General features: G+C 33.7%; 3 protein-coding genes across 4 annotated transcripts in view; all 3 read left to right on the top strand.

The window, feature by feature from the left end:
• LOC126726640 (uncharacterized) overlaps positions 1-7,494 on the top strand; it is an 11,969-nt gene extending 4,475 nt beyond the window's left edge. For both annotated transcript variants that reach the window (XM_050431949.1, XM_050431951.1), the window contains exons 6-8: positions 4,028-4,126; positions 4,218-4,267; positions 7,158-7,494. In XM_050431949.1, coding sequence (XP_050287906.1) covers positions 4,028-4,126; positions 4,218-4,251 — 133 coding nt within the window. In that variant the 3' untranslated portion in view covers positions 4,252-4,267; positions 7,158-7,494. The remainder of the gene's footprint in view (positions 1-4,027; positions 4,127-4,217; positions 4,268-7,157) is intronic.
• A 5,683-nt stretch (positions 7,495-13,177) lies between these two features.
• LOC126728523 (LRR receptor-like serine/threonine-protein kinase RGI5) lies at positions 13,178-13,984 on the top strand. Its single transcript, XM_050434332.1, has one exon. It carries the CDS (start codon positions 13,178-13,180, stop codon positions 13,982-13,984), a length of 807 nt encoding a protein of 268 aa, XP_050290289.1.
• A 162-nt stretch (positions 13,985-14,146) lies between these two features.
• On the top strand, positions 14,147-15,716 carry LOC126728524 (receptor kinase-like protein Xa21). Its single transcript, XM_050434333.1, has one exon. It carries the CDS (start codon positions 14,147-14,149, stop codon positions 15,653-15,655), a length of 1,509 nt encoding a protein of 502 aa, XP_050290290.1. The 3' UTR covers positions 15,656-15,716.
• The last annotated feature ends 56,373 nt before the right edge of the window (positions 15,717-72,089 follow it).

Raw genomic sequence — 72,089 nt, forward strand, 5'->3', positions numbered from 1 at the left:
GCTAGCTACTTTTGTATTTGTTAGGGGTGTCTCTTTCTTTAGAGAATTTATTAGCTGAATGCAATTACTTTCCCCTGTATTCTGTATGATAGGAGGCTTTGTATTGTTTTTAACTTCTCTATAATAAAAGTATGAAATTAATAAGAGGCACCTTTAATACTTAACCATTTAGTATTGGCAAGGATGGTTGTTTTCTGATTTAAGAAATGAGCTTGGTTGGTTCTATTAGTAGTTTACCATTTAGTATTTTACCACTTAACTGAGTTTATTGTTATCTTCAGGCCAATTAATTTTGGGAATTTTCTAAGTCAATTATAGTACTTTTGATTGTTGAATTTTTTTATTCATTATTCTTTCTTTGTATCTAAAAAAATCAGGTTTCCTTTAAGTTTAAATATCTTCTATGTCAAGAATTGACAGGACCTTAGTATCGGTGGATTGGGTAGATCATTTTGGGAATGTGTCTTAAAGGGTACTCCCCCGAGTAGTCTCTAATCATTGCCCACTTTTGGTGGTTGCTGGTTGTGTCAAGAAAGGTCGAAGTGCCTTTAAGTTTGAGAATATGTGGTTGAAAGAAGAGGGTTTTGTGGAGAGAGTTTGGCAATGGTGGAATGGGTATTGTTTTCTGGGTTTTCTGAGTTTTCTGAGTTTTATTCTGGCTTGTAAATTAAAAGCTCTTAAAGATGACTTGAAAAAGTGGAATAAGGAGGTTTTTGGGGACTTGGCCTTTAGAAAGAAATGCCTTTTATCTGAGTTGTTGGATTTGGATGCAAGGGAGGACTTGTTGGGTCTTTTGCAAGAAGAACAAACATGTCGTGGTCAGATTAAAGGAGACATTGCATTTTTAGCCTTTCTGGAGGAGACTTCTTGGAGACAAAAGTCCTGGATTTTGTTTGTGAAGGAGGGCGACAACAATACTCGCTTTTTTCATTGGGTAGCAAACTCGCATAGAAGAACTAATCATATTCGAGGTATAGAGGTCGATGGGGTCCTTTATGAGGATGAGGAAGAGGTGCGGTCTAAGGTGGTTCAGTTTTACCAGGGCTTGTACATGGAGTCAGATTCTTGGCGTCCTATGGACGGTTTGGAGTTTGCTAGTATTGAGAAGGATGAGCGACTTGTTCTTGAGAGGGATTTTTCTAAGGAGGAGGTGGTACAGGTCCTCCAAGAGATGGAGGGTGATAAAGCCCCAGGTCCTGACGGCTTCACTATGGCCTTTTTTCAAAAGTGTTGGAGTGTAGTGGAAAAGGATGTTATGGCCTTCTTTGATCATTTTCATAGCAACACAGAGTTTGAACGGTCCTTGAATGCTTCTTTTCTAGCTTTAATCTCCAAGAAGAATAATGCCCTGAATATCAGAGATTTTAGGCCTATTAGTTTAGTGAGCAGTGTGTATAAGTTGCTATCTAAAGTGTTGGCTAATAGATTAAGGATGGTGTTGAATAAAATCATTTCAGAGTCTCAAAATTCTTTTGTTGGTGGTAGACAGATTTTAGACTCAGTGCTTATAGCTAATGAATGCCTAGATAGTAGACTGAAATGTCAGATTCTAGGGGTGGTGTGTAAGTTAGACATTGAGAAAGCCTATGATCATGTAAGTTGGGATACTTTGTTCTATTTGCTAGAGAGGATGGGCTTTGGGGGTCGATGGAGAAGTTGGGTAAAGGCTTTTGTATCTACTGTTCGTTTTTCTGTCTTGGTTACTGGTTCTCATGCTGGTTTTTTTGGTAGTTCTAGAGGCCTTAGACAAGGTGATCCGTTATCCCCCCTCCTTTTTCTTTTGATCATGGAGGTTTTAAGCCGGATTTTGAAGAAAACTGAGGAGGGTGGCCTTATTCAGGGTTTTCATGTGGGACCTATTAGCTCTACTGGCATTTGTATTTCTCATCTTTTATTTGTTGATGACACCATTCTTTTCTCTGATGCCATTAGTCTAGTTTTGTCTTGTTTTCAAGCTTTTACAGTTTTGAAGGTGAATGTGGGGAAAAGTGAAATTGTCCCTATTAGGGAGGTGAGCAACATTCACAATTTGGCTAACATTCTTCATTGTAGGGTGGGCAGTTTGCCCATGATCTATTTGGGAATCCCATTGGGTACCTCGTATAAGACAGCCTTTATTTGGAATCCGATTCTAGAGAGGATGGAGAAGAAGTTGGCAGGTTGGAAACGGCTTTATTTGTCAAAGGGTGGTAGACTCACCTTGTTGAAAAGTACTTTGTCAAGCCTCCCGACCTTTTATCTTTCTCTCTTTACTGTTCCTAAAGCTGTGGCAATGAGATTGGAACGTATTCAGAGAAATTTTTTGTGGGGTTCTTCAGCGGAGTGTTTCAAATACCCTTGGGTGGCTTGGGAAAAAGTTTGCTTACCTTGTGAGTTGGGTGGGTAAGTGGGTTGGGAATTTGAAATTTGGTGTCGTTTAATCAGGCTCTTTTGGGAAAATGGCTTTGGAGATATGGTCATGAAACTACTCATCTATGGTGGAGGGTTATAGCCACGAAATATGGGGAGGGGAAAAGAGGTTGGAGCACTAGAGTTTGTGGAGGGGCTCATGGTTGTGGTTTATGGAGAAGTATTCGTGACGGGTGAGAAAGTTTTTCTAGGCATGTGTCTTTTGTGGTGGGGGATGGTTCCCGTATTCTTTTTTGGCATCATAAGTGGACTGGGGATAATTCTCTCAAATCTCTTTATCCTTAGCTGTTTGAGTTTTCAGCCAATAAGGAAGCTTTTGTGTCTGAAGTGTTAAGTCCTTTGGCTGGTGATAATGATAGAGTTTGGAGTCTAAGATTTTATAGGGAATTTAATGATTGGGAGTTGGCGGCTTCCTATTCCCTTCTTCACTTCATTCAAACTAGAATTCCTAGGGGTGGAGTTAGTGACAATTTTTCTTGCTGTCTTAATGGAAGTGGGAAGTTTGGTCTTTTTATCTTAAGATTCGAAATGCAACTCTTACTTCTTTCCCTTGGAAAGGCATTTGGAAAACAAAGGTTCCTAAAAGGGTGGCGTTCTTTATGAGGACTGTAGCTCATGGTTAGATCTTTACTTTGGATAATCTTATGCTCCGAGGCCGAACTTTGGTAAATTGTTGTTGAATGTGTTGCTGTAATGAGGAATCTGTGGATCACCTGTTGATTTCTTGTGTGGTTGCTCATTCTCTATGGATGTATATGCTTCAACTGTTTGGGATTGATTGGGCCATGCCAGGTTCCGTTATAGACTTATTTTTTGTTGGTATTAATGGTTTGGGAAACGTTATTATGATATTTGGAATCTGGTTCCGGGTTGTTTAATGTGGAATATTTGGGCAGAACGGAATCGACATTCTTTTGAGGATATGGCGAAATCTTTGGATTAGTTGCTAGATTTATGTAGACGGACCCTCTTTGATTGGTCTCGGTGTTGGGGCCTCTCAGATTGTTCTACTAACACGGATTTTCTTTTGTCTCTTAGGATAACTTAATGCCTATTTGCTGTTCTTTTCCCTCTTTTCTACTTGTTCACTATCATGAATCTTGTATTTTGTTCTTGCTTTTTCTCTTTTAATAAAATTTTTTCTTACCTATCAAAAAAAATATATATATTCTTTTGATATACAATACAGGCTTTACCTTTTGGTGCTTATCTTACATGCATCCCATGTTCTAGGATTGTGCCGTGTATTGTGCCTTCTCTATGAAAATGTTTTACCTATAAAAATACAAAGTAGCATACAATGTATACCTCTTTTTAGGGGGATGTCTTCATTTTCATTGTTGGCTAATGTGTGTCCTCTCTCATCGTCTCTTGCTCAGCTTCCTCCCAATGCAGGTACATCAATAATTGATGGCTTGAAAAGATTGTACATTGAAGAGCCAAAGCCACTAGAAGTTGCATATATTTTATTTGGCTAGTTCCATATCAATCTTTTAAACTAGAGGCTGTGGTTTGCAAAATGGAGATATTCCGATCTTTCTAGTTTTGCTGTCAAGTGTACACTCTAGGTTTTATGGCCTCTGTAGCAGAGGATTGATTTTTATTTGTATTTTTGCAGACAAATAGTGATTTTGATGCTAAACCCATGGTCTTTTGGGTCAATATTCAACTGGAAAGACAACTTTTATAAAACATTTGCTAAAAATGAACTACTCAGGTTAGTTAAGTTTTTATTTCTGTTTGTCCCTTCTGATTTGTTAATATGACTGGATCACAAAGATAAATGTCCCTTTAACATGTTTGAACAGGTGCTCACATTGGACCAGAGCCTACAACAGATAGATTTGTTGTTGTTATGGTATCACAAGCCACCCTCACTTTCCTCTGTTATTTATGAAGGCTAATTAAGTTTAAGTCGACTATAGAAATGTTTTAAACTACTTTGTTTTAGGCAGAAACTACCATGTGCGTATTGTTGTTTTCCACTGTTGTTATTAACATGTATAGTTTGTAGGTTACTGTTGCATTTGGATGTCATTTCAATATCTCAAGTTGTTTGAGAATTATCACTTCCAATTCATAATTGCCAAAGAGTGTCTCCTTCCCCAATACCCCCCTCCCCTTCTTTTTTTATTTTTATTTTTATTTTTTTTACCTTCCTCTTCAGACACTAAGTGTAGATCTGACAAGTTGCAAATAGGGCTTTTTGAACAGCTTTTCTTTTGGGAAAATGTTCAATCCTGGTTTCCCTTAAGAAAACCGAACCTCATGAGTTTGAGTGTAACAATTAACCCATGTGGTCTTGTTTTATGTGTTAATTGGTTAATTGTGTGATACTTGACCCCCTAGGCTTTTGGATATAACACAAAACCTTGTGGTATTTTTTGTGAAAATAATATGGAAGCTTATAGTTGCTTTCCCTCAAAGTCTGTCTTCTTATTCTATTTTTTAAATAATGAAAGTTTTTGGTGACTTTTATTTTACACAATTTTTGGTCATGGAATCTTGCACGGATAATTTCCTCTGAAATGATTTGTTGCCATATAGGTAATATCCTCTCATAGTGTTTCTTATTGAGGCCGTTTGGATTGCGCGTTTTGCGTGTTTCAGTTTCAGCGTTTTGGGTTTTTTTTTTTTTTTTTTCAGCGCATGAACAGTAAAATCACATGAAGTTACTGTGCAAAGACAAAAATCACTGTTCATGCACTGTAGCAGCACTGTTCACACATTAAAAAATATTAAAAATGGGTCCTACGGCACTATTCACACATTTAAAAATTATTTTGCCACAGTGTTTTCAGTTTTTAGTTTCAGCAACAATAAGTTCAATCCAAACGGACCTACTAGTTAGTTCTACACAACTTATGACTGTTTTATCTTCCTCTTTTGGTTTTTGTCTTCTCTGTTTTCTTCTTGTGTTTCTTTAATATGCTGTGTGATTCCATGATAGTTGGCATTGTCATCTGTGGCTCCCTGTCATTGTTTAGTTTTAATTGACCATACTTGACAAGTATCCTTTAGTGTGTATATAAAGATTACAATATGAAAAAAAAAAAAAAATACTTGAACTAAATGGGTGATCTAAAAATTTAGAAAAAGCTGTGGTTTTTAGGATGCTGTTGTTGTGTGTTCTCCTCTAATGACCTTACATAGCCTAAGAAGCAATAATTACTATAAAATATTGTCTGAGTCAGAATTAGTAAAATTGGGTACAAGAAGATAAATAGATACCCATTTCGTTTTTATCTTATCTTTCTCTTCGCTTTTGTTTAATAATGTAGTAGACTTAATGTTAGGAGGTAACTACAAAATTGTTTCTTTAATTTGTTGTTTTAACCTCATTTGCTCTCACAGTGTTTCTTAAAAGTTAGTTCTACACAGCTTATAACTGTTTTATCTTCCTCTGGTTGTTTTTGTGTTCTCTATTTTCTTCTTGTATTTCTTAATATGTTGTTTGATACTACACAAGTAATTTTATTTCCATGGTAGTTGGCATAGTCATCTGTGGCTCCCTGTGAACATTGTTTAGTTTTTATTGATCATACCTGACAAGTATCCTCCTGTATATATAGCTTTTATTACAATATGAAAAACATACCTTAACTAAAAGGATGATCTAAAAATTGAGAAAAAACTGGTTTTTAGCGTGCTGCTATGAGTTCTCCACTGATGATCTTACATAGCCTATGTAGCAAAAACTATTAGAAAATATTGTGAGTTAGAATTAGTAAAATTGGGTACAAGACGAAAAGTAGAGACCCGTTAAGAAAACTTTTTGTACCATTATTTCTGAATGTTCATGTTCTTTGGAGTATGGTTTCTATAGATGATGAAGTTCTAAGTGGTCATATATGGTTAACCAATCATTCACCTCTTTCCTTGCTTTTCTTGATTCTTGTAATTTTTGTACTTGATTGTTGACCCTTGTACACTCCTTGTGTACAGGGTGTCCCTTTTTGATATCAATAAAACTTATTATTTATCAAAAAGTTCTAAATTTGTACCTTTTACATTCATCATGTTGATTCCCCCCCCCCCCCCCCCCCCCTCTCACCAAAAAAAAAAAAAAAAAAAATCATCTAGTTTCTAAATCTTGAGTCTAGTTGTTGCCTCCTTATAGTTATAGGACGTTCTAGGATTTCTTCTAGTGGCAACTACAGATAAATCTTCTTCTTTGCCTTTTTGATTTTTACTTCTGCCACTGCATAACCATATGTCTCAAAGCTGAAACAATATTTGGGCTAAAATTTATGAAACAATAAGTATTGTCTAAAACCCTGGGAGGAGTTGTTTTCTTAGATATCTAGGATAGTGCAACCCTCCCACAATCTGGTTCATCTTAATAGATGTTATTCTAGATTCAATATATGATGATGATCCTTCTCTTTCTAACCCTTCTTGATGTCTTCATCACACTCAGTTAAATTGTAATATCCTACTACTAAAATTTTATTGTATTTTATAGACAGCATTCCTATGATTAACAAACTTTACATGTTTTAATATGACTAATACATAAAATACTTCCTAGCATTGCGTGGGTTAAATGCTAGTTTATATAATGGAAGTAACTTATTTATATCTACGTTTATAGAATCAATTTGATTTTGTTCATATTTTAGTCATGTTGCTGAATATAGAATGTTTGGATTCTTATGTTGCTTTTGACTTGTATTAAAATAATTAAATATTATTCTCCAATTAAAAAAAAAAAAGTGTGATGGGATGATTTTCTTGTGCTTTAACAGGTTGATATGCGCAAGCATGCTCATTCGTGTGGACTTTCCGATAGATTTGATTGGTTGTTGTTTCCCCTTTGTTGTGGTAGCTTATTGTCTCCAATTTTGTTGCCTCCATATTTTGAAAATTTTAGTCATCCTCCTTTTTGTTTAATGCTGTTTAAATGGTGCTGACTATTTGGATTTTGATGCTAAATATAAGCTCAATTATTAAAACTAGTGACAAGTAAGCATGAGTAAGTAAAGTTTTGTATTAGTAAGTAAGCATTAGTAACAACAGCAGTGCAGCATCAACACTTGTTACTAGACACCATCGGCTTATTATAAGAGGCAGTTTATTAGTAAAGTTTTGTGTCATCTTTGTAATTGAAGGTTAGAGTCATTTGCGTATTAATTGATTGTGTCATGTGCTTAATTGTTGATTAGTTTGAAGCCATGTGCTTAAATGTTTGTTAGCTAGAAATTATTCACTGACTTGCCACCCCTTTGGGATTATGTAAAAGCCCTCCAGGTTAGCCATCATATTGCTGAGATATGCACCTTTCGTCCTTTCACTTGTCCTGGTAAGCTTGTCTGATGGCTATGGTTAATTTTGCAGCTTAAAAAGATCAAGTGCAACTCTGTAAAGAACAAGAGGCAATGTCATAGGTCATAAACATTTGTTCAAGCCATTAAATTTGAACTTAAAATGCATTTAGCGAAATTTCTTTTATTTTTATTTTTTTATTTGTATTTACTTCATATTTAATTCAACTGTTTGCATTTCTTAAGAATGCTATTTTTAGGATTCACTGTTTTTGTTTTTGAGTTGTACGGTGCCTAAAAACTCCTTGTTGAGCTGATAGGTCTGACAAATGTTTGCATTCCTTAATGACGTAGGTTTTCAGTTGTAATTTGATTAATTTCTACTTTCAAGGCTTCTCAGAATACTTTACATTTTCTTTTCCTTTTTTTTCTTAAAACAAAAAACTTCAACCCTTTCATATTCTGTCTATTTTTGAATACCTCAACTAAGATGGCCCAATAACTATCAGTGACAACTGTCCCCAATTAATATTCATGCTGGAACATCAATATTAATGGAAAATACAATTTGTCGCTCCAACACGTTAAATTAAATAGCTGTGGAAAGTTCAACACGTTAAATGAAACTAAATATCGAGTTGTGCTAGGACTACCAAATATTACACAATTTTGTACCACAACTTGTCACGTGGCGAGTTGTGATTGGTGAAGGAGTGTCTGTGGGCCATATGGGGACATACCTGCACCAAGCACAACTCACCACGTGGCGAGTTGTGGAATAAAGTTGTGCAATTTTCTGTGGTTCTAGCATTTTCCTTAAATATCTTTGTGGAACTTCAATGAAACATACAAGTTGTTGTCCTAACATGTTAAATTAAATAGCTCAATGAAAAGTTCAACATGTTAAATAAAATTAAATATCTTATTGGAAAAAAGATCAACTGAAGTGCAATTGGAATAACAAATATAAAATCCTATTTTTATTGAAGTTTTACATGCATGCAACCACTCAAAGGTTCTCTGAGATTGATTTTATGAAGTTGCATTAGATCATATGACTTTTTGAAAGCATTCCTATTTTCATGTTACCTGCCGTGGTCTCAATGGCAGTAAATATTCATAATTCCAAGAGTAATTCTTATTATATTATAGGAGGTGGGGTTCGAATCACCAATATGAAACACCACAAAAATATTAATGGACTATCACTTCAACCCATACTTCTTACAGATCTACATTTGATGCTAGTAAATCAATGGATGAGATTGAAAATTAAAAATCACTTTTAATTTTAGTCTTTAAATCAAAATATTTTTCTTAACCTTTCAACTTTTTACCTCTCTACTTTTCAAACTTCTACTTTAGATCTCACAATTCCATTATAATTGCATCATGAAATTAATTATTGATTGAGATATAAATCCAATTCCTACTAATATAATTATACCATGTGCAAAATTAAATAGAGAATTGACTTGCTAGCTACAGGGTAGTGCTGATTTTTCTAGTCAATAAATAATTTTTCTCTTCGATTTTGGAGGGTGGTTCTTTCTACATTCTAATCAATTAGTCTTTTGTATGTTTGCCTATCATAATTATCATAAGATAGTTTTTTTTTTTTTTTTTTTTGGTTCTAGTTTACATTATCTCAAACTTCAAAGGTCATTGCGATCATTGAGAACCATATCTCCTTCAATCAATTAGCAACTAGCTAGTAGGTGAAACATCTCACCATCTTCATAGTAGGCCTAGAACTACGGCTAGCTTACATGGATCATAGGTTCTACGTACTCTAAGTTATGCCTTTGTTTACAATTTTGTTTCGGTTATTACTTATTAGAATAAAAGAAATGCCAACTTGTAAATCTTGTTTTAATAAATTTACTAGTCTTGGTAAAGTAGAACATAAATCTTTTGTCCCATACACCTTAAATATCTTCTCTATACTTTGAATATTGCAATTGAACACCCATTAGCACTGTCAAATTGGTTGTTTTTATGCCCAACTAAACTATAAATGCTCTGTATATGCCCTAGTTATCTAGGGCAAATTCAGCAACTAAAAGAGGATATATAGGTACCATGAAAAGAAAGAAGGAATTATCCTATATTTTCTGCTTCAACTGCATTGGATAATTAAGGTTTTTTTATTTTTAAAAGGTAATAATTGTTAAAATATTTTGTGTAGATTATTTACGTGAGAAGGGGTGTGAATTTGTGTTTTAAGACTGGTTTCATCTTGAAAGTTTATAAAGTCTTGAAAATATATTGTAATACAAACACGGACAAATAAAATAATTTTGAAAAATTATGGACATATGTTTTCTAGAACACTTTTTATCTTAGAAAATTTATGCACATTCTAGAACTTTTTAGCTTGTGTGGTGTACTTGACATGAGTGTGTGATTTTAAAAAAAAAAAAATATAATTATTTGGATACCAAAATCCTTTTACTAGCTATGACAATTATCAATTTAAAGAAATGGTTTTTAACATGCCTCAAAGTTACATTCTTTTTTAGATAATTATCATTTTATTTTTTTATTATTTTGCTGAAATAGATAATTATCAATTTCCTTAACAATACGTGGTACCTTAAAATCTCACTAAATCCCATGATGTGCATGGCATTGACTGGACTTTACAGAGTCCATGATAATTTAAGGTATGACGAAGGAGTGAAGAATATTTTGGCAACAGTCATGTTCAATACCAGCTCTCTTTCTTCTCTTCTTTTTTTCCTCCTAGTGGAATTTCATATATACTAACTCTTGGTTTCCCTTGAAACAGCGTTATCATAATTGAATAAATGAAACTTCCTTATCTTTTTTCGAGTCCCAAACTTGATAGGTTCATTAAAAAGACACCAATTTGATTTAGTGTAAGCAGGATTTGATTTAAGTCTCTTATTAAAAATACAATTTGTCCTCTTTACACGTTAAATTAAATAGCTTAGTGAAAAGTTCAACACAGTAAATTAAATTAAATATCTCACTAGGACATCAATGAAAACTACAATGGTCATACTGTGTAAGAAAAGTTCATCAATTCTTTGTTGCTCAATCACGGGAATATCGGGAAACTCGTAACTCAAATTAATGCATGGAGTAATTGCTTGGCACTTGAGAGATAGAGAGGAATTTTTCCCCTAGTACATAAAAATATATAATGAAAACTTCTTTATGTGGTATTGAAAATATCTTCAACAAGTAGGGACGAACCCAAGTGGGAGCCTAAGAGGGCCCGGGTCCCCCCTGGGTCCAAATTTTTTTTTAGTTAGGCTCCATTCCAAAACCTTAGGCCTCCTTTCTCCACAATAAGCCTAACTAGCCTCATCCAAATAGCAACTATTCAACCAAAAAATTTAACAAAAACAATAAAAATATTCACAATGGTGATTGTATTTTAGTATAAAAAAAAAAAAAAAAACTATTTTACCACCAAAGAACCAAAAAATCATGTGTTATTGGAGAAGCTAGAGCTAAATTTTTTGCAACTACAATAAACTGGTATAAATACCAGTTGACTGTAGTAAGTTGTTAAAAATAAAATACAATATTTTATTAAGATTATATCTCTTTATTTAATTAAAAAAACTCAAATTCTCTCACTTTCCTTATTATTTTAATGAATTGTTTTTATTATTTTAAATGGAGTTATAAAAAAAAATAGAACATTTGATATTTGGTGTATTGTAAAGTGAGGTAGTAAAATAGATAAAGTAACTTTTTGAGGTACTAAAAGCTAAAATTTTCAGCCTTACCAATGTGAATGCTCTAACTTCAACCAAAAAAGTAAAAATATCCTAACCAACCGAGTATTAAAAAAAGAAATTATTTTGTTTTTGTTTGTCTTTGTTGGTAATGATTGCATCTTAATGTATTTAGAAATAACAATTTTCAGTATTTATAATTTTTTATTACGATATGGATGCCTATTTGGAGTTTTTTATTTTTTTTAATACTCTAGCCCCCGCAAACTTAAAATTCTAGATCCATCCCTGTCAACAAGGATATAAAAATTAGTTTTTCCACCAAAAGAAGATGAAGCACAATTTCGTGGTAGTGGAACAATATCAGCATTAGTATCACAACAACAATATCTGGCGTTAGCACATAAGTTATCGTGATAATAATTTGACAGTTATTAAGGTGGGCTTTTTTTTATTTTTTTATTTTTTTTAAAGTTAAATTAATCACACACTAGTATTTCTCTATATATAAGAAAAAAAAAAATCACACACTAGCACACTTGTTGTTAATTACTCTAAATTTGATTGGTGATAAATTTTAGGTTGCGGGGGGTATTTATGTCATGTTCTAGGTTTAGGGGTATTTTGGTAAGTTTATAGGTTTAATGGGTATTTTGGTCTTTTTAGCGGTTTTTGGGTATTTTAGAGTTGGGTAATTTGTAGAAATGATACTTGGTCATAATTGGGTCTAATTAATTAACCAGTTAAAACCTTAAAAACATTAATGTTAATTGGGTTTAATTGTGTTAATACTCATTTAACCCAATTAATAATTGCGTGAGTTTGGGTCTTATTTAAGTGGGTGAGTTTGAGTTGATTTTGCCAACCCTAGTTTATATATATATACAAGTAGTAGGTAAGTGTCAAAATCTTCAATTTAATTTGGGTCTGGAACCGACAAGTTAAGCCTTGAAATTAGACCAGCAGACCATTGTCATAATGACGAACTTTTCTTCAACATCAGAGTGAACAATAAGTCTAAATTTACTTGGATTTTAACAATTGCAATTTAAGTGGTCAAGCTTTGAGATTCCATGTCTTCACCTCCCTGTAAGTCCACAATTACTTGGCCATTATTCATTGTAATAAACATAAACTGTAGAAGTCTCATGTGATAGCTCTCTGATACTCCAAACTCCAAAAGTCTTCTATGTCTCCCTTCACACTCATGATGCTAATTAAAAGGCGAGCCATTCTCCTGCTCTTGGCTTTTCTACTAGTGCAGCCATTCATACTTGTCCCACTCTTCCAACAACTTTACAGATCAATCAGCTCTCATTGCCTTCAAATCTGAAATCAGTTTTCATCCAAATGATACTATCTTCTCTGCTAGTAACTGGTCCACAACGACAAACTTTTGTGAGTGGTTTGGGGTCTCTTGCAGCCGACGCAGAGTCACAGCCTTGGACCTTTCCTATGTGGATCTACAAGGCACCATTTCCCCTCATATTGGCAACCTCTCCTTCCTAGTCTCACTTGATCTTCAAAGCAACAGCTTCTCTGGTTTTTTGCCACATGAGATTGGTAATCTACACCACTTGAGGGAACTTCGGTTGTCAAACAACCTATTGGAAGGTAGTATTCCTCCGACTCTACATAATTGCCAGAAGCTTGAAGTTTTAAGTCTTTATAGAAACAACTTAAATGGTAGCATACCTAAAGATTTAGGCATGTTACCAAGGGTTCGTGAAATAGACCTTAGTTCAAAGTTCAAACAAACTTATGGGTACAATTCCATTGTCCCTCGGCAATATGTCGTCATTAGAGTTCTTGTATTTGGATCACAATAGCCTCACCGGTGCATTTCCTCTTGTCATCTTTAACTTGTCTTCTCTAAAGAGTATTGATATTACAGGAAATTACCTCATAGCAGGAAATAACCTCTCAGGAACGCTCCCAGTGGATCTTTGTAGCCATTGTCCTAATCTTCAAAGATTGTATATTTCCCGCAACAAATTCAGCGGTAAGCTCCCCTCACAGTTTAATAACTGCAGAGAGCTTTCAGTATTATCTCTATCATACAATATGTTTGATGGAAGTATTCCAAAAGGTTTTGTTAGTCTAAAAAAGCTTGAAAGCCTCTATCTTGGAGGTAACAACTTAATTGGAAACATTCCTCCTATCGTAAGCAATTTATCAATGTTACAAGGGTTTTATGCTGAAAGAAACAACATTAAAGGAAGCATGCCAAGTGATTTATGGCGTCTCCAAAATCTGAAGGAATTGGATATTCATTATAATGATCTCACTGGGACAATACCCCCAAATATTTTCAACATTACCTCTCTACAATCACTCAACTTGTTGGGTAATTCCTTATCTGGAAATCTTTCATTAGATACTAGGATCCCTTGCCCTAATCTTGGAGGCTTAGTTCTTGGTGACAATAACATTAGCGGTCGTATCCCATCATATCTTTCAAATTGTTCCAACCTTGTCGCAGTAGATTTATCTAGAAATTTACTCTCTGGGCCTATACCTAGAAGTCTTGGAAACTTAAAATATCTCGAAATCATTGATCTAGGTGATAATCAACTAACAGAGGAGTCTGGGCATTAAGAACATAGTTTTCTTACATCTTTAACTAGTTGCACATATTTAGAGGCGCTATATATTTTCCTCAATCCCTTGAATATTACAATTCCGGAAACCATTGGAAATTTTTCGGCTTCACTTAAAATCATTGATGCAAGTCAAAGCCAAATAAAGGGTCAAATTCCAATGGAAATCGGTTCCTTGAAAAATTTGACTTGGCTTGATTTGAGCTATAACAATTTGTCAGGAAATTTACCATCAACATTAGGGGGATTAGAGGAATTGCAAAGATTGCATCTTAGAGGCAATAATATTGGAGGAAACATTCCAGAAGAGCTTTGTCAGCTAATCAAGCTGGGAGAACTATTTCTCTCAAATAACAAAATTTTTGGATCCATCCCGAATTGCATTGGAAACCTCAATCTTTTGCAGAGATTAAACTTGAGTTATAACAAACTGACATCATCAATCCCAATGAATGTGTGGAATCTTGAAAATCTGTTGTTCTTGGATTTATCATCAAATTCCCTCTATAGATCTTTGTCTCCAAACATGAAAAAACTCAAAGCTATTGAGTACTTAAATTTATCTCATAACCAAATTACTGGAAATGTTCCAAGTATCATTGGTGCTTTTGAAAGTCTAGGTAAACTTGATTTGTCAAAGAATTCATTTCAAGGAGACATTCCAGATTCTTTTGGGCAATTGAAAGGAATGGATCTGCTGGACATCTCTAACAATAATCTCTCAGGTGTAATTCCTAAGTCTTTTGAAGCACTTCGGTTTCTCAAGTATTTGAATTTGTCATTCAATAAGTTATCAGGAGAGATACTATCTGGTGGACCTTTTGCAAACTTCAAGGCAAAATCATTTTTAGGTAATGAAGCACTTTGTGGGAATTCAATTTTTGGAGTTCCACCTTGCACAAGTCCCAATTCTAAAGGAGCAAGGATGAAACAACTTTTGCTCAAATATATTATTCCCAACATTGCATCAATTATAATCTTTGCAATGCTGGTCATTATGCTAAGAAGACATCCACAATATCACATGCAAATTCCAAGTTCACTTTTCACATTACTTACAGTGGATTGGAGAACGATATCATATCAAGAACTTTGTCATGGCACAAACAACTTTTGTGAAAGCAACTTGCTTGGAATTGGAGGGTTTGGTACTGTGTACAAAGGGATATTGTCTAATGGGACTACTGTTGCTTTAAAAGTTCTAAACCTCCATTTGGAGGATGCTTTTAAAAGTTTTGATGCTGAATGCAAGGTGTTAAGGGCATTACGACATAGGAATCTGGTTAAAGTCATTAGTGTATGCTCTAGTCCCAAGTTTAAAGCTTTGGTGTTGCAGTATTTGTCAAATTATAGCCTTGAAAAGTGGTTATACTCTCACAACTACTGCTTAAATCTTGTTCAAAGAGTAGGCATTATCGTTGATGTTGCATCAGCATTAGATTATCTCCATAATGGTCAATTAGAATCTGTGGTGCATTGTGATTTGAAGCCTACCAATATTCTTTTGGATGAGGACATGGTTGCACATGTTGGAGACTTTGGCATTGCAAAGATTTTAGCTGAAAACAAGTATGCAACCCAAACCAGAACCATTGGTACAATTGGCTATATCGCACCAGGTATACATGAAATCACCTCAATTCATTTAATTTCTTGGCTAATTTCGTGAATAAAATTAGTAATGGCTAATTTTAGGAATAAGAATGTTGCATGATAGTTCAAACCAACTCGTAATCTAGTTGCATTAGATTAATAATTTGTTTTATATAGTCAAATACAATTTAATCCAATAGTACTTCAATACTAGTATCGTAAATGCATCCATTGTATTGATATGGCTTATTGCATTAGTCTATGTAAAATAGAAAAAAGCCTCACATTTTACCTAATAAACCTCAAAAACCTCCTACATCAGCCAATGTAAAATTGTGCAAAATTCTATTTTTGCTACAGTGTAAATATACACGGTTCTATAGCTTTGCAAATGTATATTTTAATAATTCTTTACTTCACCCCTTGAGAAAGAGAGAGATATGATTTAAACTAATAATAAAAAAATTAGTAAAGAAATAGTATTTTAATGAAAAGTAGTGAAAAATAGATAATTCGATGTTAGGTGTTTTGAAAAGTAATTATGTAATATAGAAAAAAAATAATAGGTTCATATGCTAAAATAGAAAACTTTTGAACAAGCTAATGCAAATGTTCTCCTAGTTTATAGCCATCAACAATATACAAAGGTAATGATCTCAGTAGATTAGTTTTCCTAAATTGACTATAAAAGTTTAGTTATGGTGATCAATCCCCAAGGCTCATTTTGAAGTCTAACTTAAATGAAGACACAAATGAATATGTAGATATGAAGAAGTGTTCATATTCGGCTCGGGAGCTAAACATAATTCCAAAAGTATATAACCAATATTAAGGACACAAATTTCTTCATAAATTGTTAATAAAAGTTTTACATAGACCTGCCACTAATACCACTTTTATTATTTACAAATCACAACCTACCACATTAATGATTGTGAAAAAAGTACACTACATTATGCGTTAAGCTAGACAATCATTCCTAATAACAAAGTTAAACCATAAGGACATAATAGCAAATGGACACATAAAGAATTGGTTAAGGCACAATTGAACCAAAAATAAATAAACAGAAAAATCTAGCATACACATATATATCAATTGATGGATTATGAATGGAAACAGTTAAAATCTTTTTTTTTATTTTTTTAAAATCCTTGTATGAATGGGGTGTGGGTGTGTGTACCCACTAAAAGTTTTCATTTGTAGAGTTTTTACTTTGTTTGGACAAACATGTGGATCATTAACTTAAAATTTTGTTGACATATATGAGTATTGTTGGAGAGTATCCACCAAATGTGACATTTATAGCTATGGGATAATATTGTTGGAGATGATCACAAGAAAGAAACCTACCGATGAAATGTTTGTTGGAGAACTAGGTATAAGGCAATGGATTGCTTCACTTCTTGACACAATGGAAGTTGTGGACAATGGTTTGCTTAGTATAGAAGATGGAAGAGATGTAACTGTCATGCAAACTATCCTTTCATCTATCCTGGAATTAGGCTTGAGGTGTTTTGAAGAATTACCAGATGAAAGACTTGAAATCAAGGATGTGGTGGCCAAGGTTAACAAAATCAAATTGGCACTACTTGGAAACAGAAATAGGGGTGTTTGATATTTACGCTATTGCTCAAGTTTTTTTTCAAGGTGTAATTTTGTTACCCTAGTTTGGTATGTCATCTAATTTTATAAGCTTTACAAGTAGTATGTTACTTGGGACCAAAATCAGTCAAAATTATCTCAAGTTATTAGTATTGATAGTTAATATGCCAAGCTTTTAAATTATTGAATAAAGATATTCGGTTTGACATTCTAAAATCTTTTTGAATAAGAAAATCTATACTCCTAGTTTCAATAGGAAAAGAATGACAAATGAAAAATTTCATACTCCACGCCCACAATGCGTGTGGTTGTATGTGCTTGTAGCAGCTATATGAAGGGCATTAGTACCAACTATATGAAGGACCGACAAATACAATTACACAAATGTTTGCTAGCAATAAGTCGAGCATGGTTTTTTTTTTTTTGCTTAATAACCTAAGCACGATTTGAAAGATGGTTTTGCTTGAACTTGATCTTCTAGAATTTAGCAAAAAGAAGCCCTTTAGTGAAAATATGGGCTAACTCGTGGGGTACATAGCATCATAATGCCACCATAAAAATACCCTTTCCTTAACAAAATAAAAATCAATCTTAACGTGCTTCATCCTAGCTCAAAACACAAAATTTTATAGACAAATATATGTCATACCGATATTATCACAATAAAAATGATTAGACTTGGAAAGAAACATGTACAACATGTAATATTAGAGGCGAAACTAAATTGTATCTCAGATATCAAACTAAATGCTAAAGAATAATATTCTCTGCTTTCATGTTGGATTTCTCATGTGTTTGTTTTGTTGTTTGTTAGTATTCATCTTATATGACTTATTCTCATCGATATATTTTTCTCTGAAAATAAGTTTTGGAAAAAATAATAATATGTAGAAAAAAAATTGAGCCTTTAAAAAATTATACATTTTTTGTTTCTTTTTTCTTCTTTTAAAAAAGATTAAACCAATCTTTTATTTATTTATTTATTTTTTGAGATGGATTAAACCAATCATTAACATAGCAAACCATGACAAAAGATTTTTCCACCTAGAAAGGTGCAATATACCAATACAGAGCATTTATATAACATAAACAACCATTCCTATTAGCATTTGAATAAACTTTGCATTGGGGCTTTGTAAAATTGTGAAACTTGGTCAATAGTATCCTTTTCCAAGGACCAAAGCAGAATTTTAGCTTAGGGGTTCAAAGTGTGAATCGGAATTGTTTACCAGTATTAAATTCAAAATTAAATTACAATATGAAAAATAAATGTAATATCCATTCAATATAAATAAAAGAAAATACACAAAATAATCGTTTACCAATACATTTCATATCATTTATCAACAACGCTCATTTTTCATCTTTATATATTAAGAGGATTTAGAAAGTTAGTTATTGTTTTTTTAATTGTAAAAAATACCCCTAAATTAATTAACCAACAACTTTAAAATGGGGTTAAATTAGTAAATTGACAAAAGAAAGTTAGTTATTACTTTTTTTACTATAAAAAATACCCCTACCTAAAACTTAAAAATGGGGTTGAAATAGTAAATTGACAAAAATAATAAATTTTTACTTCTATGTTGAAATGTCTTTCTACTTTTGATAAACTCCTCCTTTTATGTTGATTTAAATTCCTATTTCTACTCATTAACTCCCTCTAAAATAGGATCACTCTTTTGTTAGTTTTAAAACTCCTCTAATCTACAAAACTCACCACATGTTGTTGTTGTTGTTTTTTTTTTTTTTTTTTATGGTGATTGAAAATAGTAGAAATCCCAAATTATAATAAATACAAATCATTAATTTTTACCTAAAAAATAGAAGAGCCTCTGAGTACGTGCGTGAGCGTGTGCTCAGAAGCTTGTTCAAGTTTAAAATCTTCTACAGTTGTTTTTTCTTAAAAAAGAAAATTGCAGCGTAATTTACTATAATGCCCAAGCAAATATTTTTTATTACATTGGGTTAGGAGTTGAATTAGCGGTTAATTGGTGTCAATGAGTAAATTTTAAACTTGTAGACTCCACTAAAATGAAGTTTCTGAATGAAATTTTAGAGAAAAGCCATGTCAGTAGCAACAAGCTAACTGAAATGAAGTTTTTGTTTCTTAGGCTTTGCAATCATGAAAAGTCTGAAATTAAAGCATTGATTCATCTTTTCTTTTCTTTTTTTAAAATTCTTTTTTCCCTCATACAATATAAAAATATATAAAAATAAATAAATCACCAATAACCCAAAAAATTATTAAGAAAACAGAGGAAACAGGAACAAGACAGGTATTAATCAAATCTATCTAATTTTAGCACCAAGAAATCATGTCAAGATGAAACTAGTTAGATAACTCTTGTAAGGTTCTAGTACTGTGGATCTGAAAATTTTGAATTAAGGATTCTAAACTATAAACTTAATCCCAACAAACTCAAGCACATAAGCATATATGATTTATGTTTGACTGCAATCCTATACTTAAGCCATGCTAATAAATAGTTTAATAGCAGGTGTGGAGGCTATATTGGGACATTCTACAATGAAAGCACATCAAGACTTTATTGTACATTGATTTTCCATTATAACGCATACCATTTAGATCTATTGGGATAATGGGATGTTTTTCTTACAATAGTGAAGCTGTTTCTGCATAATACCAACTACCTCAAGTAAAACAAGCTATAATGAAACCCACCTTTACAAAACCAAATAAACGGTGCCTAAAAATATGTAGTAATTAAATACCACCCTAAAATAAACTGGCAAAGCCGCAAAGAAGCCAGTTTGGCAGAACCTTTGGAGCACCACACTAACATGAACTCACAGCCCCTAATCATTAGAACGCAAATTCACGACAAGTTTGGAAAAACTGAATCTCTACGAAGCATTTCAACAAGCACTTTTTGTGCCGTTAAAAAAAATTTAATAATAAAAGAACAAAATTGGTACCGACATTATTCCTACATTCGAAGTCCTATCCTTAAATAATTAAACCAAAAGCCTAATTTGTGACCAAGTGATAACTCTCCTTAACGTCTGTTTAGAATCTACTTATTTTACTATAAATATTGTAAATAAAGATAAAAGTAAATTGAAATAGTACAATGAGACCTATAAATAGTACCAAGAATACAGTGAGACACATGAATAGTAATAAAAATAAGCTAAATTGTAAAAAAAAGTTGGCAAAAAAAAATTTTGCCAAACAAAAACTTAATATATATATTTTTTAATCTGAATTTAATCCAAGGTGGATAGAGATTTTGTAAGGTGTGGATATGCCTTACTAAATCGATCCAACTGAACAAACCGGACACTGATAAAAATAAAATAAAATAAATCAACCCAACCAAACAATCCGGATCCTAATCAAACTATACACGTGATATGGCTCTACATTAATTAATGATTGCTGAGAATTTTTGATCTCCTTATCACCCTCTTTTATACATCTTCTCTCGTAGGTCAAGAGATAACACTAATCTTTTTAAAACGGCCTCAACTCGGCTCAATTTGTTTAGAAAGCCACCTAGCCCGGTTTATTTCTCTAACAAGTAACAAACCCAAGGCCAGCCTCACTACTAATCTGAGTCCAATCATCACAGCTAAACCAACCCAATTACAATAACCTAAACCCAAGCCCAAATCCCAACTCCCAACTTTACATATTTACACTGACAACCCCCAAATCCCAACAACTACACGAACACACCCTTCTCACCCAGGAAGTTTACCTGATGACATTGAAGTTTGCATTGGGGGTATTGATTCCATTGCATCAGAAAATGTGTCAGCAGTAGAGATTAGCTTGTCAAGGGAAATGATAATTACAATTGGATACTGGCTTGGTAACGAAGAACAAACAAAGACACTTCTATCTTCAACAAGATTTTCCGATGGGACTTTTGGTGATCAGTTATTTGAGCAATTGGTTTGACATGGTATGTATATGTTGATTTATATTCTTTATTTTACTGTTGATAATTTTTTTCTATCAATATATATTTTTTCCTTGGGAGTTTGAATGGGAAGCCTTTAAAAGCTTCTGGCTTGTCATTTAAGCTAATGATACTGCATTACTTTTAATTATCAGTATCATCTCCACCACTACTACTACTTCCAGATTTCATATATTTTTCTTTCCAAACCTTTGATTCTTTTGTTTCAATGCAAACTATGCTTTGATCCTTTTAGTTCTGTTTTTGAATCTTTTCCTGATATGTTAAACTCTTGACGTTTGCATTTTGCATGTGTTTTGATTTTCAAAAGATTATTTGTTGTTGGTAGTCGATACTTGTTTAGCACACCACAATTTAACTTGATCCACTTTCACACTGTATCTGTATGGTTCTTCTATCTTTAAGCTTAATTCCTCTCCCCTTCCAACCCCTCTCCCCTTTTCGTCCCCTGGCATAGGGTATCTCCGGGTGAAATGCTAAAAACTAGACATGGAAAAATGGGTCCAAATTTTTTGACCCGACCTGAATTGAACTCGATTTTTGACTCAAAGCAAAAACGGGTTGACCCGTGACCCAACCAATGTTTTTTTGCGGGTCAACTCGGCCTGACCCGAACTCAATTTTTTTGACTTGAAGCAAAAATGGGTTGACCTGTGACCTAACTAGTGTTTTTTGCGGGTCAACCCGACCCAAACTGAACCAGAACCATTTTTTTAAAACTTTTTTTTTTTTTGGGTAAAAAAAAGAGTAAAATTAAGACAATATTAGTTTAATTGTTTGTTGTAAGTTTTAAGGAAACAATTTATACATTTACATAATTGCATGTAAATTAATTGAAAGATGAATGGTTGAGTATTCTGTAATAAGTAAAGATTTTTAGATATCAAATAGCAAAATAGATGCTAAGATAATCTGGTTATAGTAGAGTTAAAAACATAAATTTAAAATTGTATACATATGTGAGAAACATTTACTAGTGTAGAAATAGAAAAAAGGAGTCTGAAAATGATTACATTGACCATTAACTTAGAGAACCTAACAAACATGAAATTTAAAATTGTATACATATGTGAGGATCATCTACAAGTGTGAAAATAGGAAAAATGAGTTAGAAAATGATTACATTGACCATCAACTTAGAGAACCTAACATATATGAAATTATATTCCTAACATAATTTATTCCTTTTATCTTCTTCTTCTTCTTTTACCTCTTTATTTTAACTTAAGAAAAGAGAGGGTTGCACTCACTATCCTCCAAAGTAATATTGTACAGAGATCATTGTCTGTCTTGCTATTTTCTACTTACTATTTGAGTTTGTGTAGGTGGCATACCCTTGCGAATATTTTCTGAGTGATGGCTAGCCAAAGAAAAGTTCTCTTTGGTTGATTTATTTATTCTCTCTTCATTTCCTGGTGCAACATTCCAAGGATGCAATGGATTGAGTGTCAAGTATCAGGTAAAATTAATAATGGCTTTGGGACACTAGCTGCCATTCAAATATGTCTTATGTTTCTTGGTAGAAATGATAAGCATACTTGGTCACTTATCCATATAGACGATCTTTTCCACGTTCACTGCTTGCTCATCAAGCTGACCAGTGTTTTTTGTAATCTCTTCATGAGGTATAGTCATCTTCTTGAACCGTTTCACAAACAATTCGTGAGGAAAATTCAACTGATGCATGCATCTCGTGTTCTTGTTCGAGTTCGGCTGACAAGGTTTTTAGGCCCGTTGTAATTATCAAAGAAGTGGTACATTGTATATAAGTCAAACCTTTGGCAGTTGTAATTTGCAAATATAAGCTTTTACCTTGATCAAAAGATTGCGGCCCATAATCATATAGGTATAAACCCTCCAAAAACTCTTTCACCAGAAACATGGGATGGTTGCTCGCTCTTGACCTGTGGGCCTTCTCCCAAAATTTTAAAAGAAAAAGTAAATAAATAAATAAAAAGGTCTTCTTAACATGAAACATTTATAACATCATCTGGAAATCTGTTAGGGGAATACTTGCCTACTAAAAAATTAAAAAAAGAAAAGAAAAAAAGATCAGAAGCATATGAAAAAACATGGGCCCAATAAAATCACCTTACACTATAGGGTTGGGCTTTGATTCTCTCTAAAAATCATGTAGTCTTTTCTTCCCCCTGCTAAAAATCATGTTGTTAAAAATCCATCATAACATACTTAGCCCAAAATCCCATTGATTCAATTCCCTTACTAGAATACATGATGTGGGCCAAAAAAGTGCAATAAATATCCTCACCAACCGGGCACAAAAAGTCCAAGGAACCGGCTTCACGCAAATCCAAATAAAAGGCTACCTAAGCCACCCATCAATTAATCAAGATTCAGTTTATACTGAATGATAGGCCATGAAAAAGAATGGCATAGCCTAGTCGAAGATGGGAAAATTATATAGCAAATAGACAAACCGAACGGTAGTTATACTGTTTAACTCCTTGTTTAGATAGAACCAAGTGCGCAGCAAGACAATCTACAATAAAGAACAATATATTAGGCTAAAGTATAAGAAGATGGACACAAGGCGAACATGATTGTCTTCTTAATTTATAGGGAAAGGGATGGCTTAGCTTTAAAGCTAAGTTTTTAACTTTCTTTTGAAGCTAAGGGTAGAGATAAGCCTATTAGATAAGCTGAAACGGATTTGGTATTGATTTCCATTTGAAATTTGAAAGGAAGTTGAAGACGTTGAACTTATGTTACCTTTTGCACCTGTTTGGTATTTTGGCTACAACTTTCTACTCAAAATTCCAATTGATTCGGAATTGGTGTTGTTTGAAAGGAAATTTAATTCTCTACAACTTTTACGGAAATAAAGAAAACCAAATTTCAATTTTATTCAGGCCAAAAATGCGATTTAAGTTGCTACTGAAAATAGTAAAATTTTTTAGCTTTTTCGTTATGTTTGAATTTTTACATGGATTGTATCTTTTTTTCTATCCAACTTGTTTTTCAAAAGAGCAAATAAGATGCCATAAAGGAAAACCCCTTTTATTATTTCTTAAAAAATAATAAAATAAAATGAAATCCAATCAAAATTCACACTTAATTAATTTTAAATTAATTCTTGTTGGAAGCAATCAAAATTAAGTATTTAAAATAAGATGTGATCGGGGCCCATTGTGTAGGTGAGCTATGATAATTAAAAACTGTTTGTGTGATAACTTTTGATCAGGTGGTCTGATTAAGGCCTATGACATACCATTGTGATCGTTAGAGCATCAATTTTTGTTTTGTATCACAAAGATCTAACTGTTGAAATTATGATCATGCCCTTGGTGCAAAATTACTATTTTGCCCTGATATCGGTTAAATGTAAGTTGTAAAATGGGTTGTCTACAGAATGCCTCTCATTGACAGAACTTGAAAAGCGAATTTCAATATAAAAGAAAGACACCAATATCCAATGTTTGATGAAAATTTGTGAAAGTATGGGATTTTCATTGCAATTTGTGGATTTCAGAAAAATTTTGAATCTAAAAAATTGCTTGAAAACACTTTTGTGAAAGACTTGGTAAATTTCTAAGAACTTGTTAGTTTATCAAATTTGTGAACCAGAATGTGTTGGCAATTTTTTTTTTTTTTTAAAACTTGTTATGTTTTTTTTTGAACTTGAAAATTATTAAAAACCTTGTTGGGTTTTTTGAGGAAAACTTTTTTATTTATTTTTAGATATTTGAAAACTTTGCCGGGTTTTCTTGTGAAGATCTTGGCAAATTTTCTAGAAACTTGTATATTTATTTATTTTGAAAATTTTGAACTTGAAATTTGTTGAAAATCTTGTTGTATTTTCTTAAAAAAAACCTTGTGGTATTTTATGAAAGTTTTGATAACCTTGTAAAAATCTAGAATTTGTGAAAACATGTTGGGAATTCTTGGAATGACCTTGTCGTGTGTTTTGGAAAATGGATGAAAACCTTGTTGGGTTTTTGTGAAAGCTATAAAAACCTTGTGATTGTTTTGAAAACATTGTGGACAATAATTTGTTTGAGAGATGTTTATAAATCTCGTAGGATTTTCCTTGACTTCTGAAAAAGATGTCGAAATTTTTCTGAAAATCTTATTTGATTTTTCTAGAAAGTCATGAAACCTATTTTGCAAAATTATTGAAAAACCTTGTTTTTTTTTGGTTGAAAATCTTGTTTAAAAACCTTGTCGGGTTTTGAAAATTTTATTAGGAAACCTTGCCTGGCTTTTTGATAATTTTTTGAAAAACCTTGTCAATTTATTAAAAACCTTGTTGGGTTTTTTGAGGAAAACATTTTTATTAATTTTTAGATATTTGAAAACTTCGCCGGGTTTTCTTGTGAAGATCTTGGCAAATTTTCTAGAAACTTGTATATTTATTTATTTTGAAAATTTTGAACTTGAAATTTGTTGAAAATCTTGTTGTATTTTCTTAAAAAAAACCTTGTGGTATTTTATGAAAGTTTTGATAACCTTGTAAAAATCTAGAATTTGTGAAAACATGTTGGGAATTCTTGGAATGACCTTGTCGTGTGTTTTGGAAAATGGATGAAAACCTTGTTGGGTTTTTGTGAAAGCTATAAAAACCTTGTGATTGTTTTGAAAACATTGTGGAACATAATTTGATTGAGAGATGTTTATAAATCTCGTAGGCTTTTCCTTGACTTCTGAAAAAGATGTCGAAATTTTTTCTGAAAATCTTATTTGATTTTTCTAGAAAGTCATGAAACCTATTTTGCAAAATTATTGAAAAACCTTGTTTTTTTTTGGTTGAAAATCTTGTTTAAAAACCTTGTCGGGTTTTGAAAATTTTATTAGGAAACCTTGCCTGGCTTTTTGATAATTTTTTGAAAAACCTTGTCAATTTATTAAAAACCTTGTTGGGTTTTTTGAGGAAAACATTTTTATTTATTTTCAGATATTTGAAAACTTTGCCAGGTTTTCTTGTGAAGATCTTGGCAAATTTTCTAGAAACTTGTTTATTTATTTATTTTGAAAATTTTGAACTTGAAATTTGTTGAAAATCTTGTTGTATTTTCTTAAAAAAAAAACCTTGTGGTATTTTATGAAAGTTTTGATGACCTTGTCAAAATCTAGAATTTGTGAAAACACGTTGGGAATTCTTGGAATGACCTTGTCGTGTGTTTTGGAAAATGGATGAAAACCTTGTAGGGTTTTTGTGAAAGCTATAAAAACCTTGTGATTTTTTTGAAAACATTGTGGAACATAATTTGTTTGAGAGATGTTTATAAATCTCGTAGGATTTTCCTTGACTTCTGAAAATGATGTCGAAATTTTTCTGAAAATCTTATTTGATTTTTCTAGAAAGTCATGAAACCTATTTTGCAAAATTATTGAAAAACCTTGTTTTTTTTTTTTTTTTTTTGGTTGAAAATCTTGTTTAAAAACCTTGTCGGGTTTTGAGAATTTTATTAGGAAACCTTGCCTGGCTTTTTGATAATTTTTTGAAAAACCTTGTCAATTTATTAAAAACCTTGTTGGGTTTTTTGAGGAAAACATTTTTATTTATTTTTAGATATTTGAAAACTTTGCCGGGTTTTCTTGTGAAGATCTTGGCAAATTTTCTAGAAACTTGTCTATTTATTTATTTATTTATTTTGAAAATTTTGAACTTGAAACTTGTTGAAAATCTTGTTGTATTTTCTTAAAAAAAACCTTGTGGTATTTTATGAAACTTTTGATAACCTTGTCAAAATCTAGAATTTGTGAAAACATGTTGGGAGTTCTTGGAATGACCTTGTCATGTGTTTTGGAAAATGGATGAAAACCTTGTTGGGTTTTTGTGAAAGCTATAAAAACCTTGTGATTGTTTTGAAAACATTGTGGAACATAATTTGTTTGAGAGATGTTTATAAATCTCGTAGGATTTTCCTTGACTTCTGAAAAAGATGTTGAAATTTTTCTGAAAATCTTATTTGATTTTTCTAGAAAGTCATGAAACCTATTTTGCAAAATTGTTGAAAAACCTTGTTTTTTTTTTTTTTTGGTTTAAAATCTTGTTTAAAAACCTTGTCGGGTTTTGAGAATTTTATTAGGAAACCTTGCCTGGCTTTTTGATAATTTTTTGAAAAACCTTGTCAATTTATTAAAAACCTTGTTGGGTTATTTGAGGAAAACATTTTTATTTATTTTTAGATATTTGAAAACTTTGCCGGGTTTTCTTGTGAAGATCTTGGCAAATTTTCTAGAAACTTGTCTATTTATTTATTTATTTATTTATTTTGAAAATTTTGAACTTGAAATTTGTTGAAAATCTTGTTGTATTTTCTTAAAAAAAACCTTGTGGTATTTTATGAACGTTTTGATAACCTTGTCAAAATCTAGAATTTGTGAAAACATGTTGGGAGTTCTTGGAATGACCTTGTCGTGTGTTTTGGAAAATGGATGAAAACCTTGTTGGGTTTTTGTGAAAGCTATAAAAACCTTGTGATTGTTTTGAAAATATTGTGGAACATAATTTGTTTGAGAGATGTTTATAAATCTTGTAGGATTTTCCTTGATTTCTGAAAAAGATGTCGAAATTTTTCTGAAAATCTTATTTGATTTTTCTAGAAAGTCATGAAACCTATTTTGCAAAATTATTGAAAAACCTTGTTTTTTTTTTGGTTGAAAATCTTGTTTAAAAACCTTGTCGGGTTTTGAGAATTTTATTAGGAACCTTGCTTGGCTTTTTGATAATTTTTTGAAAAACCTTGTCAATTTATTAAAAACCTTGTTGGGTTTTTTGAGGAAAACATTTTTATTTATTTTTAGATATTTGAAAACTTTGCCGGGTTTTCTTGTGAAGATCTTGGCAAATTTTCTAGAAACTTGTCTATTTATTTATTTATTTATTTTGAAAATTTTGAACTTGAAATTTGTTGAAAATCTTGTTGTATTTTCTTAAAAAAAACGTTGTGGTATTTTATGAAAGTTTTGATAACCTTGTCAAAATCTAGAATTTGTGAAAACATGTTGGGAGTTCTTGGAATGACCTTGTCGTGTGTTTTGGAAAATGGATGAAAACCTTGTAGGGTTTTTGTGAAAGCTATAAAAACCTTGTGATTGTTTTGAAAACATTGTGGAACATAATTTGTTTGAGAGATGTTTATAAATCTCGTAGGATTTTCCTTGACTTCTGAAAAAGATGTTGAAATTTTTCTGAAAATCTTATTTGATTTTTCTAGAAAGTCATGAAACCTATTTTGCAAAATTGTTGAAAAACCTTGTTTTTTTTTTTTTGGTTTAAAATCTTGTTTAAAAACCTTGTCGGGTTTTGAGAATTTTATTAGGAAACCTTGCCTGGCTTTTTGATAATTTTTTGAAAAACCTGGTCAATTTATTAAAAACCTTGTTGGGTTATTTGAGGAAAACATTTTTATTTATTTTTAGATATTTGAAAACTTTGCCGGGTTTTCTTGTGAAGATCTTGGCTAATTTTCTAGAAACTTGTCTATTTATTTATTTATTTATTTATTTTGAAAATTTTGAACTTGAAATTTGTTGAAAATCTTGTTGTATTTTCTTAAAAAAAACCTTGTGGTATTTTATGAACGTTTTGATAACCTTGTCAAAATCTAGAATTTGTGAAAACATGTTGGGAGTTCTTGGAATGACCTTGTCGTGTGTTTTGGAAAATGGATGAAAACCTTGTTGGGTTTTTGTGAAAGCTATAAAAACCTTGTGATTGTTTTGAAAATATTGTGGAACATAATTTGTTTGAGAGATGTTTATAAATCTTGTAGGATTTTCCTTGATTTCTGAAAAAGATGTCGAAATTTTTCTGAAAATCTTATTTGATTTTTCTAGAAAGTCATGAAACCTATTTTGCAAAATTGTTGAAAAACCTTGTTTTTTTTTTGGTTGAAAATCTTGTTTAAAAACCTTGTCGGGTTTTGAGAATTTTATTAGGAACCTTGCTTGGCTTTTTGATAATTTTTTGAAAAACCTTGTCAATTTATTAAAAACCTTGTTGGGTTTTTTGAGGAAAACATTTTTATTTATTTTTAGATATTTGAAAACTTTGCCGGGTTTTCTTGTGAAGATCTTGGCAAATTTTCTAGAAACTTGTCTATTTATTTATTTATTTATTTTGAAAATTTTGAACTTGAAATTTGTTGAAAATCTTGTTGTATTTTCTTAAAAAAAACGTTGTGGTATTTTATGAAAGTTTTGATAACCTTGTCAAAATCTAGAATTTGTGAAAACATGTTGGGAGTTCTTGGAATGACCTTGTCGTGTGTTTTGGAAAATGGATGAAAACCTTGTAGGGTTTTTGTGAAAGCTATAAAAACCTTGTGATTGTTTTGAAAACATTGTGGAACATAATTTGTTTGAGAGATGTTTATAAATCTCGTAGGATTTTCCTTGACTTCTGAAAAAGATGTTGAAATTTTTCTGAAAATCTTATTTGATTTTTCTATAAAGTCATGAAACCTATTTTGCAAAATTGTTGAAAAACCTTGTTTTTTTTTTTTTTTGGTTTAAAATCTTGTTTAAAAACCTTGTCGGGTTTTGAGAATTTTATTAGGAAACCTTGCCTGGCTTTTTGATAATTTTTTGAAAAACCTTGTCAATTTATTAAAAACCTTGTTGGGTTATTTGAGGAAAACATTTTTATTTATTTTTAGATATTTGAAAACTTTGCCGGGTTTTCTTGTGAAGATCTTGGCAAATATTCTAGAAACTTGTCTATTTATTTATTTATTTATTTATTTTGAAAATTTTGAACTTGAAATTTGTTGAAAATCTTGTTGTATTTTCTTAAAAAAAACCTTGTGGTATTTTATGAACGTTTTGATAACCTTGTCAAAATCTAGAATTTGTGAAAACATGTTGGGAGTTCTTGGAATGACCTTGTCGTGTGTTTTGGAAAATGGATGAAAACCTTGTTGGGTTTTTGTGAAAGCTATAAAAACCTTGTGATTGTTTTGAAAATATTGTGGAACATAATTTGTTTGAGAGATGTTTATAAATCTTGTAGGATTTTCCTTGATTTCTGAAAAAGATGTCGAAATTTTTCTGAAAATCTTATTTGATTTTTCTAGAAAGTCATGAAACCTATTTTGCAAAATTATTGAAAAACCTTGTTTTTTTTTTGGTTGAAAATCTTGTTTAAAAACCTTGTCGGGTTTTGAGAATTTTATTAGGAACCTTGCTTGGCTTTTTGATAATTTTTTGAAAAACCTTGTCAATTTATTAAAAACCTTGTTGGGTTTTTTGAGGAAAACATTTTTATTTATTTTTAGATATTTGAAAACTTTGCCGGGTTTTCTTGTGAAGATCTTGGCAAATTTTCTAGAAACTTGTCTATTTATTTATTTATTTATTTTGAAAATTTTGAACTTGAAATTTGTTGAAAATCTTGTTGTATTTTCTTAAAAAAAACGTTGTGGTATTTTATGAAAGTTTTGATAACCTTGTCAAAATCTAGAATTTGTGAAAACATGTTGGGAGTTCTTGGAATGACCTTGTCGTGTGTTTTGGAAAATGGATGAAAACCTTGTAGGGTTTTTGTGAAAGCTATAAAAACCTTGTGATTGTTTTGAAAACATTGTGGAACATAATTTGTTTGAGAGATGTTTATAAATCTCGTAGGATTTTCCTTGACTTCTGAAAAAGATGTTGAAATTTTTCTGAAAATCTTATTTGATTTTTCTAGAAAGTCATGAAACCTATTTTGCAAAATTGTTGAAAAACCTTGTTTTTTTTTTTTGGTTTAAAATCTTGTTTAAAAACCTTGTCGGGTTTTGAGAATTTTATTAGGAAACCTTGCCTGGCTTTTTGATAATTTTTTGAAAAACCTGGTCAATTTATTAAAAACCTTGTTGGGTTATTTGAGGAAAACATTTTTATTTATTTTTAGATATTTGAAAACTTTGCCGGGTTTTCTTGTGAAGATCTTGGCAAATTTTCTAGAAACTTGTCTATTTATTTATTTATTTATTTTGAAAATTTTGAACTTGAAATTTGTTGAAAATCTTGTTGTATTTTCTTAAAAAAAACCTTGTGGTATTTTATGAAAGTTTTGATAACCTTGTCAAAATCTAGAATTTGTGAAAACATGTTGGGAGTTCTTGGAATGACCTTGTCGTGTGTTTTGGAAAATGGATGAAAACCTTGTTGGGTTTTTGTGAAAGCTATAAAAACCTTGTGATTGTTTTGAAAATATTGTGGAACATAATTTGTTTGAGAGATGTTTATAAATCTTGTAGGATTTTCCTTGATTTCTGAAAAAGATGTCGAAGTTTTTCTGAAAATCTTATTTGATTTTTCTAGAAAGTCATGAAACCTATTTTGCAAAATTATTGAAAAACCTTGTTTTTTTTTTTGTTTGAAAATCTTGTTTAAAAACCTTGTCGGGTTTTGAGAATTTTATTAGGAAACCTTGCTTGGCTTTTTGATAATTTTTTGAAAAACCTTGTCAATTTATTAAAAACCTTGTTGGGTTTTTTGAGGAAAACATTTTTATTTTTTTTTAGATATTTGAAAACTTTGCCGGGTTTTCTTGTGAAGATCTTGGCAAATTTTCTAGAAACTTGTCTATTTATTTATTTATTTATTTTGAAAATTTTGAACTTGAAATTTGTTGAAAATCTTGTTGTATTTTCTTAAAAAAAACCTTGTGGTATTTTATGAAAGTTTTGATAACCTTGTCAAAATCTAGAATTTGTGAAAACATGTTGGGAGTTCTTGGAATGACCTTGTCGTGTGTTTTGGAAAATGGATGAAAACCTTGTAGGGTTTTTGTGAAAGCTATAAAAACCTTGTGATTGTTTTGAAAACATTGTGGAACATAATTTGTTTGAGAGATGTTTATAAATCTCGTAGGATTTTCCTTGACTTCTGAAAAAGATGTCGAAATTTTTCTGAAAATCTTATTTGATTTTTCTAGAAAGTCATGAAACCTATTTTGCAAAATTATTGAAAAACCTTGTTTTTTTTTTTTTTTTTTGGTTTAAAATCTTGTTTAAAAACCTTGTCAGGTTTTGAGAATTTTATTAGGAAACCTTGCCTGGCTTTTTGATAATTTTTTGAAAAACCTTGTCAATTTATTAAAAACCTTGTTGGGTTTTTTGAGGAAAACATTTTTATTTATTTTTAGATATTTGAAAACTTTGCCGGGTTTTCTTGTGAAGATCTTGGCAAATTTTCTAGAAACTTGTCTATTTATTTATTTATTTATTTTGAAAATTTTGAACTTGAAATTTGTTGAAAATCTTGTTGTATTTTCTTAAAAAAAACCTTGTGGTATTTTATGAAAGTTTTGATAACCTTGTCAAAATCTAGAATTTGTGAAAACATGTTGGGAGTTCTTGGAATGACCTTGTCGTGTGTTTTGGAAAATGGATGAAAACCTTGTTGGGTTTTTGTGAAAGCTATAAAAACCTTGTGATTGTTTTGAAAATATTGTGGAACATAATTTGTTTGAGAGATGTTTATAAATCTTGTAGGATTTTCCTTGATTTCTGAAAAAGATGTCGAAGTTTTTCTGAAAATCTTATTTGATTTTTCTAGAAAGTCATGAAACCTATTTTGCAAAATTGTTGAAAAACCTTGTTTTTTTTTTTTTTTGGTTTAAAATCTTGTTTAAAAACCTTGTCGGGTTTTGAGAATTTTATTAGGAAACCTTGCCTGGCTTTTTGATAATTTTTTGAAAAACCTTGTCAATTTATTAAAAACCTTGTTGGGTTATTTGAGGAAAACATTTTTATTTATTTTTAGATATTTGAAAACTTTGCCGGGTTTTCTTGTGAAGATCTTGGCAAATATTCTAGAAACTTGTCTATTTATTTATTTATTTATTTATTTTGAAAATTTTGAACTTGAAATTTGTTGAAAATCTTGTTGTATTTTCTTAAAAAAAACCTTGTGGTATTTTATGAACGTTTTGATAACCTTGTCAAAATCTAGAATTTGTGAAAACATGTTGGGAGTTCTTGGAATGACCTTGTCGTGTGTTTTGGAAAATGGATGAAAACCTTGTTGGGTTTTTGTGAAAGCTATAAAAACCTTGTGATTGTTTTGAAAATATTGTGGAACATAATTTGTTTGAGAGATGTTTATAAATCTTGTAGGATTTTCCTTGATTTCTGAAAAAGATGTCGAAATTTTTCTGAAAATCTTATTTGATTTTTCTAGAAAGTCATGAAACCTATTTTGCAAAATTATTGAAAAACCTTGTTTTTTTTTTGGTTGAAAATCTTGTTTAAAAACCTTGTCGGGTTTTGAGAATTTTATTAGGAACCTTGCTTGGCTTTTTGATAATTTTTTGAAAAACCTTGTCAATTTATTAAAAACCTTGTTGGGTTTTTTGAGGAAAACATTTTTATTTATTTTTAGATATTTGAAAACTTTGCCGGGTTTTCTTGTGAAGATCTTGGCAAATTTTCTAGAAACTTGTCTATTTATTTATTTATTTATTTTGAAAATTTTGAACTTGAAATTTGTTGAAAATCTTGTTGTATTTTCTTAAAAAAAACGTTGTGGTATTTTATGAAAGTTTTGATAACCTTGTCAAAATCTAGAATTTGTGAAAACATGTTGGGAGTTCTTGGAATGACCTTGTCGTGTGTTTTGGAAAATGGATGAAAACCTTGTAGGGTTTTTGTGAAAGCTATAAAAACCTTGTGATTGTTTTGAAAACATTGTGGAACATAATTTGTTTGAGAGATGTTTATAAATCTCGTAGGATTTTCCTTGACTTCTGAAAAAGATGTTGAAATTTTTCTGAAAATCTTATTTGATTTTTCTAGAAAGTCATGAAACCTATTTTGCAAAATTGTTGAAAAACCTTGTTTTTTTTTTTTGGTTTAAAATCTTGTTTAAAAACCTTGTCGGGTTTTGAGAATTTTATTAGGAAACCTTGCCTGGCTTTTTGATAATTTTTTGAAAAACCTGGTCAATTTATTAAAAACCTTGTTGGGTTATTTGAGGAAAACATTTTTATTTATTTTTAGATATTTGAAAACTTTGCCGGGTTTTCTTGTGAAGATCTTGGCAAATTTTCTAGAAACTTGTCTATTTATTTATTTATTTATTTTGAAAATTTTGAACTTGAAATTTGTTGAAAATCTTGTTGTATTTTCTTAAAAAAAACCTTGTGGTATTTTATGAAAGTTTTGATAACCTTGTCAAAATCTAGAATTTGTGAAAACATGTTGGGAGTTCTTGGAATGACCTTGTCGTGTGTTTTGGAAAATGGATGAAAACCTTGTTGGGTTTTTGTGAAAGCTATAAAAACCTTGTGATTGTTTTGAAAATATTGTGGAACATAATTTGTTTGAGAGATGTTTATAAATCTTGTAGGATTTTCCTTGATTTCTGAAAAAGATGTCGAAGTTTTTCTGAAAATCTTATTTGATTTTTCTAGAAAGTCATGAAACCTATTTTGCAAAATTATTGAAAAACCTTGTTTTTTTTTTTGTTTGAAAATCTTGTTTAAAAACCTTGTCGGGTTTTGAGAATTTTATTAGGAAACCTTGCTTGGCTTTTTGATAATTTTTTGAAAAACCTTGTCAATTTATTAAAAACCTTGTTGGGTTTTTTGAGGAAAACATTTTTATTTTTTTTTAGATATTTGAAAACTTTGCCGGGTTTTCTTGTGAAGATCTTGGCAAATTTTCTAGAAACTTGTCTATTTATTTATTTATTTATTTTGAAAATTTTGAACTTGAAATTTGTTGAAAATCTTGTTGTATTTTCTTAAAAAAAACCTTGTGGTATTTTATGAAAGTTTTGATAACCTTGTCAAAATCTAGAATTTGTGAAAACATGTTGGGAGTTCTTGGAATGACCTTGTCGTGTGTTTTGGAAAATGGATGAAAACCTTGTAGGGTTTTTGTGAAAGCTATAAAAACCTTGTGATTGTTTTGAAAACATTGTGGAACATAATTTGTTTGAGAGATGTTTATAAATCTCGTAGGATTTTCCTTGACTTCTGAAAAAGATGTCGAAATTTTTCTGAAAATCTTATTTGATTTTTCTAGAAAGTCATGAAACCTATTTTGCAAAATTATTGAAAAACCTTGTTTTTTTTTTTTTTTTTTGGTTTAAAATCTTGTTTAAAAACCTTGTCAGGTTTTGAGAATTTTATTAGGAAACCTTGCCTGGCTTTTTGATAATTTTTTGAAAAACCTTGTCAATTTATTAAAAACCTTGTTGGGTTTTTTGAGGAAAACATTTTTATTTATTTTTAGATATTTGAAAACTTTGCCGGGTTTTCTTGTGAAGATCTTGGCAAATTTTCTAGAAACTTGTCTATTTATTTATTTATTTATTTTGAAAATTTTGAACTTGAAATTTGTTGAAAATCTTGTTGTATTTTCTTAAAAAAAACCTTGTGGTATTTTATGAAAGTTTTGATAACCTTGTCAAAATCTAGAATTTGTGAAAACATGTTGGGAGTTCTTGGAATGACCTTGTCGTGTGTTTTGGAAAATGGATGAAAACCTTGTTGGGTTTTTGTGAAAGCTATAAAAACCTTGTGATTGTTTTGAAAATATTGTGGAACATAATTTGTTTGAGAGATGTTTATAAATCTTGTAGGATTTTCCTTGATTTCTGAAAAAGATGTCGAAGTTTTTCTGAAAATCTTATTTGATTTTTCTAGAAAGTCATGAAACCTATTTTGCAAAATTGTTGAAAAACCTTGTTTTTTTTTTTTTTTGGTTTAAAATCTTGTTTAAAAACCTTGTCGGGTTTTGAGAATTTTATTAGGAAACCTTGCCTGGCTTTTTGATAATTTTTTGAAAAACCTTGTCAATTTATTAAAAACCTTGTTGGGTTATTTGAGGAAAACATTTTTATTTATTTTTAGATATTTGAAAACTTTGCCGGGTTTTCTTGTGAAGATCTTGGCAAATATTCTAGAAACTTGTCTATTTATTTATTTATTTATTTATTTTGAAAATTTTGAACTTGAAATTTGTTGAAAATCTTGTTGTATTTTCTTAAAAAAAACCTTGTGGTATTTTATGAACGTTTTGATAACCTTGTCAAAATCTAGAATTTGTGAAAACATGTTGGGAGTTCTTGGAATGACCTTGTCGTGTGTTTTGGAAAATGGATGAAAACCTTGTTGGGTTTTTGTGAAAGCTATAAAAACCTTGTGATTGTTTTGAAAATATTGTGGAACATAATTTGTTTGAGAGATGTTTATAAATCTTGTAGGATTTTCCTTGATTTCTGAAAAAGATGTCGAAATTTTTCTGAAAATCTTATTTGATTTTTCTAGAAAGTCATGAAACCTATTTTGCAAAATTATTGAAAAACCTTGTTTTTTTTTTGGTTGAAAATCTTGTTTAAAAACCTTGTCGGGTTTTGAGAATTTTATTAGGAACCTTGCTTGGCTTTTTGATAATTTTTTGAAAAACCTTGTCAATTTATTAAAAACCTTGTTGGGTTTTTTGAGGAAAACATTTTTATTTATTTTTAGATATTTGAAAACTTTGCCGGGTTTTCTTGTGAAGATCTTGGCAAATTTTCTAGAAACTTGTCTATTTATTTATTTATTTATTTTGAAAATTTTGAACTTGAAATTTGTTGAAAATCTTGTTGTATTTTCTTAAAAAAAACGTTGTGGTATTTTATGAAAGTTTTGATAACCTTGTCAAAATCTAGAATTTGTGAAAACATGTTGGGAGTTCTTGGAATGACCTTGTCGTGTGTTTTGGAAAATGGATGAAAACCTTGTAGGGTTTTTGTGAAAGCTATAAAAACCTTGTGATTGTTTTGAAAACATTGTGGAACATAATTTGTTTGAGAGATGTTTATAAATCTCGTAGGATTTTCCTTGACTTCTGAAAAAGATGTTGAAATTTTTCTGAAAATCTTATTTGATTTTTCTAGAAAGTCATGAAACCTATTTTGCAAAATTGTTGAAAAACCTTGTTTTTTTTTTTTGGTTTAAAATCTTGTTTAAAAACCTTGTCGGGTTTTGAGAATTTTATTAGGAAACCTTGCCTGGCTTTTTGATAATTTTTTGAAAAACCTGGTCAATTTATTAAAAACCTTGTTGGGTTATTTGAGGAAAACATTTTTATTTATTTTTAGATATTTGAAAACTTTGCCGGGTTTTCTTGTGAAGATCTTGGCAAATTTTCTAGAAACTTGTCTATTTATTTATTTATTTATTTTGAAAATTTTGAACTTGAAATTTGTTGAAAATCTTGTTGTATTTTCTTAAAAAAAACCTTGTGGTATTTTATGAAAGTTTTGATAACCTTGTCAAAATCTAGAATTTGTGAAAACATGTTGGGAGTTCTTGGAATGACCTTGTCGTGTGTTTTGGAAAATGGATGAAAACCTTGTTGGGTTTTTGTGAAAGCTATAAAAACCTTGTGATTGTTTTGAAAATATTGTGGAACATAATTTGTTTGAGAGATGTTTATAAATCTTGTAGGATTTTCCTTGATTTCTGAAAAAGATGTCGAAGTTTTTCTGAAAATCTTATTTGATTTTTCTAGAAAGTCATGAAACCTATTTTGCAAAATTATTGAAAAACCTTGTTTTTTTTTTTGTTTGAAAATCTTGTTTAAAAACCTTGTCGGGTTTTGAGAATTTTATTAGGAAACCTTGCTTGGCTTTTTGATAATTTTTTGAAAAACCTTGTCAATTTATTAAAAACCTTGTTGGGTTTTTTGAGGAAAACATTTTTATTTTTTTTTAGATATTTGAAAACTTTGCCGGGTTTTCTTGTGAAGATCTTGGCAAATTTTCTAGAAACTTGTCTATTTATTTATTTATTTATTTTGAAAATTTTGAACTTGAAATTTGTTGAAAATCTTGTTGTATTTTCTTAAAAAAAACCTTGTGGTATTTTATGAAAGTTTTGATAACCTTGTCAAAATCTAGAATTTGTGAAAACATGTTGGGAGTTCTTGGAATGACCTTGTCGTGTGTTTTGGAAAATGGATGAAAACCTTGTAGGGTTTTTGTGAAAGCTATAAAAACCTTGTGATTGTTTTGAAAACATTGTGGAACATAATTTGTTTGAGAGATGTTTATAAATCTCGTAGGATTTTCCTTGACTTCTGAAAAAGATGTCGAAATTTTTCTGAAAATCTTATTTGATTTTTCTAGAAAGTCATGAAACCTATTTTGCAAAATTATTGAAAAACCTTGTTTTTTTTTTTTTTTTTTGGTTTAAAATCTTGTTTAAAAACCTTGTCAGGTTTTGAGAATTTTATTAGGAAACCTTGCCTGGCTTTTTGATAATTTTTTGAAAAACCTTGTCAATTTATTAAAAACCTTGTTGGGTTTTTTGAGGAAAACATTTTTTTTTTTTTTTTTTTAGATATTTGAAAACTTTGCCGGGTTTTCTTGTGAAGATCTTGGCAAATTTTCTAGAAACTTGTCTGTTTATTTTTTTATTTATTTTGAAAATTTTGAACTTGAAATTTGTTGAAAATCTTGTTGTATTTTCTTAAAAAAAACCTTGTGGTATTTTATGAAAGTTTTGATAACCTTGTCAAAATCTAGAATTTGTGAAAACATGTTGGGAATTCTAGGAATGACCTTGTCGTGTGTTTTGGAAAATGGATGAAAACCTTGTTGGGTTTTTGTGAAAGCTATAAAAACCTTGTGATTGTTTTGAAAACATTGTGGAACATAATTTGTTTGAGAGATGTTTATAAATCTTGTAGGATTTTCCTTGACTTCTGAAAAAGATGTCGAAAATTTTCTGAAAATCTTATTTGATTTTTCTAGAGAGTCATGAAACCTATTTTGCAAAATTATTGAAAAACCTTGTTGTTTTTTTTTTTTTTTTTTGGTTGTAAATCTTGTTTAAAAACCTTGTCGAGTTGTCGGGTTTTGAGAATTTTATTAGGAAACCTTGCCCGGCTTTTTGATAATTTTTTGAAAAGCCTTGTTGGGTTTTTTGAGGAAAACTTTTTTATTTATTTTTAGATATTTGAAAACTTTGCCGGGTTTTCTTGTGAAGATCTTGGCAAATTTTCTAGAAACTTGTCTATTTATTTATTTATTTATTTTGAAAATTTTGAACTTGAAATTTGTTGAAAATCTTGTTGTATTTTCTTAAAAAAAACGTTGTGGTATTTTATGAAAGTTTTGATAACCTTGTCAAAATCTAGAATTTGTGAAAACATGTTGGGAATTCTTGGAATGACCTTGTCGTGTGTTTTGGAAAATGGATGAAATCCTTGTTGGGTTTTTGTGAAAGCTATAAAAACCTTGTGATTGTTTTGAAAACATTGTGGAACATAATTTGTTTCAGAGATGTTTATAAATCTCGTAGGATTTTCCTTGATTTCTGAAAAAGATGTCAAAATTTTTCTGAAAATCTTATTTGATTTTTCTTGAAAGTCATGAAACCTTTTTTGCAAAATTATTGAAAAACCTTTTTTTTTTTTTGTTGAAAATCTTGTCTAAAAACCGTTTAGGGTTTTGAGAATTTTATTAGGAAACCTTGCCTGGCTTTTTGATAATTTTTTGAAAAACCTTGTCAATTTATATTTGGATTTGTTGCATGAATTTTGAAAATCTTGTTCAGTTTTATTGAAAAATTGTTGAACTTCCAGAGTTTTGTGAAAATGTAGAAGTCTTGTAGAATATCTTTTGAATTTGGATGAAAATTTTATTGCATTTTATGATTTTCTAAAAATGTTTTAATTTAAAAATCATGTTGAATATTCTTGAATTTTGTGAAAACATTGTCGAGAATTTTTTTTTTTTGAAAAATTGTTGAAAAATCTTGTTGGGGTTTTAAATTTTTATTTTTTTATTTTATATAAAAAAAAACCTAGTTGTTTTTTTTTTTTGGTTGAAAATTTGTTACATGAATTATGAAAACCATGATGGTTTTTGTTAAAAATTGTGAGAATTTTGAAAACCTTTTTAGTTTTCCTTGAGAAAAGTTATGAATGTTCTGAAAACTGGGCGGATTTTTTGAAAACTTTTATGTGATTTTCAAAAAGGTGTCAAGCCTTAGAGTCTAAGATACTGGAAAATACTATGTTAAAGTCCAAGGATTGGAAATGAGAGAGACTTCTAGTCAATCAATGTGAGACTTCTTAGTCAATCGAGGTGATGTAGAATGTGAGGGACTTACAGTCAACTTCAATGAATGCAAGAGACTCCTTAGTCGAGCCTTGTGTGATGTAGGAGACTTCTTAGTCATCAATACATGTGAGATGTGAGACTTCTTAGCTGATTTAGTGATCTGGATTTGAAGTTTCTATTGAATGTTGAAATGAATGAGAAATCCTTACTTAATTACTGCAGAGATGAAAAATTTCCCATCTCAAGCTTGTTAGAAACCAGTTAATTTGGACCAATGCCCCTGGTATAAACATGCTTGCATAGAAAAATAGATGAAAAGCTTGCATATGAAAACTAATGGGCCAATACTGATAATTTAGGCATGCTTAAATCAAATAAAAGAGCAAATGGGCCATGCCCCTAGTTTAAAGCTATTTACAAACAACTTTGGTCATTTTTTTGATTTGATGCCTATTGTTTACCGAGCTTTTTAACAGGTTTCCTATGCACCTTTCTTCAAGAAGACTAGGTCAGATATAGTTCAAGTCTATAGGGAAGACATCTAGTCCACCTAAAAGATGATCATGACTTCTAGCCAAACCTTGCATGGTATTTTCAAAATGGACATGTCCATGATTTTTTTTTTCCTTTTTTTTTGAAACAAATTAATTTTCTTTTTGTTTTGATAGTGGTGTTTTTTGAGAATTCTTTTTTCTTTCCCAAATGATCACGAGATAGTCCTTTTAACAACTATTTTAGCATATCATACTATTTAAGAGTCTAGTCAATCTTTTTGACTAAAAAGGATCAAAACCATTAAATATATGTAATCAAATTTGCATCTTCTTTTGAACATTTTTGGATTAGGTCTTCAAAGACAACCAAAGAAATGAAATGTAGAGATGTTTGAGAGTCATGTATTTTTTTTTTGAGTGCTACAAGTTTGGGAAGGACTTTTTTTGTTGGGAAAGAAACAAAGAGGAGTGCCCCAAATTTGGGATCACATTTGTTGGAAACAAACAAAAGGGAGTGCCCTCAGTTAGAGAATTCTTTCATGTCATTTGACAATTTAAGAAACTGTGTCATAGAGATTACTTGCCAGTGGGGCTTGATAACCCCAAGCATTTTCCTTTTTAATCCAAGAGAAAATATTGTAATGTAGGCTAGATTCAAGTTTTGAAAGAAGTATATAAAAAGGCTCAAAATCCCGTGTATGATATTGTGCATTAGAAGTTAGGCATTAGACAAAAGTTAGGCATTAGAAGAATTTTCTTGTTTCTCCCTTTCTTGACATTGTGCTGAAATTCTCATCATTCTTGTCATCTACTCACTGGTCATCATGGATCATTTGTATCAATGTTGATGGAGGATATAGGATTTATTTTAGTATTTTTAAACTGATACCTCTCATTTGTCTTTGGTTAGAAGACTTCTCTTGGACGCTTTGGGTCCACTCTTACTCAAACAAGACCCTTTAGAAGCACAATTTAATAATCACATTTGGAATTGGAAGTAGCATATTTCGTTTCTCCACAACTTTTGGTACAACAAGTCAGTTTGCATCTGTTGCAAGCAGCACCCCTGCCTTTAGTGTTACAACCATGCTTTCATTTAGTGCTACAAGCACACCTGCAATAGGTGCCATGCCCACCCCTACCTTTGAGGTTAGCATCCCTGCCTCAATCTCATTTGTATCATTTGACAATAAAAGGATAGTAGGATATAGGATTTATTTAGGCTTAGTGCAGATGCCAATTAAATATTAGAATAGTAGCCTATACGTGTGCAGGTGTGTTTTGACGTATAGATTCAAAGTAGGGTGCAGTGGAACAATATAAGTTTATTACGTTTTTTATGTAATAAATTGGAGAAAAAAAATTAAAAAGTTAAGGAGGTCTTACTGTTACAATATCAAATTTTATGTAATAAATTAATGAAACATGAAGTTAAAGGTATCTATTTATTACAATACTAAAGTCTATGACAAGGGGTGTGTGTGGTTCGGTTAAGTTGGTTTTTTTTCCAAACTTGTAACCGAATCGATAAGTATCAATTATATTTCCTCATAACCAGAACCGATACACACCACCAAGGGTCAGTTTTTTAACCTACAGTGGTGCAGTTTTATGAGGTCAGTTTAATTGGTTTGAAGATTTAAAAAATATATATTTTTAAATGATTTGTTCTTTCAAGCCCAATATCCATACCTCAACCTGATCAAAACTTCAAGCAAATAAAAACTTCTATTTATTTAGCAAGCTCTCCAATTACATGGACAAGCTTAAACTCTACTTATTTAGCTAGCAACTTGTTAAATGTCCAATTGTCCATCTATCAAGTATTCATGAAAGAAAAAGTCCAATTATCCATACAACAACCATACATCATACATAAAAAAATCATGTTCATACATGGTGAATGAAAAAAGTTCCACATATTTTGTAAACTTGTTTATGTCATAAACTTGTTCATACATAAACGTATAAAACCCGTTCAAGTATTTATACACAAAACAATTCAAAACTATTCGTACTTAATAAATTTCATCATTTCATTCACCATGTAATAAAAGTTTTGGAATTGCCTTAGCAAGAATTAAACTCCAAAACATCATGTAGCATATAATATCATTAAGTAACCATTCCATTTGTCGTTGTTCACAAATGCCAAAATAAAGATATATAAATTAAATTAGCATTTAAAATATAATAACTTAGCTCAATGAAATCAAAATAAATGGGTAGAGAATCTAAACTCTGAACTCCATACATAATGTAAAAGCTACTCAAATAGCATATATATCAAAGTAAATAAAAACACATTATTTATGCCCACAATAGTCTAAGCTAACTCTTTCTCTTTCTTTAGGTTTCTCAAAAAAAAAAAAAAAAAAAAAAAAAAAAAAAACTCTCTTTAGCTAAATGTATTGACAAAAAAAATTTATTTATGTCCACAATATCCTACTCTCTCTACATTCACTCTTTTTTGTCATGATGGACAAATGATGATCACTAAATATCATTAACAATTTGGAAGTGAAAATCAATAACAAAAATCAACTTTTTATTTATTCATTTATGGGAAACAAAATCAACTTTTATTTTACTTCAAACACAAGTGATTTTTTAAAATATATTTATACTAATAAATTTAGTTTTTTTTAGTGGGCTAAAAAATACTATAGTTTATATCAATTTTAAAATTTTAATAATAATGGCCCAATTAAATGAGCATAGGCCCATATAGTTGAGCAGTGATCCAAGGATTGGCTAGAGTATACTTTAAACAATGGGAATTTTTTCGAGTTCAGAATAATGGCTGTGCCTGTCTCTGCATGTGATGGAGGGTTGGACTAAAATTTTCTTCTTTCACATGATCGCTTATTTCACCAACTAGCAAGTTCAACATGCAAACCCAATAAGTATGTGCCAACAGATTCTTATCAGTCAAGAATGTCGACCCACATCACCCTAGTGATGTTGCATCTGTGTTTTTTCAGTTAGAAGCAAAGGAAAAATGGTTTTGCTGCTTCTATCATTTTCTGTGATTTGATTGGAGCAACCAGAAGTGCACCAGTTAGCGAGAACTTGTTGCGTCCTTTTTAACATTATGTAAAGAAGAATTTGTGGTGTCTATATTTGTTAGGGGAATTCCACTATAAGCATAAACTTCCTGTAGCTGAGTGTTTTGGCAATTGAAAGTGTGGTTGGTGGGGCATGCCTTCATTGGCCATGTACTTAAGAATCAGATTGAATGGATAAACGAAGTGGATGCACCAAGTAGGCCATTTACTAGAAATATAATTGGAGACTACTCCCTGGAAACCTAAAGATTTGAAGCATGGTGGTAGTTGAGCTTATCTATAATGGAAATCTAGCGCTGGGAGATATCATTGTCGCTAATGATATAACAGGACATCTATAATTCTTATATCAGATATTAGCTACTTTGTCTGTTCTGCTTGATACCTTCCTTGATTTTCACTTGAGTGCCTCGGCCAACCCACAGAAGTAGTGGGGGAGAAGATAAATTTAAAGTAAAAAACAAAAAAAATCTGTAAGACCAAATAAAGGAGAATTTCTCTTGGGTCTAAGGTTCAGCTAATACAAACTGCTTATTAAATGTTGGGATTTTGTTTTGGGAGACTAATAATTGGTTGATAGTTTCCTGAAATCTTTAATTTCTTTCTTAATGACATAGGTAGCTTGTGTATGTAACATAACATTGAGCAGGGGCTCTTCAACATCGAAATGTAACTTTCATGAAACATGTACCCGATTCTGGTCATTAGAATTTCGAACTCCTAGGTCGGCAATGAAGCATTTGCAACAACATTCAATGTCTTGATTTTGTACCCTTTTTTTTTCCCTGATTTTATTGCGATCATTGGTTGGTCAAGACTCTACTCTAGAAATTCAAGTTCCAAAAAAATATAAAAATTTTAGAAAGTTCCAAAAAAATATAAAAATTCAAAATAAAAAATCTTCTTGAGATATCCTTATACTCTAGAAATTTAAGTTTTTTTTTTTTTTTTTTTTTTTTGGGATCAAATTTTAATTTAATGTCTTAGTAGCAAACACTGACTTTGCTTTATCAACTTTAATATTTGGTTCAGCCTTCTCTCCCATTTTGACAGTCCTCCATTCTTCTTCCTTTTAGGAGCTAGCATTCTTTATTGAGTCCTTTCAGCAACTAGCATTTTGTCTTGAGCCCTTTTAGGAACTAGCATTCTCTCTTGAGTCCTTTCAGTAACTAGCATTCTTTCTGGAGGAAGCTCTTCATGTGCTACAAAAGTTCAATAATATAAAAGACTACCAAAATAAAGGAAGCTCTTTATGTGCTAAATAAACCAAATATATGTTAAAATGAAAAGCTACTAGTAGACCCCTAGTGGCTTTAGATATATATATTTTTTTTTGAGAGAGAGTTTCAACCTATGGCGTCCGCTCCTGATAATAACTCTTTATTATCAGACCAAGACACCAATCAGTTTTGGTGTAGGCGGGGATTGAACCCCAGATCTCTTATACAACCATCAGAGACTTTACCAGTTTAGATATTACCAATACCTTTAGTTCACTTTTTTAATCTAGGAATGAAGACTTCAAAAAGCATGTGAATCTAGATTGAATCCACTAACCATTGTTGAGATTTTGCATCTTATCAAATTTGTGTTGAAGGTTGTTCAAGTCTTGCTCTAGCACATTCTTTAGATAAAGTAATTAATTCTATTGACAGTTTTTTATATTTCTAAAAAAAGTGATGTCAAAACTTTTCTAATACGATTTATTAACAATTGTCCTAAAGGTCACCTATTAACATGACCCATAAACCAAATGTATATGTTAAAATGAAAAGCTAAAGTAGACCCTTAGTGGCTTTAGATATTGAGTCATGTTAATAAGTGCTCTTTGGATAATTGTTAATAAATCATATTAAGAAACTATTGATATCAAGTTTATGAGAAATATATAAAGTTGTCAACAAAATTAATTATTTTATCATTTTTCTATAAAATATTTCTAAAAATAGTTTCCAAACTAATGCCCTTAGATATTAACAATACCTTTTAATATAGGAATGAAGACTTCAAAATGCGTGTGAATCAAGATTGAATCCACTAACCTTTGTTGAGACTTCTCAACTTATCAAATTTGTGTTCAAGGTTAATCGAGTCTTTCTCTAACACATTCCTATGAGTGTAAAGCTTTCCCACCAATCTACAAGTTTGAACCTTTGGGAAACAGGAAACCTATTGAAAAAAAAAAAATGTCAACATACCAAAACAAGAAAATATAAAATTAAATATTTTAGCATCTTATTTTTTGGTTTCATCCAAACAAAAGAACTTATTTTCTGCCTAGAAAGTACAAACATCCCAATATCATCAGTTTTTTAAAACTTCACCTTTTCCCGCCTTGCAAAAAGTTAGAAAAGTTATTTCCAAGCAAACCCTAAAATTATTAAAGGATTGCCAACAATCTTATTATTATTTTTAATTCGATAATTGAGGTTGAAGAATTTTTTATACGCGGGTGTTTATCTTAAAAAACACCTTAAATTTCAAAACAAAACATTTTGAGACCCAGCACAAAAACAAAGAATAACAAGTTTTGCCCTTTTTTGTGAAATAACAAGTTGTTTCTTCTTCTTCTTTTTTATTTTTTATTTTTTATTTTTATTTTTATTTTTTCATTCTCGATATAAGGTTAAAACCTTTTATTTAATTGTTTCTCATTAATAATAACCATAAAAAAAAATAAAAGTAAAAAAAAAAAAAAAAAAAAACAACAACAACAACAATGATAATGATGATAATAAATTTTGATAAAATAAAACAATAAAAGAATACAACCTCTCACAAGAACCTTCAATGTTGTGTAGCACAATACCAGTTGTAATTAAGCTGATGATCACGGTCACACCAGTCACATCCCTCATCAACGAATTCAGGAATGATTTTTCCTTCGTCTGAATCAACCCCTCGAAGTGATAGTACCAGTGAAGACTTGTCGAGATCGCTGCAGACAATAATACCACTATTACACCATTCCGTAAATCACACACAAATTTGCCCCAATTGACGTTGTAAAGCCCAATCAACACAAAAAAGACGATGAATAAATAGCTCAGGATTTCGGTTTTTGTCGCCATGAGAGAGGCTGGAGCACAACTCTCAGTTTCAGGTTTTTAATTCCAAGTTTTGCGTTGAACCAATTTATATTTATATACATGCATAAAGGTTAGACCTAGGAGAGAGCAATAGCAAAATTAAAACCCTACCTTTTATAGCCGACTTTTTTTTTTTTTTTTTAAAGAAGTCCCATTAGAACCTTTATACCCGACCATTCTATATTCAGTTAATGTTGCTAATTGCTTTTAATTGTAGTATTATTGCTTTTTAAAGTTAATTTATAATACAAGAGTTTGATCCGTAGATTTTGTACCTAAGAATTTGTATTTTGGCCTTATTTTTTAGTATGACTAGACGGCAACAATTCTACATATACTAATATTTGTAGATCCTTTGCTCTGAGAATAAATAAATAAATAAATAAATAAATAAATAAGGGACAACCTTTTATTGCCGACTTAAAAAAAAAAAAAAAGGTCCCAATCCAACTTTTATACCCGACGGTCCCTTAAACTTTAACCCAAAAAAAAAAAAAAAAAAAAAAAAAAAAAAATTTGCAAAGCTAATTGCCTAATACTAATAGTGACCATTTTAGGACGTGAATATATTTGGGATTTTAAAAAATTGTATGAATATCAATGGAATGTAGCTGGAAGCTTCCTTTTAAAAAAAAAAGAAAAAAAGAAAGACCCTTGAACTTTCTCAATTAGTGGTTTATTTTAAGCTATTTAAGGCTCTCCAATTAATGTACTCTTTTTTTTTTTTTTGGTTGAGAAAATGTACGTATATTATTAGTGTACTGACTCATCCTCTTCTTTTTGAAAATATTTTTAATTATTAGGAAATGTATGACCAAAGGAAAAAAAAAAATTAATATGATTACCGTGTGACATTATTAAGGTTATTAAATTTTCCTTTTTCAGAAAATGTCTTTTAGGTTACTCAGCATTAAATTTGTGGGCAACAAAATTGGAAAATTTTATGGAGTAATTAAAGGACCTTATAGTGGATATTTATTAAAATGATGGAATTTATAGTGCACATTTAAGTTTCTTTATTATTGTTTCTCAAAAAAAAAGTTTCTTTAGTATTTATTGGTGACAATATAGAAAGAAGATTGACATGTACCAATAATTGTCTACCACGTGCCTTTGAGAAGATTGGTATGTACCAATAGTTGTCTACCATGTGGCACTTGAGATGTATCAATCTTTTATGAATTGTTAAAGTGACACATGTCACCATTCTGTGCATCCACCAGTTATAGGGATCCAACTTTTATGCTGAGGTAGACTCATTACTCTAGAGAATGGGAAACAAATTTGGATAAGCTTCAAGTATGAGCGACTACCAAATATATGCTATTGGTGTGGTCGGCTAACCCACAACGACAAGGACAGTGAAACATGGATTGATAGTGAGGGAACTCTAAAATTAAAGGATAGACAGTTCGATCTAGGATTACGAGCTCCAGCTTTCGTTCCAGCAAGAAAGATGGGAGTGATAGTGCTGAGCTATTACACTTCAAGGAAAAAATCTGAATCTACCACTCCACCCTCACTTATGGATGCTGAGGTGAATGTCAACTCGAATCAGCTGCTGATGACACTCAAGGAAAAGGAACAGGATGTTCGTCGGAGTGAAACCAACGGTCATAGAGCCAGCCAACCTTTCACTACTGATCTGGATTGTAACATACAAAACAACATTATCTGCGAGTTTCAATTGCAAACGCAACCAATGCGAGACATTAATTGTGGAGATGATTCTCCCTTAAGATAGACATGAATTTCAAGCTGTTAATTGATACACCTTAGCAAGACTTTGAATTGCATTCAACCACCATCAATAACCAATCCGTATCACCACCAAATATTCAGGGATTCAATATGCAATTAAAGGGGAATAATTTGGAGTTGGAAAAATGCGACAACTGTAAGGCCATAGATCTTATTCTTGGAAAACAAAAATCACGTGTCACTAAAACAGATGCTTGTCGTGACAAAATAAGTGAAGCACATGACTCTCACATGACGGTTAGGGTTTCCAATCCATCACTAGACACACTTCGAGTCCTCCTAACCTGGACACGAAGAATACATGCAACAATAAACATCTAAGTCCAATTTCAAAGCATCCCTTGGGTAGAAAACATGGAGTCCTAGAATCAAGTTTCGCACCAGATTTCCCTAGCAAATGTCAACATACTACCCAAAGCGGCAATGATGAATAACTCGAAGTGGTGAAGGTTGTCCAACAGCCCCGCCAATGCTAATGAATTGCCTCAGTTGGAATCGCCGTGGCTTGGGGCAACTATGGGCAGTTCTTGAACTCACCGACTTGGTGAAAAAACATTCCCTCTCCATTCTCTTTCTCATGGAAACAAGATCAAAGGATCACAAACTTAAAACACTTTGCTCGAAGCTTCACCTAGAGAATGTTTTCATAGAGTCTCGGGTTAATACAGAGGGAGGATTGGCCCTTTACTGGAAGGATGGAATCAATCTTAAAGTTCTGGATTCAACACTAACCTTCATAGATGCAGTAGTTAACCTAGGAATGGATGACGCCTGGCAGTTGACGGGTTTCTATGGAAATCCAACAACAGCCAACTGGGAACATTCTTGGGCACTACTAAAACACCTCAGTCTAAAATTGGATTTACCATGGCTATGTGTGGGGGATTTTAATGAAATTACAAAAGCTGAAGAGAAAAAGGGGGGCCTCGATAGACCAGAATGACAGATGAGGGAATTTAGAGAAGCATTGGATTTTTGTGGATTCCGTGATTTGGGATTTCTTGGTGCACCTTTCACTTGGTGTAACAACCAATTCGATGGGGAAGTGACATGGATTTGATTAGATAGAGGGGTGGCAACTCCAGCATGGACACAATTGTTTCCAATGGTTTGCATTCACCACATTCAAGGTACTTTATTTGACCATTGTCCATTGTGGTTATGTTCTAATGATGAGAATGCTAGATTCTACAAAAAAATCCAGGTCTTTTCGTTTCAAGGTAGTTTGGCTAAAAGATGAAGCATGTGAGTGGATTATCAAAAGAGCATGGAGTGGCCAAAATTTTGGGGAGCTAGTTAGGAGGTTAATTGGCAAGGTAGAGGCATGTAGGTCAAGTCTGCAAAAATGGAGTAGATTGAGTTTTGGCAATATAAGGCACATGATAATCCAAAAAAAAGAAACAACTAGCTCAAGCCAAGACCAAGTCAATTGTTGGAGCTAACCATGAAGAGATTCGGGTCTTAAGAAGTGAGGTGTATGAACTTATGGTGAAATAAGAATGCTTGTGGCACCAAAGATTCAGGGTGGATTGGTTGAAAAGGGGGGACATAAACACACTTCCATAGTCGTGCAACACAACGAAACAAAAGGAATTTCTAAGTTGCTCTTGGAAGACGGATCAATGGTGATGGGTGACAAACAAATTGGTTTAAAGACTGGTGGAATACTTCAAGCAAATTTTCAAATCCACCTTGCCTACAAATTTTGACTAGATTCTTCAAGGCAAGGATGTTAATTTCGTACCGTACCGGCCGGTACGGCCGGTATATATCGTACCGGCCAGCAAACCGGTACAGATACTCCCTTTATTTCGTACCGGAAAAAATACCGGTCGTACCGGCCGCGTACCGGTCGTACCGGCGAAATCCGGCTGTTTCGGCTGGTAAATGCATACCGGACCGAAACAAGAAAAAGAAGAAGAAAAAAAAAAAAAAAAACGTTCTCACTCTCTCATCTCTCCACTCACCGGCGTTCGCAGTTTCTCAAACTTAGAGCGCACGATCTTTCCTCCCTCAAATTCCAGATCGATCTTCTTAACCGGCGTTCTCCTACTCTCTTTCAGATTTACTTTCTCTTCCCTCTTTCTTGGTTGCGTCCAATGTATGCCAAATAGCTTGAATTTCAAACTCTTTAAACACCCAATAAAGTTGATAGCCTGCAAAAGTGATGTATAAAGTCAAAAGTAGCTTTCATATGTCAGATTTTTTTCATTTTTTTAATTATTTCCTAACCCCTAAAACAGTCAAAAGTCCTCTCACATCATCACATGTCAGTTGTTCTATTTTTTTTCTTTAAGCCCTCAGTTAGTTCACGTGTGAAAGTACTGAAAGGTAAGCTTGGTATTTTAAATTTAACTTAATTTTTAATTCATTTTTATAGATACAAATGTATAGTCTTAGGCTTTGGCTTGGGTTTGTGTGGGGTTTAAGATTACAAATTAGTCTAATCTATGAAATTATATATATATATATATATATATATATTAAAAATCTCTATGATTCCTAGAGAACCTTCGGGTAAAACCATGCTAATTCAATGTTCAACTCCTGATGCTAAAATCCAAGTTCCAAAAATGATTCAATGGCAAGATGTTAAACTTCCTAAGGATTGGTTGTTAGAACAAGAAACCCCTCCTGCTAAACCCATTTTTGATGAGCTTGATCTCACCCATATTCAACAATATCTTGATGGTACTGTTAAAATAAGTTTTCAAAACAATCCACCTTTGAGGATCAACGAAGGAAGACATTCCTTTGCTGGATCTGAAAGTATTTCAAAAAGAGATCGAGAGATCAATGAATTTTTGAAAAAGAATTTGGAAACATCCTCTGATTTAAAGCTAAAAGGTATTTCAAGTGATAAATCCCAATTTAGCTCTGTTTACTATTCAACTAAACCTGAAACTTCCACTCCATTTAGTAAAACTGCTAATGAAGATGAGGAAGACACTGTTTCTGTTACTCCATCTGATTTTGATTCTTCTATTAAAAATCCTCCTGTTTACCAAAATCAATTAAGAGTTTTGACTGTTTTAAATGATGATTTTGAAATTGATTGGGATTCTCTGTACAATGAGTTTATGCTTGCATCAAACAAAACCAAGAGAAAATATTTCCAAAATAATTTTGCTCAGTCTGATAAAGATCGTGTTAAAAGAAAATGGTTGGAAATGATGAATCAATTGAAAAAACATATTTTGTTTTTTGATTTTCTTGAAAACCATTATGTTCCAAATAATGAGATTTCAAAACAACATTTGAATGTGATAAAGAAATCAAATTTTGTTAAGACTGATAAAACCATTATTAGGTCTAGCCATCCTCCTCTTGATTCAATTTTGATAACTACTAAAAAAGATGAAGTGACAAAAGAGGAAGTGAAGGCCCCTCCTTTCAAAATTACTGATGATCAAACTCCTATTGTTAGTCTTATTGAACAAAACAATTTTACCAATCAATCTTTGCATATTATTGGTCAACAGCTTGACCATATTGAAGAAAAAATTGTTGAAAAATCTGTCCCTACTAAAACTGAGAAACCTTTGATTGATTTACCCAGTCAAAGAGAAAAAGTTATGTTTCAAACTTCTCAGTCCAAGACTCTTGAAATTGTTGAAAAAATGCTTTTTGATTTAGAAGTTAAAACAGAGGGTACTTCTACAAGTACTCCAACTGCTCGAATTATTTCTAAAAAAGAAATTGTTTCTGAAGAAAATACAGATTCTGATACTGTGTCTTCTGTTTCTGCTGATGAACTTTATGAATGGAATATTGATGGTTTGTCTGAACTAGAAATCGTTACTAAAATGATTCACATGTCTATGGTTAGTATTGCTTATCAAAATAACCATGATCTTGATCAACCTGATATTATTAACTTGCTTGTTACCGGTTTTTCTGGTGCTCTTCGTGGATGGTGGGATTCATATATCACTGAAGAATCCAGAGAGTCTATTAAACATGCTGTTAATAAGAATGATGAATGTTTGCCTATTTTTAATGAAAGTATTGTTTGTAATGGTGTCAATACCTTGATCTATACTATTCTCAAACACTTTGTTGGTACTCCATCCAATATTTCATCTCATGATTATTTAAATGATTTGAGTTGTTCAACTATGTCTGAATACAGATGGTATCAAGATGTTTTTATTTCCAGAGTGATGCTCCGGAAAGATTGTCATAAGTATTATTGGAAAGAAAAGTTTATTGACGGTTTGCCTCCTATCTTTGCTCATAAGGTAAAACAAGAATTAATGGCTAAAAATGATTCTATTGATTATAATAATTTAACCTATGCAGATATTTTCAGTACTATTAAAAAACTTAGTACCAATAGGTGTGATGATAAAAAATTGTTAAAACACCAATTAAGGTACAGATATAACTTTGTTAAACCTAATTATTTCTATGCTAAGAAGAGAAGTGTTAACTGTGGAAAATCTGGATACTTTAATAAAAATTGTAAAAGAAAACCTAGTAATTTAAAAAACAAATTCAACATACTAAATATTGATAATTCTTCTGATATTAAAATTGGTAGTAGAGGTTCTTGCTGCAATGTTATTAAAACCAATGTCCTCACCAAGAGTAAAGAGGATAAAACTTTAGAAAAATTTAATAATAAGAAATCTAAAGAACTGACTGTTAATGATTTACAACATGAAATTAATATTGTTAAACAAGAGATAAGTGAATTAAAACATGATTTTAAAGATATTAAAAGTGATAAACATAACCTTAAACAAGGACTTGAGCATAAAGATGGAGATGAATCTTGTCAACAAGCTCTTCTTTCTAGTAAAGGTATTCCTGATGATGTCACTATTTCTCAACTTGCTCTTGTTAATAAAATAATTCCTCCAAAATGGTTTACAAAAGTTAAAATTGTTGTTTCTCCTGATTATCATTTCATTGTTATTGCTATGATAGATTCATGGGCGGATATGAACTGTATCCAAGAAGGACTGATTCCTTCAAAATACTTTGAAAAATCTACTGAAAGATTAGTTTCTGCTAATGGTTCTCAGATGCAAATAAAGTATGAATTGAATAATGCTCATGTATGCCATGCTAATGTCTGTTTCAAGATTCCATCTGTTCTTGTTAAGAATATGACTGATAAAGTGATTCTTGGTTTGCCTTTTATAAATGCTTTATATCCTTTTCTTGTTGAACATGATGGAATTACTACTGATCCTTTTGGACAAAAAGTAAAGTTCAAATTTGCTTCGAAGTTTGATATTGATACTAATACTGCTTCAAACATGATTCATGCTAAAATTAAACATCTTAAATTTCTTCAGCAAGAGGTTAGATACAAGAAAATTGCTGAACAAATTTCTGATAAATTGTTGCAATCCAAATTTGGTAATTTTCAGAAAATATTGATTGATGATGTTTGCTCTGATGTCCCTAATGCTTTCTGGCATAGGAAGAAACATATTGTTAATTTGCCATATGTCAAAGATTTTGATGAGAAAAATATTCCCACTAAAGCTCGTCCTATCCAAATGAATGTTGAAACTGTTGAATTTTGCAAAAAAGAAATCCATGATTTGTTGCAGAAAAAATTCATTAGGAATAGCAAGTCTCCCTGGTCTTGTTCAGCCTTTTATGTCCAAAAAAATGCTGAAATTGAAAGAGGAACCCCAAGATTAGTCATTAACTACAAACCCCTGAATAAGGTTTTAGAATGGATTCGGTATCCTATTCCCAACAAGAATGACCTTGTCCATAGGTTGAATGAAGCTGTTGTGTTCTCTAAGTTTGATATGAAATTTGGGTTTTGGCAAATTCAGATTAGTGAGAATGATAGGTACAAAACTGCTTTCACCACTCCTTTTGGACATTATGAGTGGAATGTTATGCCATTTGGCCTTAAAAATGCCCCAAGCGAGTTTCAAAATATCATGAATGATATTTTTAACTCCTTCAGTCATTTCACCATTGTTTATATTGATGATGTTCTTGTTTGCTCTAGCTCTATTGACGAACACTGGAAACATTTGAATTCGTTTCTAGATACTATCAAAAGAAATGGTCTTGTTGTCTCAGCCAAGAAGGTTAAACTATTCCAAACCAAAGTTCGTTTCCTTGGCTATGATATCTCTGAAGGACAGGTTCGTCCTATAGATAGAGCCATCCAGTTTGCCGATAAGTTTCCTGATGTTATCATTGACAAAACACAACTCCAAAGATTTCTCGGGTCATTAAACTATGTTGCAGATTTTTACAAAGATATGAGGAAACAATGCAAACCTCTGTTTGATCGGTTAAAAAGTAATCCTCCTCCTTGGTCTGATGTTCATACTTCTATTGTTAAACAAATCAAAACTCATGTTAAGACATTGCCTTGTCTTGGTATTCCTACTGTTGGAGCTTTCAAAATTGTTGAAACCGATGCCTCTGATGTTGGTTATGGTGGTATTCTAAAACAAAGAGTTTCTCCTGAGTCATCTGAACAAATTGTTCGTTTCTATTCTGGTATTTGGAACAATGCACAGTTAAATTATAGTACTATTAAAAAGGAAATTTTATCTATAGTACTATGTATTTCAAAATTTCAAAGTGATTTGTTAAACCAAAAATTTTTGTTACGGATTGACTGCAAAAGTGATAAATATGTTATTGAAAAAGATGTTGAAAATATTGCTTCAAAACTTATTTTCGCTAGATGGCAAGCTATTTTAAGCGTTTTTGATTTTGATATTGAATATATTAAGGGTTCTCAAAATTCTATCCCTGATTTCCTTACCCGTGAATTTCTGCAGTGTCACCATGGCAAGTAGATGACCAAAAGATAATCCTCCTGCTGAAACTGATAAACAAATTGTTAAAAAAGAACCTGCTTCTCCTCTTGAAATAACCAACCGTTTCACCACCCTAGGAACCATCCCTAGGATTAATTACTCCACTGTTCTTGCTTCATCTTATGATCCTTATGCCTTAACCCCTGTTAACCGGTCCATCAAAACTGTTTTTCCAAAAAATTCCCCTCAATACATCAAAAAAGAATATTTCCAACACCTGTTTTATATTGAACCCAACAGAGCCTCTATTTCTGATCCGCTCAGACTTGCTAGGAGTTATTTCCCTCTAAAGTTTCATTGGATTCCGGAGCATAGGGAAAAGAATTTAAATTATTATTCTGATCTTCTGCGCCATGAAAGATCTATTATTATTAACACCATTTCTGATAAAAAAGATGTTTCCAAAATTATTTACCACAGTGTTTACTTGGTCAATTTTATTTCTGAAGAACAATGGGGCTCTTCTCTTACATCTACTAGAACAATGCCAAGCTCCCCCATTCCCTATTCATATTATGATTATATCATGGCTTGGTCAAGATTCATGCTGCACCAGAATGAAAACATGTCTCATTCCTGGTTTGTTAACTTTGACAAAGAATTCACTGGTGACTTGCCCCTTTGGTTCAACCGCTGGTGGGCCCAATTTGGTCCTATTACTGATTTATTTCCTGCACCATTGCTTGAAGCTTTCAACAGTTTCAAGAAATGTTTTAGGTGTGATGCTTATGGGGCCAAATTTCCTGCCTTGCTTCATTTTGTTAAAAATTATAAAATACCTTGGATATTGAAATGGCAATATGAGAAAGATGGTGATGTTCTCTCCAGGCATTGGTATGTAAAATGGTGGAGAAAATTCCCTCACACTCAAAAGATCATTACTGCTGTTGCCTTTATTTCCAGAGAATCTTCATCTGCTGCTGCTTTGCCCATGGCCAAAGATCATTCCCCTATTCAAACCCCTGCTCCTGCTGATGCTCCCTCTTCTTCTTCCGGCAAAAATGTTCAGACTAAAAGCTCCTCTATTGACAATTTGAGAAAGAATCCTGATGCTCTTCTAGCTTTACTAAAATGGGTAGAAGAAGCTGTTGCTAATCAGGAAGAATCCAAAGCCTCCTCTGAAGAATCTGTTGCTCACAACCCTTCTTTCCCATATGACCAGGAGCTGTTTGGACATGATGAAGATACTCTAGATCTTCGAGAAGATTGAGCTTATTTGTCTAGCCTGCATAAAGGCCAAATGCTACACTGTTTACTAGTGGACTTTCACTGTTAATTTCCACTCCTGATGATAATGTTCTGAAAAGTTGATTCTCCGCGTTTCCCGTAACTTTTAGTCACATCAAGATTGCTTTCAGCAATTTATCTTTTACTGTTAACTTTTACTGTTCATGAGTACTGTTTACTCAAAACTTTGCCTATTTAAGGGGGGATGTCCCTTAGGGTTTTTTCAAGTTAAGTTTTACTTCTGATTTCTCTTCCCTTAGAACTAGCCTTCTTAGAGAGAGAACTCACCCTACTTCTACTACCTTGTTTACAACCTTGTTCATCCTTGTTCACTACAAGCCTTGTAATCCTACAAATCTTGTAACTAGGACTAGTTCAAGCTTTGTAACTGTTGAAATCTTGTATTCACCACTACTACTGTAAGTGTTTATCCTACTTTCAATAAGAAGTATTTTCAGTTCTATGTTCATTACTTTACTTGTTGCTACCACCACCTTGGACGGATTACCGCCATACCGGATGGCTTTAAATTGCTTTCATTTATTTTGAACTATTGTTCTTATTTACTTTGAATTATTTTGATATATACTGCTTGGCTGGTTCTACCGCCTTATTATTGTTCTTACATTCAAGTTATTTATTTTCAAGCTATTTACTTTCAAGTTCTTTACATTATTTCCATTACCAATATTATTGTGCTTCCGTCTCCTTCTCTTCAGCAGCGTGTCCCCTTCCCCTTTATGCTAATATATATATATATATATAGCGGTAAACCTGAAACGGTATACCGGTATTGACTGGTATCCGAAATATATCGTACCGCTGGCCAAACCGGTACAGCCTCCGGTACGGTATTAACACCCTTGCTTCAAGGTATTGACACAAAGGTTACCCCAACCATGAACTCAAATCTGATAAGAGAATACACAGCAGATGAGGTTGAATTTGCTCTAAAACAGATGAAGCATTTAACAGCCCCGGGCTCAGATGGTATGTCTCCCATTTTTTTCAAATCTTGTTGGAAATTTATTGGTCAAGATGTCATTGATGCTTCTTTAGCTATTCTAAATTCGGGTAACATGCCAGCTAGTCTAAATCACACTTACATAGCACTTATACAAAATCACCAGAAAAGCAAATGATTTTCGACCTATAAGCCTTTGCAATATCTTGTACAAAATCATGTCTAAAACCATAGCCAACCGTCTAAAGAAAATTCTCACAAAACTGGTGTCAGAATCACAAAGTGCATTCATGTCAGATAGACTAATCTCAAACAACATCCTTGTAGCCTTTGAAACCCTCTACCACCTCAAAACAAAAAAAGGGGAAAGATGGGGTACATGGCCATAAAGCTTGATATGAGTAAAGCATATGATAGAGTGGAGTGAGTTTTCCTTGAAAAAGTAATGGAAAAAATGGGATTTGACAATATATGGATCTCTCTTATTTGTTCTTGCATTCAAACTATCTCATTCTCTGTATTGGTTAATGGTGAACCTCGTGGCAACTTCACCCCCAAAAGGGGTCTTTGCCAAGGGGATCCGTTATCACCTTATTTGTTTCTCTTGTGTGCAGGGGGGTTACATTCACTTATGCAACAAGCTGAAACTTTGGATGCAATCAAAGGAGTCTCTTTTTGCAATGCAGGCCCAAAAGTTTCACATTTGTTCTTTGCCGATGACAGTTTACTGTTTTGTCAGGCAACTTCACAAGAGTGTACCCACATCTTGGAGATTTTGAAGCAATATGAAGAAGCATCAGGGCAGCAAATAAACCAAGGCAAAACACAACTCTTCTTCAGTCCCAATATCAAGACATACATGCAAGAGGAAATAAAAAATTTGCTAGGAGTGGTAGCCACTACCAACTATGAAAAATATCTTGGTTTATCCTCTTTTTTGGGGAAGGGAAAGAAACAAAGCTTTGGTTATATTAGAGAATAGATTTGGCACAAAATGCAAGGATGGAAAGAGAGATTATTGTCTCAAGGTGGAAGAGAAGTTGATGGGAATGACGAGATTACGTCTCCTAGACGAAGCCAACACTCATGACAAAGTCGTCTTGAATGACGAAGAAACCAGTCATCACTGACAAGGATAGGGAAATCATTCAATATAGTTAATCGATGACTTGGGCAGTTACAAAACCATCCATGCAGACTGTTGGGAGCCTATTAAAAGCCCCATTATTAGACAGGAGGCGTTACTAAGAAAGGCATTAACGACCACAACGGCTAGCAACCAAAGCCACATATATAAAGCCCTCACATTGTCAATAGAAGGTACATACACACTCTAAGAAACACCCATTATTATCTTGCTTATCTATTTTCATTTCACAAAGTGCTTTCCTATTCTAACTTTGGCGTCGGAGGTGTCATGGCAGGCACCACACCGGTGACCATCTTTGAGGATACATTCACGCAGACCGGAGGTTGGTTCCATCTGCCTACTTCGACTGACGAACTCATGCTTCATCAGTTTGGTGCCGTCTGTGGGAAACGACATTTTCAGATTCATATTTGAGAACATAGTCTCCATCAACTTCTACATTCAGATGGAACCCAATCCAGATTCCTCAGCCTTGGCCCAGCAAGTTCAAGCTCTTGCAGCCACCATTGAAGAACTCACCAAGCAAAATCAGGAAATGAAGATACAGCTTCAACAGGTCCAACATGCTCAATAGGAGGAGAACCGGTCCAAGGATAACATGGAGGGAGAAAGGGATAGCCATAGGAGGAGTATTCATCAAAGACTAACTACTTCGGACGAGCAGAATTCAGATCTCCTTCGAGAAATGAGGAAGGAGATGGACGAATTGAGGAACGCCATTAAGGAGAAGGCGGATTGAAGCGTAGACAGGATGATAAGGGCCACGGATTCGCCTTTCACCGCGGCGGTACGTGAATGCCCTGTACCATCAAAGTTTCACTTACCTCAACTTGAACCGTTCGACGGACTTAAAGACCCTCAGGATCACCTTAATACCTTCAAGACAACGCTAGGTCTTTAACAACCACCCGACGAGATATTGTGTCATTCCTTTCCCACCACTCTCAAAGGAGCTGTAAGGGAATGGTTCACAAAGTTGCCGACATCGTCTGTTGACAACTTTGAGCAATTGAGCAATGCCTTCTTACGTCACTTCATAGGGGGGTAGCATCCAAAGAGGTCGGCAGACCACTTACTCACCATTAGACAGGGAGAGAAGGAAACCCTGAGGTCGTACGTGAAACGCTTTACTCGGGAGACTCTAGAGGTGGACGAAGCTGATGACAAGGTGCAGTTGACGACATTCAAAGCGGGACTAAGATCCAGAGATCTCGTGGCTTCACTTGCGAAGAATCCACCAAAGACAATGACAGAGATGCTCCTGAAAGTACAGAAGTATATGAATGCTGAAGATGCTTTAGCAGCCATAAAAGATGCAGAGAAGTCAGAAGACAAGGGAAAGAAGGAAGACGAGTGTAGGGGTCAGAAGAGGGAGTGCCCAGATCGTCGGAACTATGACGGGAACAGAAGAAAGGATGACAAAGGTCCTCGAACGGTAAAGTTTACTCCTCTAGTTATGCCTGTTGACAAAATTTTAACGCAGATTAAGGATGAGCACTATCTCAAATGGCCAAGACCATTACACTCATCCCCTAACGTCCGTGATAAGAACAAGTACTGTCGATTCCACAAAGATCACGGCCACAACATATAAGATTGTAGGGACCTAAAGGAGCAAATAGAGGAGTTGATACAGAAAGGGAAATTACAGAAATATGTGAAGAAGGGGGAATATAGTAAGTTCAGGGACGGCAATAAGAGCCAGCATGGGTCCTCTTCTAGGAGTAACGACCACCCGTCCCAACCTCCACAGGATGTGATCGGGGAGATAAAGACGATTACAGGAGAGCCCTTCTCAGGAGGATCATTTAAATTCCTCAAGAAAGCATACTAGAGGCAAGTGAATAGTATCCACACAATACCTCCATTCAAGCAACAACGAACAGATCGGGACATGTCCTTCAATGAAGGGGACGCCAGGGGAGTGAAGCAGCCCCATAATGACCCTTTGGTTATAATGCTGAATATAGAGGGATTTAATACCAAAAGGATCCTCGTGGACAACGGTAACTCCGCAGACATCATCTACCTCCCTGCTTTCCAGCAGCTGAAGCTAGATCCAAGGAGACTGCGCCCATTTGACTCTCCCCTCGTCAGCTTCAGCGGAGACAGGGTATACCCCAAGGGCATAGTGACATTGACAGTAACAGTGGAGACCTACCCGGTGCAGTTGACCCGTCAATTAGACTTCCTAGTGGTAGACTGCCCCTCATCCTACAATGTCATCATTGGGAGGCCCACACTCAACAAATGGAAAGCAGCCATGTCCACCTACTGTTTGAAGGTGAAATTCCCAACAGATAATGGTGTCGGCGAAGTAAAAAGAGATCAAGTCCTGACCAGAGAGTGTTATCAGGTCGTCTTGGCTACAAAGGAGAGCCATACATGGATGATTGAAGAGAAGGAAGAAGGAAAAATGAAAGCTCTGGAAACAGTAGAACTAGTTGAAGGAGAAGCAAACAAGATGACGAAGATAGGGACGACGCTAAGTCCTGAGATGAGAACAAGACTCATCCAATTCCTCAAAGAAAATCTAGATGTCTTCGCATGGAGCCACGAGGACATGCTGGGCATAGTTCCAGAAGTCATCCAGCACAAGTTGAATGTGAACTCGGAAAGGAAACCCGTCCAGAAAAGACGAAGAGTCTTCGCCCCAGAAAGAGACCAAGCAGTCGCCGATGAAGTTACCAAGTTGTTGACGGCAGGGTTCATTCGGGAAGTGTACTATCTTGAATGGCTCGCAAACGTCGTCCTAGTGAATAAAGAAAATGGAAAATGGAGGATGTGCGTAGACTTCACAGGCCTGAACAAAGCATGCCCGAAGGATAGTTTCCCCCTATCGAGAATAGACCAGTTAGTGGACTCTACAGCCGGACATAAGTTACTGACGTTCATGGACGCCTTCTCAGGATATAACCAGATAAGGATGGCTGAAGAAGATCAAGAGAAAAATGCTTTCATTACTAATCAAGGACTCTACTGTTACAAGGTAATGCCTTTTGGATTAAAGAATGTCGGGGCTACATATCAGAGGTTGGTGAATAAAATGTTCAGCCAACAGATTGGTAGGAACATGGAAGTATACGTGGATGATATGCTCGTCAAGAGTAAGGAAGAGCTCATACATCTGGACGACCTAAAGGAGACGTTTGCCACTCTCAAAAAATACCAAATGAGGTTGAATCCTGGTAAGTGTGTTTTTGGTGTAGCTTCAGGGAAATTCTTGGGATTCATGGTGTCCTAAAGAGGAATAGAAGCAAACTCGGAGAAAGTGCAAGTCATAATCAACATGGCATCACCTAGAACCGTCAAGGAAGTCTAGAAGCTCACAGGAAGGATTGCAGCTTTAAATAGGTTCGTCTCTAGAGTTACGGACAAGTGTCTACCCTTTTTCAAGACCTTGAAACAGGCTTTCACTTGGACCGACGAATGTGAAGCAAAGTTCCAAGAACTCAAACGTTACCTGGGTAGTCCACCCCTATTAAGCCTGTCCAAGGAAGGGGAAGACCTATACTTGTACCTGGCAGTGTCAGCTTCAGCAATGAGTGCAGCCTTAATTAGAGAAAAAGGTAAGAAGCAGCTCCCAATTTACTACGTCAGCCAAGCTTTCCAAGGGGTTGAGTTCAGGCATCCATGGATTGAAAAGATCGCGATTGCGTTAATAGTAGCCTCACGCAAGCTAAGGCAATACTTTTAGGCAAATCCTATCCTAGTGATGACGGACCAACCCATCAAGAAATCCATGAACAAACCGGAGGTAGCTGGAAGAATGGTCCAGTGGGCAATTGAATTCAGTCAATTTGGCATTGAATACCATGCTAGAACAACAATCAAGGTGCAAGCTTTGGCAGATTTTATCACATAGTTCACCTTTCCGGACGAGGACAGCCTCACCAACGAAGTTGAGCGATGGACGATACAGACTGATAGTTCGTCAGCCCAAAGGAGGGGGGGAGTAAGGGTCGTCATAACCACCCCCGACGGAGAGATACTCAAGTATGGAGTTCAACTGAAATTTCCAGCTACCAACAACGAAGCTGAATACGAAGGGATACTGACAGGATTGAGGCTTAGAAAGGCGCTTGGAGCTAAGAACCTATTAGTCCAAAATGATTCAAAACTAGTGATCGGGTAGATTAGGGGGGAGTACGAAGCAAAGGAAGAGAGAATGCAAAAATACGTCAGGCTGATAAAACATTTGACTCAGGAGTTCGATATGGTGGAATTCGTTCAGATCCCAAGAAGTCAGAATATGGGGGTAGACGAAGTCTCGAAGTTAGCATCGTTAGAAGATGGGGAGATTAGCATGGACTTGGTGATGGAAGTCCAAAAACACCCCAGCATTGAAGAAGTCCCAACATTCACAATCCAGAGCGTAAACAACTAGATGACACCAATAATATCTTTCCTCCAAGACGGACACCTCCCTTAGAATACAGAAGAAGCTAAAAAGGTCAGGAAGAGGGCGGCTAGATTTACAATCCTCAATGACAACTTATACAAGAGAGGCTTTTCCATGCCTTACTTGAAGTGTGTCGATGAAGAAGAAGCCAGATACATACTGGAAGAAATCCATAGAGGAATTTGCGGTGACCACGCCGGCCCAAGATCCCTGGTAAACAAGGTAATACGAACAGGTTATTTCTGGCCTACTATGCAGGTGGATGCAGTGGAGCTTGTAAAGAAGTGTGACAAGTGCCAACAATACGGGAATGTCTAGCGACTTCCAGCAGAGAGATTGACGACAATAGCCTCCCCGTGGCTATTCGCACAATGGGGAATCGACATCGTCGATCCACTACCCCAAGGTAAAGGTCAAGTAAAATTCCTACTAGTTGCTATTGATTACTTCACAAAGTAGGTTGAAGCAGAGGCTCTAGCAACTATCACCGAGGCAAGAATTCGAAGCTTTGTGTGGAAGAATATAATCTGCAAGTTCGAGATTCCACTGATGATTATATCAAACAATGGGAGGCAGTTCGACAGCCAAGGCTTCAAAGACTTTTGTTCAAATCTTGGAATCAAGAACCGGTTCTCATTCCCAGGGCATCCCCAGGCAAATGGATAGATGGAAGTAACAAATCGGACGCTGCTCAAGATTATCAAAGCCAAGCTAGACGACGCGAAGGGTGCCTGGCCAGAAGAATTACCAAATGTCCTGTGGGCTTACAGAACCATGGTGAGAACCCCAACAGGAGAAACCCCCTTCAAGCTTACCTATGGCATTGAAGCGGTAATCCCGGTCGAAGTAGGAGTAACAAGCATCAGGCGAGATACATTCAACAAAGAGTGCAATAACGATGAACTGCAACTCAACCTAAACTATTTAGACGAAGTAAGAGATAAAGCTTCCAGCAAGATGACAAAGTACCAGTTGAAGATGGCCGAGTACTACAATAATAGGGTTAAACTCAGACGACTGGACATAGGTGACCTCATCCTACGCAAGATCACAATAGCAACTAAAGACCCTGCCCAAGGAAAGCTGGGTCCCACATGGGAAGGACCTTACCAAGTCGTCTACTACTCAAGACAAGACAATTATCGCCTAGAAACCATGGACGGACAGAGACTCCCTCGGCCATGGAACATTGAGCATTTAAAGAAGTATCACCAATAGATGTAACAAACAAATATATTCATTCCTGAAATTAATAAAAGAATTATTTATCTAATGTTTTTGTGTAAGCAGGTCTAGTCAACTGAACAACATAAAACGGCTAAGTAACAAGATTCCGCCCTGATGGATGTAAGTTACTAACGAACCCAAAAATCCCTAAAATGGGTGTAAGCTACAGAATGACTAAGTGACAAGATTCTGCCTCAATGGATGTAAGTTACTGACGGAACCATAAACATGACAAAATCCCTGGAAAGGGTGTAAGTTAAAAGGCTAAGTAACAAGATTCCGCCTTGACGGATGTAAGTTACTGACGAAGCCACAAACATGACAAAATCCCTTGAAAGGGTGTAAGTCAAAAAGCTAAGTAACAAGATTCCGCCTTGACGGATGTAAGTTACTAACGAAGCCACAAACATAACAAAATCTCTCAAATAGGTGTTAGTCAAGTAACAATACTTCGCTTTGACGGGTGTAAGCCATTGGCGCAGGCACAATCCCTTAGTGGGCACAAGTGACAAGATTCCGCCTGACGGATGCAGATTACCGACGGATCCACAAAAAAAAAAAAAAAAAGGACAAGAACCTTGCAACAAATCAAAACAAAACTCAGGTTGTATCCAAGCCCCTCTGAAGGATTGTGAGTTGCAGACTAGGTAGCAAATCAGTGACGAATGGAGGGGAAATTTCACAGCTAAAAAGTTATGCTAAGTACAAGGTATGGACGAACATAAAACAGCACAAGCATTCGGCGAACAAGTAAGGATGCTGCAAATTCAATTAAAAGCCCGAAAACCAAGAGCGATTACCATTGTTGTTATAAAAAAGACCCATAAACACTGGCAACACAAAAATTGTTCTTAGGACAGATTAAATTGTTCTAGAATTAGATTTACAAAAAAGTCCAAAACATGATGGGCTAACAAAAGAAAAAAAGAAGAAGAAATTTTCACAAGTATGAAGTTTAGGGGCCAACAATAGCGTCATCACCCATAGAAGCATCATCACCGGCAGCAGCAGCATCATCAGCAGGAGTTTTTTCGGGGACGTCATCTTTAGGAGCAGAAGATTGGGTAGCCTTGTTAGTCGCCATCTCCTGGTCCACCACTTCAAGGTCCAAATTTTGCAGATCAACTCCAGTGTGATGCTTGACAAGGTACCGCCTTAAAAACTTAAAGCCTTCGAAGTACCAACTGAAGAGCACAGTGTTGTACTCATCAGTTTGCTGGAAAGCCTCGACAGACCTTGCAGCAATCGTCTTGAGCTTCTCCTTGGTTGCCAGAAGCTGTTTGTCCTTCTCCAATGTTAACTGACGCTCTGCTCGGAGATTGTCAGGCAAAGACTTGGTGTTTTCCTTCAAGGTATTGACCTCGTGCATGGATTCAATTAGCTTCTTCTTCATCGTAGAGTCCTCCTCTTCCAAGGCCTCCATTCTGGATGTTAGTGATGCCACCTTGGCCTCTTGAGTGAGGCACTCAGAAGCAATGTGGAGACTCTCCCCTAACACCTGAAAAGAAAGCTAAAGTCGTTAGTAAAAAGATAGAAAAATATCAAAAGCGCATGGGCGGATTACCTGGACGAGCTTGTGGACTTGTTGATTTGTGACCACATTGAAAGGCACGCCAGTAAAAACCTTCAAATCCTCGGCAGTGACAACTCCGTGCGCCCTGTCCACAGCCAGCCTTTTGTCTCCCCATATGGTGGACGAATGAGAATCAGCCTTCTCCTTTTCCTTGCCTGATATGCACGGCCTCTTCGATGAAGGAGTGGGAATCTCTTCAACCGCAACGGCTGGAGAGGTCGTCCTCACGGTCTCAACACTGGAGATGATGGGAGTAATTGAAGCAACTAGAGTAGCAGACAGACCCTTCCCAGTCACGCGTATTCCCTTCTTCCCGATACTGGACAAAGGCTCGTCCTTCTTGGACCTCATCTTGGCATACATGTCCTTGTTGAACTTAGTCGTCATCTCTGCAAGAAGAAAACACTTGTAAAAAAAAAAAAAAAAAAAAAAAAAAAAAAAAAGGTGCTTAAAGGGAAGTCAACATTGACGGTATCAAACACTGACGAAGTCAATACTTACTCTTTTTTCCCTCGATGTTGATGTTGCGCAAGACGTAGGGAGATGGGTCCAGGCCCTAAGCAATAGAATGCAAGCGTCCGTGGATCTACAAGGTCCTCCCAACTTTCAATCGTCCTAGCGTACTTTATCACCTTTTCGACGCGATCTTGGTATTTGCTTTTTCACTTGGGACGTCTCTTAACTGCCAAAGAGATAACTAAAAGAGTTAGAGACGGCCATATAAGAAAAATGAAAATTAACAGACGAGAAGAAACATTGACGCACCTAAGTTCAGGGTTCCCCACTGACGGAGCAACCTTGGGATATCACCCCAAGCCTCGCTAGAAAGGGTCTCAAAATCGTCCCCAGACATGAAAAAGAAACGGGACTTCCAATACCTGAATGACGAGGGTAAACCCTTGACGATTCTAGTCCTCCTCGCCCAAGGTACTAACTCATAATATCCATACTCTTTTGACTCTTTTAAACGGTAAAGGTAGACGAGCTCACTCACCTTGATCATATCCCCGTTAGCGGCCAACCATATTTCCATATAGTTGATCACTATCCTCCATGAATTGGGCATAAGTTACCCGGGAGCAATACCAAAGTAACCTAAAAGCTCCGTCACAAACGGATGGACGGGAAGCCTAAGCCCACAAGTGAAAGCAGCCTCGTAGAAGCATACCTCACCAGGGAAGAAGTGGCAGGCCTGGTCCTCACTACTGGGCCGACGGACATGAACCCGTTTAGAAAATTGAAATCTATCCTTAAACCTAGCTACAGTATTAGCGTCCAGCCCGCACACCTCCTTAAGGGCGTAAAAAGCCCTGACTGGACGCGGGCAGAGACGGCCATATCGCCCTCCACTAGGCCTTCGCTAGATGACAACCCAATTTCAAGTTCACTAGATCTCACCTCCAACATCCTCTTTGTTTCACCCTCAAACCAAGCAAGTGATTGGCCTAATATCGGAGATAGCTCCCCTAAAACCACACTCAACCCATAACCTTCAAAAACAAAGTCCCTAATCAAAGGAAAAAAGTCACCGGAAACACCTAAAGCCGCCCCTAAGCGAGCGAAAAAGAAAGAGACCGAGGGGCAGGCTACCCTAACCTCAGAAGAACTGACCATGAAAAAGGGAATAAAATCCTAAAAACCTGAAAATCAAACACAACCACAACAAAACAAAGGGCAAAGAAAAAAAAAACCGGGAACTCATAATAGATTATGAAGGAAAGGGGAACAGAAGAAGAAGAAAAAAGGAACGTACCTTGAAGAATGAACGATTGAATCAAGAAAAATTCGAAAGATATCGCTGGAGCAGAGTTGGAGCGGTCGAAGGAATAAACGGAAAAAAAATATATATATAAAACTCAGAGCAAATGATTAAAGTGAAGGAGAGGAAAGTTTTGAAACCAAGACCCAAGAAAACTGAAAAATAGCGGGAAACCCAAGGGTCATGCCATTAACTCCATTGATTAGCACGTGCCACATGGCCACATTGCGGGTAGCGCCGCCACTATGCATTAAATTCGAAGCAAAACCCCAAGAGTCATAGACAACTCAGGAAAACTTTTCATCTTCTATGGTCCTTATGACACGTCATAAACGACCACAGAACCTGGGGGGGCAACTGATGGGAATGACGAGATTACGTCTCTTAGACGAAGCCAACACTCATGACGAAGAAACTAGTCATCACTGACGAGGATAGGGAAATCATTCAATATAGTCAATCGATGACTTGGGCAGTACAAAACCAGCCATGCAAACCGTTGGGAGCCTATTAAAAGCCCGATTATTAGACAGGAGGCGTTACTAAGAAAGGCATTAACGACCACAACGGGTAGCAACCAAAGCCACATATATAAAGCCCTCACATTGTCAACAGAAGGCACATACACACTCTAAGAAACACCCATTATTATCTTTCTTATCTATTTTCATTTCACAAAGTGCTTTCCTATTCTAACTTTGGCATCGGAGGCATCGTGGTAGGCACCACACCGGTGACCATCTTTGAGGATACATTCACGCAGACCGGAGTTTGGTTCCATCAGCCTACTTCGACTGACGAACTCACGCTTCATCAGAAGTCTTGCTAAAAGCGGTCCTCCAAGCCATGCCCACTTATACCATGGGATGTTTCAAACTCCTAAGAAGTCTATGTAAGAATATTGAGTCCTTAATTCGGAAATTTTGGTGGGGTTACAAGGGGGAAGCACGAAAGATTCATTGGGTGGGATGGAAAAATTATGCAAGCCAAAGTGCCAAGGAGATTTAGGTTTCAAGGACATTGAAAACTTTAATCTAGCCATGTTGGGAAAACAGGTATGGTGGTTGCACCACAATAAAGATTCACTTTTTTACAAGGTCTTTAAAGTGAGATATTTTCCCAATTGCACTATATTGGAGGAGGGTGTGAAGGAGAAGGGATCATACGCTTGGCAAAGTATTCTACAAGCATGAAAGGTGGTTCGATTGGGATTGAAATGGAGGATTGGGGATGGGAAATCAATTTAGATTCATGGTGATAAATGGCTGCTTGATTTGCATTCTAGCCGTGCAGTGTCCCCCTAGAAAAATATTCCCAACAACAATCGGGTTTGCACCCTCATTGATGAGGAGAATAGGTCCTGGCTTGAAGAACAGATATGTGATGAGTTTCTTCCACATGAAGTAGAGGCAATCATGAGTCTCCCTTTGAGTTTAAATGCCACGGAGGATAAACTGATATGGGCTAAAACACAATATAGTCACTACACTACCATGTTGGCATACCGAATCCTAACAAGAGAGGAAAAAGTTTCAATTCCTGGTACCTCCAATCCAGCGGCTCATAAGCAGTTCTAGAAAGAACTCTGGTCCATGAATGTGCCAAAAAAAATACGCCACTTCATTTGGAGGGCTGAACTGATTCACTTCCAACAAAAAGAACCTACAAATGTAGAAAATAATTCAAGATCCAACATGTGATTGATGTGGCGATGACGTCGAAGATAGCATTCAAGCATTATAGGGGTGCCAAATGGCTAAACATGTTTGGTGGTAAATGGAATGTTGTAGGAAATTCCTATCAGAAAAGTTTGCAAGTTTTTGAGATTTATTCCAAGGAATTCTTTCACAAAAAAACCAACAGATGGCGGAACTATTTGCCTACATGGGATGGAGCATTTGGTATGATCGGAATGCAAAAAGGGTAGGGTTATCTTCCCTGCCAATGGAGAAAATATACAATGACGCCATTGAACGATTGCAAGAGTATCACTCGATGCAAGAAGAACCACTACAACAAGACATGGTATCCCACCCAACTCAATGGTTGCCACCTTCACCATCAATCTGCAAAATAAATTTTGATGGAGTAACTTTCATAGACACGGATTCGGCAGGACTGGGAGTGGTAGCTCGTGACTTAGATGGCATGGTTATCGCCTCCCTTTCGAAACGCATCAGACTACCACCAGTGATTGCAGACTTGGAAGCACTGGCATGCAGAAGGGGCCATCATATTCATACTAGAAATTGGGCTCCAAGATGTGGTGTTCGAAGGTGACTCAGAGGTTATTATCAAACACCTTAAAGCATACCAGCCTTGTTTGACTGCATTTGGCCACATAATAGAGGAAGCCCGAGCATTATCAGCAAAGTTGAGAAAGGCATCTTTCTCACACACAAGGCATAAAGGAAACAACGTAGTAGATAAGCTCACAAAGCTAGCAAAAAACTTGTATGAACCATAAGTGTGGATGGAGGATATTCATAGCAATGCAATGAAATTTGTAATCCTTGACAGAGGCTTTATGCTTGATTAATGAAAAGTTCTTCATCGTTTTCTCCACCAAAAAAAAAAAAAAAAAACTTTTATAATATGCTAGTCGCAAACCTATGCATTACACATGATAATTTTTTCAATTGAGACAACATCATTCATTAGATTTTCAAAAAGTAATAGTGAATGTAATGGTTTATTTTACTGTACTATAAAGTTTTTAATGTTTTTTGTATGATCATCTCTATTTTTTACTTCTCCTTACAACCTCTTTGATGATGATGATGATTCTATGGCATTAAATATGCATTATTAGTTTCTTTATTTTATTTTTGGTTTGATTTCCTCATTATTTATTTATTTTTTGGTTTCTAAATTGACATTTGTTTTGTATTCCATTTTTCCTTTAGCATATTGGGTGTGAGAATGAGTGTTTCCTTAGCATCACTCCACTTTATGAGGACAATTTTATTATTGAATTTAAGTAAAATATTATATATTTAATTTTTTTTAAAGGAGAGGAAATATAAATAATTTAATGACATGGAGGATGTGGCTAAATTTAAATGTTGACTAAAATAATATGAGAAGAAAAAAAAAGTAAAAATAAAAGATATAACAATAAATACCAAGTTGTCCAAATCATACTATGTAATATAATAATATTATTTTTTATATACTATCTTTAATTCTTTATAATGTAATATGATAACATTTAACAATCAAAGTGAACCAAAAAAAAACTCAAAATACAAAACTAAATCACATCAACCTAAAATAAAGTTCTAAACAACACAAAAATTTATCAACCTAAAACTAATAAGCAAGAAAAATTAAAAAATCTACCAAAAAATTGAGAGAGAAGTAACCTTTTTTGTGAGGGAAAATTATGCATAGAATGAAAGAGTGAATGACAAATTTATGCTAAGCAGATGACAATAAGTAGAAACAAAATAAAGGAAGAAAATTGAAAAGTGGAAGAGTGATATTAAGGTATAGGGTTTGGGGAGATGAAAAGGTAAAAGGAATGAGAAAGATTGGAGAAAGTGTAAAATATTTGAATTTCAATAAAACATTATATTTTTCATTTTAAAAAAATAAAATAGGCGAGAAAATATAAATAATTTAATGATAAGGAGGATGTGGCTGAATTTCAATGTTGAATAAAATAAGATGAGAAGAAAAAAAAAATGTAAAACTAAAAGATATAATAATAAACATTAAATTATCCAAATTATGCTATGTGGTAGAATAAACATTAAAAGCGGTCCTCCAAGCCATGCCCACTTATACCGTGGGATGTTTTAAACTCCCAAAAAGTCTATGTAACGATATGGAGTACTTAATTCGGAAATTTTGGTGGGGTTACAAGGGAAAGCACGAAAGATTCATTGGGTGGGATGGAAAAATTATGCAAGCCAAAGTGCCAAGGAGCTTTGGGTTTCAAGGATATTGAAAACTTTAATCTAGCCATGTTGGGAAAACAGGTATGGCGGTTGCTCCACAATAAAGATTCACCTTTTTACATGGTCTTTAAAGCGAGATATTTTCCCAATTGCACTATATTGGAGGAGGGCGTGAAGGAGAAGGGATCATATGCTTGGCAAAGTATTCTACAAGCATGAAAGGTGGTTCGATTGGGATTGAAATGGAGGATTGGGGATGGGAAATCAATTAAGATTCGTGGTGATAAATGGCTACTTGATTTGCATTCTAGCCATGTAGTGTTCCCCCAAAAAAATTTTCCCAACAACAATTGGGTTTGCGCCCTCATTGATAAGGAGAATAGGTGCCGGCTTAAAGAACTGATATGTGATGAGTTTCTTCCACATGAAGCAGAGGCAATCATGAGTCTCCCTTTGAGTTTAAATGCCATGGAGGATAGACTGATATGGGCTGAAACACAATATGGTCAC

This window comes from Quercus robur, chromosome 5 (genome assembly GCF_932294415.1).
Source record: "Quercus robur chromosome 5, dhQueRobu3.1, whole genome shotgun sequence".
NCBI lineage: Eukaryota > Viridiplantae > Streptophyta > Magnoliopsida > Fagales > Fagaceae > Quercus > Quercus robur.

Bases quoted from the DNA above. Each gene is read 5' to 3' on its own strand.
- LOC126728524 (XM_050434333.1), top strand. From the start codon at position 14,147: ATGGAAATCGGTTCCTTGAAAAATTTGACTTGGCTTGATTTGAGCTAT.
- LOC126728523 (XM_050434332.1), top strand. From the start codon at position 13,178: ATGTCGTCATTAGAGTTCTTGTATTTGGATCACAATAGCCTCACCGGT.